The sequence below is a fragment of the Sarcophilus harrisii genome, chromosome 6 (assembly GCF_902635505.1).
Source record: "Sarcophilus harrisii chromosome 6, mSarHar1.11, whole genome shotgun sequence".
Lineage (NCBI taxonomy): Eukaryota > Metazoa > Chordata > Mammalia > Dasyuromorphia > Dasyuridae > Sarcophilus > Sarcophilus harrisii.
The window spans coordinates 241,861,045-241,932,887 of NC_045431.1; the positions used below are offsets into that span (position 1 = coordinate 241,861,045).

General features: G+C 43.2%; 1 protein-coding gene and 1 long non-coding RNA gene across 4 annotated transcripts; one reads left to right on the top strand and one right to left on the bottom strand.

Moving 5' to 3' along the window:
• Window positions 1-1,451: 1,451 nt before the first annotated feature.
• POLA2 (DNA polymerase alpha 2, accessory subunit) lies at window positions 1,452-19,653 on the bottom strand. 3 transcript variants are annotated; one of them, XM_031943331.1, is made up of 18 exons: window positions 19,476-19,653; window positions 18,625-18,749; window positions 15,659-15,753; window positions 15,503-15,560; window positions 13,644-13,753; window positions 10,632-10,825; window positions 9,963-10,051; window positions 9,334-9,489; window positions 9,004-9,066; window positions 8,657-8,699; window positions 7,963-8,087; window positions 7,616-7,654; window positions 7,182-7,255; window positions 4,408-4,513; window positions 3,680-3,786; window positions 2,784-2,843; window positions 2,282-2,408; window positions 1,452-1,810 (listed from the first exon to the last, which is right to left on the bottom strand). In XM_031943331.1, exons 1-18 carry the CDS (start codon window positions 19,570-19,572, stop codon window positions 1,664-1,666), a joined length of 1,815 nt encoding a protein of 604 aa, XP_031799191.1. In that variant the 5' UTR covers window positions 19,573-19,653; the 3' UTR covers window positions 1,452-1,663. The 3 variants fall into 3 exon arrangements, with proteins under 3 accessions (XP_031799191.1, XP_031799189.1, XP_023362409.1); XM_031943329.1 differs by lacking the exon at window positions 19,476-19,653 and adding an exon at window positions 19,124-19,253 and having other exon boundaries at window positions 2,784-3,236; XM_023506641.2 differs by lacking the exons at window positions 18,625-18,749; window positions 19,476-19,653 and adding an exon at window positions 18,428-18,603 and having other exon boundaries at window positions 2,784-3,236.
• Window positions 2,404-3,058, top strand: LOC116420027. The gene is made up of 3 exons (XR_004230356.1): window positions 2,404-2,556; window positions 2,754-2,862; window positions 2,971-3,058. It is a non-coding gene; the product is annotated as an uncharacterized LOC116420027 (long non-coding RNA).
• Window positions 19,654-71,843: the final 52,190 nt, after the last annotated feature.

Consider the following 71,843-nt stretch of genomic DNA (forward strand, 5'->3'; position numbering starts at 1 on the left):
TCTGGGCCCTCGGGGGGTGACTCAGGAGAGGAGGGGTCTGGGCCCTCGGGGGGTGACTCAGGAGAGGAGGGGTCTGGGACCTCAGGGGGTGACCTGGGAGAGGAGGGGTCTGGGCCCTCAGAGGCCGACGGTTGGGAAGCAGCATCCCCTGAGCCCGCCTGCTCTGCCAATTCTGCAGTGCCCACCCAGGCCACCCCCACTGATGCCAGCCGGGCTCTGGAGTCCACAGTTCAGTGCCTCGGCCCCACCCTTCTTCTCTGCCCACCCTGTTGCCCCTGGCCCTCTGGGGGGCAGATGATAGAAAAGCTGGGTCTGCAGAGACCTGGACCGGAGCCCTTCAGGAGGTTCTCAGGCTCTGGGCTCTCCCCTCTCTCCAGCTGAAGATGCCGAGGTCTGGAGGGCAGCCTGGGCCATGCAGCCTTGTTTGTGCACCTGCACGGAGGGCTTCACCTTTGCACCCCTGCCTCCCGAGGTCACCAGGGAAGCTCACATCTGCTGTCAGACCTAAAGATGCCAGAAGGAGGAGCTGCTGTGATCACGGTTGGGGCTGGGGGGGAGGAAAAGAAATGGCGGGGGGAAGCCGGTCCCTGCAGTCTGGCTGTGTGGCCATGGGAGGGGGGCTGCTCTCTGCTTCCCTTGGGCCTCCGTCCACACAGATGGACAGACCCCAGTGGCCAGCCCAGTGGCTGAGTGGGGGTGGGTGGGAGCCAAGGGCAGGGGACCCGGTTCCGGGCTGATCTTCCTCAGGGCCTGCTGGTTAATCTTCACCGTCCACATAGGGAGGAGGCAGTGTGTGGCTCAAGCAAACCACAGGCCTGAAGTGGGGCCCAAAGGTCACCAGCCTTCTTCCCAGAGCTGGGGGAGGGGAGAGGCCCGCTGGGCGGCCGTTTCCTGGTTCTCGTCTTACCAGGTATTAAGGCGGGAGGCACCTGTGAGGCCCTGATGAAACCTGATCGGGCGCCCCGCCCCACACAGGATTCCCTTTCACTCATCTCTTACCGGCAGGAAACGTCCGGCCCCACCACAGGGGGCCTTGGGAAAGGTGAATGGGCGCTTGGCTCGGCCCTGCCTGATAGTCAGGGGCAGAACCCGTTGCAAAGGGCAGGGCCGGCCTGGGCAGCTGGGAGCCGGGCACAGAACGTGCCATCAAGGCTCCCTCTCCTCCTGGAACTCCGGGCCACATGCCACTCGGCATCAGGGAAAAGTGGCTGTCCCTGGGGGATCCAGGATGGGGGGGGCCCCGGTCCAGGGCCAGCTGCTCCCTCGAGCGTGAGCAAGACGTCCGGCAGGGAGCCCAGCAGCCCCTTGGGGCCCGATGCCACCCGAGCCGAGTTCCCTGGGCAGGGACAAGCGCCACGGACGCTCCTATTTCCGTGCTTGGACCGTGCGGGAGACGGGCTCTCCCGAGATAGGAACACCCTGAGCCCCTCCGTCGGCGGGACGTAAAGCAATTTAATGTTTCCAGTCTTGTTTTTATTCCATGTAGCAAACATTCCCTTCCCTCCCCCGAATCGAGTGAGCAACGTCTACCCTTGGGGCCGAGTGCGAACCACGTGGATCTAGTGGGGGGGAGGGGGGAGGCTGCTTCCTCCTGGGGAGGGGTCCAGCAGCTCAGGCCAAAGCCATCCCAGAAGGGGAGATCACTCCAGGCCCGAGGAGAGCTTCAGATCTTGACCACCTGGGCCGCCGTGCACGGACTCTTCCTCTCACCCTTGGCAAGCTGCCTGCTGATGTACAGGCGCCCAAAGGTGCCCCCCACCTGGCCCTTGGTGAGGCGCCCGGGGTTCATGCAGACGCAGCCCAAGACATCCTGGAAAGGAAGGAGAACCCGTGGGCCGAAGCTCTGGGGGCTGAGGATGCCTTCTGGTGGCACGTCGGGGCAGGGGACCCCTCCGGGGCCTTGCACCCAGACCTTCCTGCTCTCCCCACTAACAGCGCCACGGAGTGGCAGGAAGAAACAGAGAAACCGAGGCTCCCCAAGGTCAAACAAGTCACAGAACTGGAGTCAGCCGCAGGTCCGTGGGTTCCAGACCCTGCCTCTTCCTGCGGGGCCAGCGGGGTGGAGATGCCACGGCTCCGTCCTACCCCCTCACACCAGGCGGCCTTCTGTGGCCCGGCCCCCCAGAGACGGCTCTTTCCCCTTGAAGAGGTCAGCAAGAACGCTGCTGGGAGGGTGTGTGCCTGTGCGCGTGCCTGGCGGGTGGGGGACACAAGGCCCGAGGGGCTGGCACTGCCCCCCCCCCCCCGTGCATTTCCACCGAACACCACGACCCCCACTGACCTTCACAAAGTATCTCAGGTCCGAGGGCGCGATGAGCACGTCCGGCGTGATGGGAAGCTGTGCGTAGGAGTAGAAATGCTCATAGTCAATGCTCATCTCTTCGAAGGGTGGGTAGAGGGGGTAGAAGCTGCAGAGACAGAGAAAGAAGATGGGCACACCGATGTCGGGGGCCGAGGCTCACAGAAGGGACGCCGGTGACAGCTGGGGAAACTGAGGCACACGGAGGCCACTGGTCCCCCCATCACAGACAGCTGGGATCAGAGCCCAGACTAAAGGTAACTGGGGGGGGGGGGGCAGGTCAGACGTCATGTGATGCTCTGTCCAGGTCCAAACCCAGGGCTCTCCTAACCCCCCAGCTCTCGCTCCTGCCGCCCCTCCCCATTCCCCAGGTTTGGGGGGCACAGTGCAGGCTCAGGAGGACCGTGAGTTCTGGTCGAAGCCCAGGCCCTCATGGAGTCACTGCACCCTCTAGCCGGGTGACGCTGGCAGCGGTTGGTCTCACCTCCTCTGGGTCAGGACGTGCTTGAGGATCCGGCTGAACCTGTCCGAGGCGCTGGACGAGCTGCAGAAGGAACATATTGGTGAGTGCCGGGCACGGGGCACATGCTGCCAACCTGGGTGACTGCGCTGGGAGGCTGCTTGAGTCGAGGGCAGTGCCTGCAGGCCCTTCATGGGTGGGGCCTTTGCAGGTGGCAGGATGCACGAGCCCCTCCTTCCGGAACCAAGGACCGACTTTTGGGAGGTCACGAAGACCCCGAAACAGAACTGGGCAAGCCCACTTCGACTCCCGTCCAGCGGCTGACCCGGCCAACGAGCACACGCCCGAGTGCTCAGCCCACGCCCGTTTGGAACATTCCTTCCCCTCGATGATGTGCCGAGGGCTGAGCTGCCAAATCCAAAGCCGGGACTTGGCCAGATGGGGTCTGTTCTCCCGGAGCTGCGCTGGAGCTGCGTGCTGTTCTAGGAAGAGAAGGCCCTGAGCCACGGAGCCTCCCCTCCCCCTCGAGCACATACAACAGCCAGAGAGGCCGGAAACCCCATGGAAATAAATCAGGTCGTTGTCATCCCCCCAACCTGGTCGGGCTCCAGCTCTGGATGCCGGAGAGAAAGGATGGGGGGGGGGGGGGGGAACAATCAGAAAACTAGTTAACTGGGGATCCCTGCCCCCAGTGAAGTCAGAAGGCAAAAGGGAAAGGACATCTTGGGGACGCAGGCGAGCACGTGGGCCAAGGGAAGTGGACGGGCCAATGAACGTGACCACGCCAGCTGGACGACGTCAAGGTGACCGATGGGCATGGGCCGATCGGCCTCAGCGGGGAACATGGCCATGAAGAAAGCGTCACTGGGCACTCCTCAGGTCATGGGGAGAGCGGGCTGGGAGCCCCCCATCTCTCTCACCTGCTGATTTCCTCTGCTCCCATGTGAAACAGCAGGTCTGTCGAGGTCAAGCCCAAAATCACTCCATTTATGGAGAGGATGCAGGGGTCAGACACAAAGTGCACGCGCTGGAGGGGGAAAGATGTCCCGAAGGTTGGCATGCTAAAGTGAGAGCAGCCCCCGGACCCACGAAAGGCTCTGAGACCTCCTACTGGGCTAGGGGTCACCGAGGAAGGGAGCCCAGGAACGCACTGGTGTGCTAAAAGTGGATCTCTCTCTAAACCTCCAACCTCCCCCAGCAGACAGCCTCTGCACAGAGCCGGTCTTGGGGGACGCCAGAGGGTCTTACTGAATCCAAGCCTGAGTCAAAACTCCCCTCTCTGCTCCCCCCACCTTTCCTTGAAGACCCCTTGGCTCTTGAAGGCCATCCCACTTGTGGGTGCCTCAGGGCTGCCCCGTCCCTCCTGGCTTCTGAAAATGGCCATCCCGCTTTCCTGGAGCCTTCTGTGACCGCCCCTCCTGTGGGCACTCCAGGAGGCTGCTGGGCAGACCACGGCCTGCCCCCTTTCATTGAGCCCAAGATCCTGCCTCGGGCCTCAGACCCACAGTGAGCTCGCTTCCCGCTCAGGGCTCCGGGTCCTTCCTCCTGCCTGAGCCGGGCCTTTCCATCTCAGACGCACCAAGGGTTTCCTAAGCCTCCGATACAAGGGTTTACATTGGCCCAGCTCCGTGTAGGGGGTGTCTGGTACCTCTTTGTCCTCCTTGAGCTCCAAGCAGCTGAAGGGTGGCTGGGGGTACACGGGCCGATGGTTCACGTCTCGCAGGGACGGGACGAACACCAGGTGGGTGCCTGAGCTGCACGGCAGGGAACAGAGATATGGCCTGGTTAGGACAGGAGACGGATAAACACAAGGGGAAGCCTCAGGGAAGTCTTAGGGAGGCAGCCCCGCGGAGCCTGGGGAAGGAACCCTGATGGGGGCCAGACCTCTGCAGACGCACCCAGGGCCCAAGCCTGCTTTGCCGGACTGGGTTTGCTGAGAGGGTTTTGGGGGCAGATTGTGAATGGGGGTGCACGTGCCGTGAGCTGACTGTGAGCCTCCTCTTCTGTCCTCAGTTTATGAGCCAGAGCGGCCGCTCGAGGCTCTCTCAGGGCAAACATGAGCCTCCAAAGTGTCGGGGAGGCCGGGGCCTGGTCTGCAGGCCTGGGTGCTGGGCTCCTCCGAGCCAGACTCCAGCTCTCATTCTTAGCAACTGGGTCGTTCTAAGTCCTTTTCGGTTCTGGGAAGTGACGGTCCTCAGACAACCCAAGACGCCACATCCAGCCTAACGTTCTATAGCACGCCCACCCTGGGAGGCACAGGGGTGATTCTCCCTCTCTGCTAGAGAAAGGTTTGAGGGAGGGGCCTGGGGGTGAAGGGCCAGGAACCCACAAGTTCTCACTCCACCAGAGACGAGACTCAGCTAATCCGGCTTTGGTGTTAAATTGGTCCATTTGGCATCTGTCTTAGTAAAGTGGCACAAGGGCTTCCCACTGCTCCCTGGGAAAATCAGGCAGGACCCCCCCCCCCCCCCCAGGACATGGACCATTAAGCCAAACAGTGGGTCATAACTAGCAGGTAACGAAGATGCATTCTCAAGGGTGGATGAGAGCCCCTCCCTCCAGCGGGAGACCTCAACCCCCAAAGGGAGCCACTTCCTACGAGGCCCCACGTCCTGCTTCAGAGCTACAGCAGCGAAGGACTCGAAGGATGGACTTTTTAGAGGAAAGAACGCCAAACCCTCCGCCTTCCACTGTTTGCCTTCCCTGGCCATATAAAAGCAGAGAGGAAGAAACAAGAGACCAGGAAGCCTGTTTCCGTGGTTTCCATGAGCTATCTGTGGTAGAGAAAGGGCTGTTGGGAAGGCAGTGGAGGTCATGTTGGGGCTCACAGTAAGTCTTTTCACCCACAGCTCATTTTTCCCTCCCTATGAATCCTAGAGGACAGTGTCCTGTAAACAGTAGGTACTCAATAAATGCCACTGACTGGAGCACCAGGCACTGCTCTGCATATTCTAGGGAATGACTTGGGGGAAATCAGACATTTGATGAGCCACCTCCCTGGCCATGGCGGTGTCCCCGGGGGTTTTTGGACCACAGCTCTCGAGCCTGAAGGCTCCCATCAGTGAAGGTCACAGAGCTGGCTTCTGTGAGCACTGCTGGGAGGCGGGCCCCGGGCCCTTCTGCGCCCTGTTCCCAGGGGGTGGCTGTGCGGTGCCCGGCCTCCCCAGAGGCCTTCACAGAGCTTTTGTTAAGAGGAAACAGCCTGGCTGCCGGTGGTTACAACCCAGCTGGAGGGGGAGGGACTGGCAAGAAAATGCCAGCTATGCTCCGGGATTGCCCAATTTCACACCTCACGGCGGGAGGTTCCCACAGCCTCTCCCTCAGCTCCCCGGTGTGGGAACCGGGGCACCCTGGGCAGCACCCCTTCTTCTCCCAAGGGAAGTGGAGGGACATCTGACCACCAAGGAAAAGCCAGGGAATTTGGGAGGCCCCCTACCCCCGTCTCTGGCAGCAGCAGAAAGTGCCTGGTGGTGCCGAGTACGGCCCCTGGGGAACAATGTGGGCTCTGTTCTTTGTCCCGCTGCTCCCGGTACCACGGGGTGGAGGGAGGCCAGAACCAACCCCTCCCATGTGGGGATCTCGCCATGCTCCGGGCCCTGCTGACCCTTGGGAAGGCCCCAGGGAAGCCAGGACCAACACCTGCCGTGGCAGCCGAGGGGCCTGCACCCATGACCTGCTTGTGCTGCTATCCATGCCGGGGGCCCGGGCAAGGACTGCTGTGGGGAGCCCAGCCGGCCCGGGCTCCTCCTGCCCCTCTAGGAAGCTTCTCACTCGTCACACCCGGGGATCAGTTCCCTTGGCGGGCAAAGACTGTGCCTCCGGTGCCTCTGTGGTTCTGACTGGCTTTTTCAAAGCCCGTTTCAGGAGCAAAGCTCTCTGCTCTCAGACATAGTGGGGGAGCCCCCCGAGGGAGGCCGTCCCTGTGCCCCTGACCCCCGAGAAGACCTGCTTCTTGAATGACTTTATCCCCAAAGCAGAACTGTGCTGTCTCCTCTGCATCTGCTCTGGCCCCTCCACTGGCTTGCGCCAAGAGCTCAGAAACTCTAATTTGGTTCTGTTAGGGGCTGCCCCCCTACCGCCTCCCCCCCACAGACTAACAGCAAGGGCGAGAGGCAGGCCCCGGAGGACGTGGCAGGGTGGGCCAGCCCCAGGCCAGCTTACTGGGCCCGCTCCGACGTTCCTCCTGCTGGTGAGCACCCAGAGGAGAAAGGGCGGGGGTTGGGCTGGGGAGAGAGGGCTGGCCTCTTGCTCTGAAGTTTCTCCTGGGGAGGAGGACTCTTCCCAAGGCACCAGACGCTTGGAACTTGAAGGCCCAGCTCCCCTCACTCTGCTGAGCAATCCCCCCCGCTCACAGATATAGGAAAGCCCCAGGGAGGCGGAAGTTCCCACGGGTGCTGCTACCTGGCACGCCCCCATCCTCACCTTCTCGTCCCTTCGATAATCGTCCTCAGACAATGTTTGAACACATCTTCAAATGAGGGGGTCAGCTGACAGTTCTGCAAGAAAGGAAAGCGGCCGTCTGAACGCGGAGGCCGCGGCCCCTCGCTGCACGGAGCCAGCATTTCAAAACCAAGATGGTGCTGGGGGGGAGTGGGAGAGGCCAGAAAGCGCTTTGGGCCCCTGGGAGAGACCCGGCCCCAGCCCTCTAAGCTGGCCACAGCAGGGACATGGATCTTACAGGGAAGGGGAAGCCAAGGCCCGGATGCCTCCGGAGGGGCCACCTTGCTGGGGGGGCTCGCTGGGGTCTCCTGGCACAGAGGGCCCCTGGGTCCCCACTGGGCCTAGGCCATTCTCAAGCAGCCGACACTCCTTGGCAGACAAGGAGGCCCGAGTACTTCCTCACATGAGTTTCTTACCTCAACTTGTTCATGCTTAGCGTCCAGGAAAGGTCCCAGCTGCAACAGAGAAACAAAAGCATGAGGGAGCAGGTTAAAGAAGGGGCCAAGAACAAGAGGGGCCCTGGCCGGGAGGGCCTCCTAAGCCTGCAGCTGGCTGGCAAGTGGTCAATTTGCCCTGCCTTTGCGAGGGGTGCTCGGGCATGGGGGACCGCTGTCAGACACCTGCCTTCACTCACTTCTGTGTGATGCTGGGGGGGGGAGGAATCACTGCTCTCTTGGGCCGGAGGCAGAGAGCCGGATCGGGGCACCAGGGCCCAGGAAGCAGCCCCCAGAGGACTCAGGCTACGCGGCTGCCAGGGCCTTACCAGGATGCACACGTCCGGCTGGTCTCTGCTGATGACACTGATCAGGTCCATCATGGGGTCGTAAGTGATGCTGTCAGACGTGGTGTAAGGCCCGCAGGCCACCAAGAGCATCCGCTGGTCCAAACCTGGAGGGAGGGAGAGCGTGAATCAAGAGGCTCTGTCCATGTGGCCGGCTCCACCGTGCTCCTCGCAGAGAGGAGCCGAGCTCTGCCGGAAGCTTCCCCCAAGGTTCTCGGGCAGGGTCTGCCCCTCTGCTGGGTCCTGCAGGGCCCCAATCCCCGAATTTGACCTCCCCAGGGGAGCATGAGGTGCCCTCCCCCAGAGTCTCACTTTGCTTGCAAAGATCCCCATTTCTATCCAGAGTCTGGACTTCAATCCGTCCAGATCATGGCATTCTGAGAAATTTCATCCCCCAGGGCTGATTACAGCCCTTTGGCACCGTGCTTCCCTGGCCAGCGGGCCGGGCCCACAGCAGAACATCCTTGCTCCGCTCTGGCTCTGCCCTCCTTCAGAAGTCTCTGGCTGTGATTCCCACCGATCCTCCAAGATATATCAGGCCTGGGCTCATGGCCCTCCTGTCACTCCCGGGGGCTGCGTGTGACTGGTCCCGGCTCCCTCTGCCATGGAGGTCATGCTGCCCCCCTCCTGGACCCGGCCTGCAAAAGCGAGCCTGGCATTTCAAGTCCAAACTCACCCCCATCCTCTTCTGTGGGCTGGTAGAAAGGAAGAGGCGCTCCCTTAAAAACAAGAAAAAGACGGGGGTCACGGCTCCATTTCCTTCATTTGGACCGAGGGGCCCCAGGCTGAGGGCCTCCCTCTGGAAGCTTTCGAAGCACCCGACACGTGCTGCCCGTGACAGGTGCTTGGGCATGCTCCCTGCCACCCCAGGCCGGTGTCTGGCCCCTGAGGGCTGCCCACGGTCACCAGCCATGGCCTTCAGGGCCTGGGAAGCAAGTGAAGAGGTGCATGGTGGGCTCCGGAGACCAGGTGAGACCAGCCTGTGACCCCCAGGAGGAGAGGCCGGGGGGAGGGGCTCATTACCTCATAGAGTTTGGTGGCAATGAACTTCTTCCCCGTTGTGTTGGTTCCCTCCATGACGACGATCTGAAACACAAGGAGCAGACCCCGTGACCACGGGAGGCAAGAAAGGGTCGATGGCAGAGCAGGCTCCTCCGAAGGAAGCTCCCAAGCACTCCCCTCGGCCTCTCCGCAGCATTCAGAACAGCCTTGGGGCACATGTGCCATGCAACTGGAGCCATCTCTCAGGCTAGGGGAGCTTCTGGAAGGACCCCCCTCCCTCCCCCCACTGGTGCCAAACTCTGAGAGGCTGCCCTGATCCCGTATCCCATCTGGCCAGGCCGGGTGCCTCACCTGGCCAGGAAACAGAGAATATTCCTTGAGCTCGGAGAGATCCACCGGGATCTGTACCCCCAGGGAGTGCTCCCGGTCTCCTTCCAGAATCACCGACTTGGAGTTCAATTTCCCATTGCTGTCACAACCAATCTGTCCCAGCAAAGTGATCGGCTCCTAGGGGAGAGGTGACAGTGGGTCAGTGGCGGCCGGAGACAGGGACTCCCCGGTCCTTCAGAGCCGCGCAGGGGAACGAGCAAACAGGACCTCGGCCCCTTACCCCGTCCTGCCCCAGGTGAATCCCTGGGCTCACCTCAGAGCTCAGAAATGCCCAAGGTCAGAGGTGAATCTGGGCAGCCAAGGCCCCCTTAGTGTATTCACACGCCAGGAAAGCATTGGCAGCGACCCAGGGCAGCAGCTGCGAGGGCCCCATTCCCCGATGCCCGCTACAGGCCCTGGCACTCGGCCCTCCAAACCTCCGGACACCGGGCACGTTCACCCCGGCTTCCCTTGGCAGAGGGTGTGGCTCGCCAGTCCAGACATGTTCAAGAACCGACCCCCAATGGGAAGCCACCAAGCGTGTCTGGCCATGCGGGCTCAAGGGGAGCGTGTGGAGGGAGGGGCAGATGCTCAGCACTGCGCTCGCTCACCTGGGCCGGCACCGAAATGGGGCTAAAGGCCTCAATCTTGTGAAGCTCCTTCAGTTCATAGCCGAGTTCCTCGATCCTGCAGGTGAGAACTGAAGCCGACAGGATCAAAGATGTGACAGGCCGGGAAGGAGCCCTCTCCAAGGTACTCTGGGAGCTCGGTGATGCCCAAGTCCCGGCTCTGGGGATCCTCTGGGCGGCCACAACCCCCAGGACTCATCCCGGAGAACCTCTCCCCTGCCCCCATCACGCCAACGGAAGTGGCTGAATAAGGACACCCACACTTTCAGCTTCTCCCCAGCCCCCACACTCATTACTAGAGACCGGCCGGATCTGCCTCCTGAGCTTCAGCCTCCCAACAGGGACATCTCCCCCAAGAACCGCCAGGGGAAGGCAGGAGCCCTCAGAGCCTCGCCATGTCCCAATGGAGCTGAGGATAAGGGATTTACTCGGAGCAAAGCCACGAGCCCAGGTCCTTCTGATTCCTGGAAGGGGTGTCTGGGGGATAGGGAGGGGCGTGACTGGCTTAGGTCTTGGCCCTGGACACACAGGTCACCCCCGCCATGGGATGATGTTCACAAAGGCTGTTCCAGGCTTTCACTCAACCCCCGGTGGCCCCTCTAAGTCCTGCCAGGGCTATCACTGGGGGTGGGGTGGGCGGGGGTGGATCACCTTCTCGGATGTCTGTGAACTTCTGGAACATGGACTTGTAGTTCCCAGTGAGGGCTCTGGCGGCGTCCAAGACCTTCACGCTGAGGGGGCTGCTGCCTCCTTTCCCGGACCATGACATTCCCTGTGTGGAGCCAAAGGAGGCCACCACCTCCCCTCGGCTGCTTCGGGAGCTGTACTTCTGCGAGGGCGTGACGCTGGGTGGGACAAAACAGGCCTTCCATTGGGCGCCAGCTTTGCCATGCAGAGGCACTACCACCCGGACTGCCAGATTCTACTGGCGCCAGGTTGGCAGCACCACGTCCTGCTGAGAGTGACCGCTTGTGCCCGTCCCCCAGCACTGCTCCGCTCCTGGCTCCCTATCCCCCATCCGAGCCAAGCTCTCATCAGCCAGTCCAGCCCCAGTGAGGAGAGCTTAGGCATTTATGGTCTGGTCTGACCCTCCGAGCCAGCTCTCTCAGCCAGAGTGGGGCCGCCCTGCCCTACCCTGGAGCTGAGCCACCCCAAAGGGCCTGGGACCACTGCTGACAATGGGGGTGACAGGGGGATGGAGCAGGAGGGGCCCTGGGGACACCAGCCCCTCCTCACACTGTGTCCCTCAATCACTTCCCTTTTCCGGAGATGTGTTTCCTCTTAGAACAATGACAGTGTAGAAGCTGCTAGGTCAGAGAAAACGCACAGAGGGGGAAGAACCATGAACCCAAGTCCTATTTAAACCACTGGCCTGACTGGTGAGCTCCCAGCTTTGCTCCCTCCTCCTATAGGGCCCATCCCCCTTGCGGATCTTCTCCCTAAGAACTGTTAAGCAGCCTTTCCTTCTGTGACATCCATGGCGCCCACCCACAGGCTTCCCAGGGCTCACCCACGGCCCTTATTCCTTCCTCCTGGTGCCCTAACAATAAGATGAATTGCCCATCCATCCTATGGAAGCTGGCATGGGGCTGTAAGTCGGTTCCGGCCATTGCCGGGTCCTCCCACTGCACCTAGGCTGGTATCCCCTGGAGGCCCTTCTTCTCCAGACGCTCTGGACCCACGCGGGGTCCCGGCACCCAGCGACATCTTCCCAGTCCAAGGCACAAGGCTCATCTTGACAACTACCTTAGTTTTGCCCGCACTCCAGAGCCATATTCTCTATGTGAAAAGGATTTTAAAGAGGGAGAAAAGTTCATCAAAACTAACAAAGCTGAATCCGAGTCCTTTTCGGAGCCAAGCCTGGACATCATAATCACAATGTTTAGCTAAAGAAAAACAAAACAAGGCAACTCTTTGGGCTGTTGAATCCCAAGCTTCAAATCCCACTGTGTTTTTCACTCCTGGAGCATGACTGGGGATTACGGAAAAGCTACAAGTTTCCGAGCCTGTGTGTGCGGACAACGGGGAGAAGAGTAAGCAGAATACAGCTTTCCCATCATCCATAGGGAGAAGCACCAAATTATTCGTGGCTCACAGGTAATCAGGCAGTCAGCGGGCTCAGGGGATAGAGCTGAAGGACCTCAGAAGGACCTGAGCACAAATCTGGCCTCAGACACAGACTAGCTATAAGACCCTGAGCAGGTCACTTCACCCTGTCTTCCTCAGTTTCCTTATCTGTACAATGAGCTGGAGAAGGAAATTCTCTCTGCCAAGAAAACTCCATAAGTAATACTAGGATGTGACAGTTCATGGGATCATCAAGAATTGGACGTAGTCCAACAACAAAGCAGACTCTTACTGAAAGGTTATAGTTAAGACTACAAAGCGCCACCAGACCCCAGGTCTGCCATGTTATGAAGCAAGGACACCACACGATTCTCTGGCCACGTCCACCGTGAACAGAAGCGAGACTGTCTACAAGAATCTATATAAACTGCCAACAGCTCCGGCCTCTGGAACCACAGATGCTGTTTGGCCTTCAGAGCCTTTATCACCTCCTCGCTTTCAGCTTCCTCACACCTCACCCCCTGACCCATCCGGCTTCCCAGCCGTTCTACAAACAAGACCCTCCACCTCTTCACTCCATGCATTTTCTGCAGCCCTTCCCCAGGCCTGGATCATTCTACTTCCTGTTTTGACTTCCGATTTCCCCAGCTTCCACAGGAATCCTTTCTCTCTCCTTACTTCCAGTACCTTCCCGGGCTAATTACTTCTTACTGAGCCTGTATGCAGCCTGTTTTGTCTGCTTGTCTGTCATTCCCCTCCCCCCATTAGATTTTATGCTCTCTGAGGGCAGGACCTATCTTTTTAGCTTTCTTTGAAGCCAGTGCCTGGCATAGAGCAGATGCTTAATCAGTGCTTTGTTCTAGGAATCAGAGGCCAGCCACAAAGGGAGGCTGATTTCTAAGTGCTCCACAGGAAGTGTCCCATGAGTGGAGTGACCTGGCTCTCCGCGCCTTGGCCGGTACAGGACAGAGAGCTAGGAGTGGCCTCCCAAGGTTGGGGAAACGGCTTGTTTGGGGCAGCCAGTGGCGGAGTTGGGAGTGGAAGCCTGGTCCTTGGACCCCCGACCCAGGAAGCATCCGGGATGCTCTTCCACACCGGGCAACTATTAGTGACAGAGCTCCTCACTTCGGCCTTTGTGGCCGAGCACGATGATCTCATCATCAGCCAGCCTGGAGCTATCATGGCCAGGAAATGTCCCAGCTTCGAGTAATTTGAGTGAGGGATGAGAAGTAGGTTACATAACATTATAGGTGCTGATTAGATTCCTTTAAAAACATATAAAAGCAACAGCTCCCAACCCTTTGGCCATTTTTGAAAATAGCCAACCAGAGAAGCAGGTTAAATCCTATTGGAACCAGCTGCCAGGTCACTATCAGCAGCTCCTTATCTTGGAAGAAAGCCCTTGAAAACTGGGTGGGAACCAAATTTCTTCAATGACTGTAGGTTACAGTAATTTTCCACACAGAAAGGAAGAGCCAAGAGGGTGCCGTTTGAGCAGAGGGGCAGGGCAGTCACGGCATGAAACGGGGTTTTTTGCACGGTCACTCATATTCCTGGAGTGACGGGGACGTCACAGAAGAGAATGTGATCTCCTACCTCGGAGAGAAGCTGGACGGAGAGAAGAGCAGGTGGGGACTTCGAGCTGCTGACACATTCCGCTTGGACTGGGGGGTCTCCGGGGTGCTGACGCTGCGCTTCTGGGAACCCTGGAATGAGATGCACATCAAGGGCCACGCTGCTGACCAAGTGCAAAGTCTCGAGAAGCCAAGAAAGGGAGAGTCTGCAAATGAACGAGGGACTGGGCTACCCAAACTAGCCCTTTTGGGGCAGCTGGTCCAAAACGAGGATGCAAACCCCCATTTTTAATGCACACGTACTAATACATAAACACACCCACTTAAAATTTCACTAAAAGCCCCGTTCTGATGGCTTACAATGGTCAGGAGACCCTAGGCCTTCGTAGGCTTCCTAAGTTTCTTCCTGAGTTACCATACTGTGACAATATAGGACAGGGATTGAGAATGTGTCTATAGGATAAAGGTCAGCTTAGTTAAGTTTGTAGCAGTCCAAGAGCAGGCTACCTTCTGGGGGATTAATTTTTGGTCACAGCAATCTCCGAAAACCACCTCTACAAGCAGGATCCACACCGATAGTCACAAACCCTGGAAGCCTCTCTCTCTTTTTTTTTGGTGAGCCAACTGAGGTTAAGTGGTCTGTGTAGGGTCACATAGCTAGTAAGTGTTAAGTGCCTGAGGCTGGATTTAAACTCAGGTGCTCCTGACTTCAGACTGGTGATCTGTCTACTGTGTCATCTATCCCTAAACCCTGGAAATCTCAAAAAAGGTACAAGACGGGAACATTTCTCCTGCTGACTCTTGGGTGACCAGGAGGCCTCCTTCTTCTCCCCCTATCTCTGGCCTTCCATCAGTTTTTTGGCATAAGCTATCTTGACCTGACAAGAGTTTTCTGAGATGGGCGGGGCCCAAGTCCCCACTCCTTTTTAGTAGTTTATTTGTTCAATCTTTTTCGAATCAAAAAAAAGGAATGATTCCAGCAGTCATTGTCTGAACCCCTGTGTGGAGAGGAAGCGTGGGTCTTGCACCTTAGGTTCGCCTCTGAATTCGGTATTTTACTCTTAAATCGAGGGCCCGGAAAGAGCCTTGGTCTGTGAGGAAAACCTGCTGGAATGCTGAGAATCCACGTTCTCTAACTAAGTTTGCCAGACCGTAGACAAGAGGAAAAATGGGGCTCTGCTTTCCCTGGGGGAGGCCGGGGAATAACTTGGCTGAAAAGGAAGAATGATAAAAAATTTCTGCCTGCAACTGGAGCCAAAGCCAGAGGTGGAGATGGAAACAGGGGCAGAGGCTGTCCTTGGGCTCCTCCTAGAGGTTCATTAAAAAAGAACATCTCCAAATGTCTAAAATAACACTTTTTTTATTTCAAGATTAGTTTCTGGTTTCCCCAAATCAAGGGAGCAATAATGCCAGCACCTAGCAGCCTCCTGCTCCCTGTCAAGGCAGGTACTTTCCCTCCACTGATGCTCCCCAATTCCTTCTGTCGAGATCTCGTTCTCTCCCCTTAGACTGGAAGCTCACTGAGGGCATTGTATCCCTAGAACTCAGCACGGTGCTTGGTACACAGTAGGCACTTAATACATGCTTATTCACTAATGGATATAGGTATAATTTTATATGATGACCACAGTTTTAAATGACAAAAATCTTAAGGGATTAAAAACTCCCCGAACCAAAGCAAACCCTTTCTTTGGATTTTATCTTTTTTCTGCCCTTCTTTGATGGTGTATGAATGGACCCTACACCTTGAGGTGAAGAGGGACAAGGTCAAACTCACATTTACTTCCTCTCCCTGGACATGACCGCTAAAGAGAGCAGGCCCTCGGACTGTGGGGACTAGCGGGTTCGAATGACGAGCTTTTGGGAGAAGGGTCCACTCACCTTGGAGGGCGTTGCGTACGAGTTCAGGAGGGTCTCTTCTTTGGCTTCAACATCAATCCTGAAGGTCAAGAGTTACGGAAAATAACGGATCGATGGTGACCCCCAAGCCAAGCTCCCAGAGGCCGGGGCTCGGGACACGCTGTTGGAAAAGGATACAGCTCTTGAATGGACACGATGTCCCAGACTCCCGGGGGGCCACTGTCCTTCTTAGGGGCATTGTGTCGAGCCTTGGCTGTCCTTTTGATCAGAAACTGGGGAAGAAAGGAAGCGGTGATTCGGTGCTGGCCCAAGTTCCCGGGCACTAGTTCCCTTATGATAAATGAATATTAATAGCTAGGGAAGACAAGAACAGAGGGCCTGCCCTGGCAGAGCTGATAGTCCAAGAGGGGGATGAGGCACAGACAGACACAGGATGAATTTGGGCAGATTTCCTGGAGGGAAATCACGAGCCGTGGTGGGAAACGCTGGGGCTGAGAGACTTGAGATCGTCAAAATTTCCTCAAGTTTCTTTAGATTTCTGAATTTTTTAGACTGATGGAGGAAGAGGTGGGGGAGAGGGCCACAGACTCGTCTGGGAACGACTGTGATTGTCCCAGAAGAGGTGCTCGGGGGAGGCAGATGAGCCAACAAGAACCCCGAGACTTCAAATGGGGGAGACAAGGCCGCCACCATGGACGGGCACAATGTCAGAGCCTGGTTTTAATTGCTAAGTCTGAGGGATTACGGGCATTCTTGAGCAGGGCTAGAGATCCGTGTGCAGGCGTGGTGCTGTGGGCAAGGGCTGGTGACAGAAAAGGCCAAGGAGGGGCCCACGAAGGGGAGGAGCTAGCAAAGACAGGTGGGAGGGGATCAGAAGTCCAAGGAGAAAAGGGGATCCAATAGGGAAGGAAGTGAGCAGCGCCCACAGCCCGGGCCTGGGGGGGCCAGAGGGCACAACATCGGGGGAGTGGAAGCCAGGAAGGAACCAAGAAGTGACCAACTCTCCTCAAAGGGTTTGCCCAAGATCAAACAAAGGCCAGGCTGCAGGGGCTGAACAGAAGGGAGGAGAGGAAGGACGGGCATCTTCACAGCAGCGAAATGGAAGATGGGATGGCAGGGTGCGGGGAAGGCTGGGAGATGGGGGGAGCTGGGCCTTATCTGGAGACAAGGAGCCAGCCAAGAGGGACAGGCCCAGATGCGCGGGGGGAAGCAGAGAATACGCTGATGGGTGAGATCGGTCCAAGCTCAGAGCAGAGATTGCTGCTCCTTGCTGGCCAGAGGAAGTAGGAATGAGCAGGGGAGGCCGCCAAGGAATTGCCACCAGAAAGGGCATGTCAGCCGGCCATTCTGGCCACCGCCTGCCAGCCCAGGTGGGACCGAGGGGCTTTTTGGAGCAAACCAGTCTCTAGAAGAGTTAATGCTGCACATCAGACAAAATGACATTTGGGTCCTCTGGGGGCCGGGCAGCAAATGCCACTGATTTCATCTGAGGGAACCGACTTTAAAGTCTGCCTCCTGATTCTGGCCGGTGCCAGCCCACCTCCACAGGCATCCAGCAGAGGGCAGTGCCTCCGCTCTCATGTAGAGATCCGGCAGCTGTGTACCAATATGAAAAGTCGGCAGGTGTCAGAGATCAATTAGCCTGACTTCTTTGTTTTCAGAATGATCCTGTACAACGGCCGATCCATAACCGGACGGCATCGGGCTACAAGAAACAATGGCTACCATGGGCACAGAAGCCTGAAAAGACTCCCATAGACTGATGCAAAGCACAGCAGTGAACGCCAAGAAAACCCCAGGAGACAATGTTTCAGCAACAGAAATGGGGTGATACCCACAAGACAATTATTGGAAAATTACAAACACACAAGATGTCTCTACTTCTTTTAAGAGGGGATCCCTTCTCCTTCCTTCCTCTAAATTCTTTGTTAGGGGCCAGCTAGGTGGCCCAGTAGATAAAGTGGGGGTCTTAAGAGTTAGGTGGCCCAGAGTTCAAATCCAGCCTCAGACATTAGGCGTGCACTAGCTGTGTGATCTTAGGCAAGTCACTTAACCCCGATTATCTTACCAAAAAAAAAAAAAAAATCTTTGTAAATGATAGCTCTCTGGGAGAGGGGATCAGGAAGGATATAAGGGGAAATTTAAGTAATATGAAAACAACAAAAAAAAAAAATCAATACAATTTTATCTTGAAAACTTACGGGCTCTTCCCAAAGCTATCCTTGGAAAAAACCTTTGTTCACCAAAGGTGTGCTCAATATCTAACGTGACAGAAGTAGGGTTTCATGAGGAAGATGTAAACAATGTTCCAGCGTCTAATTTGTTCAGTGCCAAATTGTATAAAATAATTGGCTACAAAGGGGAAACATTAAAAGGTTTTTAAACATTAAAGGTTTGTGAAAACACAAAGCTGTTGGGCCCAGTGATTTCAGGGGTTTCTTTCGACAGGGTTACTTGTGTTTCGGGAAAGGCCGGGATGAAGCTGACTTCATTTTTGCCTCCCAACTGCTCCCACACTTTCAGCTCAGGAGGAAAAATCTGGCACAAATACCTGATCCCAGGGCAAGGCTTGGGGAGTGTTCCCGGAGGTTAAAAAAAAAAAAAAGCTGCCCCAGGTACAGGGAAGAAGGGCTCAGGCCCCGGGGACTTTGGTATAATTCCGGCCATGGGTAGATACCGGGCAATGGGAGAGGAACCAGGGGATGGTGGTCAGTGTGTGGGGGCAGGAAAAGAACCAGAAAGGGAGGGTGGAGGTGAGAGTCTTCCTGGGTATCAGATTCAGGTGGGACCAAGTGAAAGCCGAAGGCCCCAGGGATCGGGAAGGAGACCAGACAGAGGGACAGGCCACTGAGGAAGACGCAGCAGTGGGAGAGGGGGGAGGCGGTTGGCACTGCCAGTGCTTGAAAGTCTGCAAAATGCTTTTCCAACATCCTAATTGACCCTCACCCCAACTCCGCAGTGCCAGATTGTCATGCTCGTTGCACAGGAGAGGAGACGAGGCAGAGGGTCACACAGCCAGTGGGGGCTGGAGGTCTTGCCGACTCCTTAAGCTGCTAAAACGTGGCGGTCGCAGCCTGGCAGCTGAGGTTCTGTCAGGACTGGGCGTCAGTGCTGGCGAGGGCCCGGCCCCGCCGGGCTCTTACCTCATTTTCAAAGGAGTTGAGGTTCTCCAAGGTGAGATAGACTCTGCCGGTGTTGCTGCTAAAGGCCACCAGCTCGGCCACCAGCTGGTCCTCGGTCTGCCGGTACAGGGGACACAGCTCCATCACTGCAGGGACAGGGACGAGTGAGGGGCCGCCCCTGGCAGGAGGGGGCAGAGTCTCCTTCCTCCTTCTCCCTCCCCACGGACCAAACCTTTCTGGACAGTTACTCCCCGGCCGGCTCCACCACTCCCGCCATCCTAAGCCTCCCGTACTCCCCAGGGGGCCGCGGGGCTGGGCATCAGCGTCGGGCCAAGAACGAGGCGGGAGGTGCCGGGCTGTGGCCCCTTGGTGCTGGGCTGGAGGACTGCCTCGGTCCCTTGGGACCCCCTGCCTCTCCTCGGACGGGAGACAAGCCAACAGGCATTTAGTATGCGCCTTTTGTGTACCCCCTGTTACATGCTGGGGGGGTATAAAGAGGGTAAAAGTGACCCCACGTTACCCAGCTGGGGCTTCCTGTACAGCGAGCGCTTAAATGCTTCTTCCCTTCCCCCAGCGTGTGCTGGGGTACAAGCCTAAGAGACCCCTACTCTGCCAGGGGCTCAGCTCTGAGGGGGCGGGGCAGTCTCTCACACACGCGCGCGCACACACACACACACACACACGCGCGCGCGCGCGCACCCGCTGGCCCACACGGGAGCGCGCCCACACACAAGCGGTCCCGGGGAAGGGAGCAAGGGGGCGGGGCCCAGGGAGGGGGGCGGGGCCCAGGGGGGGGGGGGAGCTCCGGGCAAAGCCTCGGCGAGAGGAAGGGAGAGGGTGCAAGCCCGGGGCTGCCGGGCCCCCGCACTCACGCTTCTCGTAGGCCGCCTCCTCGCAGTCCAGGCCGAACATCTGCAGTTCGGCGGCCAGGCGCTCGGCCGACACGGCGCCGGCGCCCCCAGGCCCCATCCCACCCGCCGGCACCGGCACCAGCCCGAAACAGAGCCAGCCAGAGTTAGGAAGGAGAATTAAAAAAAACCCGCCAAAGTCCTCCGTGCGCAGGCGCTCTGCCCGCGAGCCTCCGGCCCGCCCCTTTTCCCCACTCCCGCGCGCGTGCGCACCGCCCACCGCCCTCCAGTTGGCGAGTCCCGCCGGGCGCAGGCGCGCTGGGAGCCGGCGGGAAGAGGGGGAACGCGCACGCGCAGGGCACTAGTCAGGGGTACGGGGCGGAGTCAAGAGGCGGCGCCTCGTCCCTCCCACTCCCTCCCTAACCCTGTAAAGGCCGGGCTCTGGAGGGAGGCGCTCTCCGTGGGTCCCCTCCTCCCCTTCCCCGGGATGGCCTCCGGCGTGTCCTGCCCAGCCCCTGTCGCAACCTGTCAGACTGGGAGCTCCTTGAGGGCGGGGCCAGTCCTGCCTTTCTGTGCATCGCCCGGTACCCGGCTCACAGAAGGCGCCTACTAAGTGCCGGCGAGTGTCTCCCCACGGGGGGGGGAGGGGGACATACAGACTCCTTTGGTAGCTACTGGAAGCCTTTGACCACGCGGCCCCAACTTGCCCCTCCCCCCCTTTTCATGCGCCAGCCCTTCCTCCCCGCTTCTTGCGGTTGCCCGGTACAGGGCCCCACGTCTACCCGTGCTGTGCGCAGCAGACACCGGGAGTGGTTGGCGGGCAGATTGTTAGCAAGGAAAGGGGCTTTATGTAGCGCCCTAAAAGTGAAAAGGAGAAAGCATAGAGGTGCGGTGGGGGATGGGAGGAGACACGTGGCCTGGGAGGGGGGAGGAGAAAGGTGCCGCAAGGCAGAGTGCCCGGCCAGTGAGTGCCACAGCCTGGCAGCTGGGCTGCCTCTACCCCCCTCCCCCTTCAGGTTAGGGCACCCGGGGCACTCCTGCCTAAGGCTGGCACTGCAGCGCTCCGCTTGACACAAAAGGAGAAGGTTCATAGCGGGACCTCCCAGAGGGAACCTTATCCTAGTTACAGAATAAAACAGCCCGCTGGCTACCAGGAGAAGCCCGGGGCCCCGAGCAAGAAAGCCTGCCCCAGTCAGGCATGAAACCGTCCCTGAGCATCCTGGACACAGGCAAAGAGGGAAGCCCCGAAGCACTTCACAAAGATTGTCCCACTGGAGCCTCAGCAAACTTTGAAGCGGGACGTTTAATAGCCTCCGTATTACAGATGAGAAAGTGGAGGCCCACAGAGCTACGGACTTGCTCAGGTCTGAAGCTGCATTCGAATTCGGGGCTGTCATGACTCCAGACGCATCTTTCACCTGGCTACCTTTCACAAAAGGAGAAGAAGCCCCCACTCTCAAAGGGCTATAAAGTTTTTTTCTCTGTATTTTTATTTTCCCCAGTTACAATTTTTTACATTTGTTTTTATAACTTTGTTTTCCAGATTCTCTCCATTCCTGTTCCTCCCATTGGGAAGACACATGTACAGTTAAACAGAACATATCCATGAAAGTCCTTTGGGAAAAAAAACCATGGATTTTCCCCCCAAAAAGCCCTCAAGAAAAATAAAGTAAAAAATGCTCCAATCTGTATCCAAACACAATCGATTCTTTTTTTCCCCCATAATTAATTCTTTATCTGAATATACACAGCATTTTCCATCCTACAACCTTCAGAGTAGTTTTGGATCATTGTATTGCCAAGAATTCAAAAAGGTGCAATTTTCTTTCTCTTCCTTCCTCTTTTCCTTTCTTTCTTTCTTTCTTTCTTTCTTTCTTTCTTTCTTTCTTTCTTTCTTTCTTTCTTTCTTTCTTTCTTTCTTTCTTTCTTTCTTTCTTTCTTTCTTTCTTTCTTTCTCTCTCTCTCTCTCTCTCTCCTTCTTTCCTTCCTTCCTTCCTTCCTTCCTTCCTTCCTTCCTTCCTTCCTTCCTTCCTTCCTTCATTCCTTCTTTCTTTCTTCCTTCCTTTCTTTCTTTCTTTTCTTTACTTTTCATAAAAGTCTAATTGTGAAAGGAAAACATAAATCTCCAACCCTAATGAATATAAAAACTCAAAAGCAGTGGTTTGAACCCAGGTTATAATTTACATGAACATTGTATATAAACAGAGTCCAGCTGCTTGGAACATTTTGTGTTCCTCAGAGCATTGAGTAAGTTCTGTTTACTTTTAGGGGACAGTTCAAACTGACATCTTTGCTCTATGCACTTCTGGCTGGGCACTCATGTTGTTTTCCCAGCCCTGTTCTTCTCCCCGACTGCCAGAAGGTGACAGGCTTTTTTGCTTGTGGCCCCTGGTTTTTCCCATTTCTGGTGAAGGCTGGTCTATATCCTTTGACCAAGAGAAAAGCTCAATGCTCCTGGTAGCCAGAGTGTCTGTTTTATTTTGTAACTAGAGTAGGTTCCCTCTGTATGAACCTTTTCTTTTTGTGGCTCCCAGGGTGGTGAACACCATGAAACAGGAAGAAAAATGATAGTCTGGATGACAGATGACCAGCTTTCCACAGCGAATCCCTTTCCTCTGCACAGGAATTGAGGTGGGGTGATGGGGACCGTGAATTAGGCCTCCCATATTCTGGGGGTATGTTGGCAAATTGTGACTGTATCTTTGGAAGTCAATATTCTTTGTAAAAACTCCAGTGTTACAGAAGCATTTACGAAGTTCTTATGGTGTACCCCTGTGCCAAACGCTGGGTATACAAAGAAAGGCAAAAACATGATCTGGGCCCTTAAGGAGTTCACTTTGTAGCAGCAGAGACAAAATGTAAATAATTGCATGCTTAGATAACTATATAGATATGTATACATATATTGGATTGAACATATACTTTAACATGTTTAACATGTATTGGACTATCTGTCATCTAGGGGAGGGGGTGGGGGAAGGAGGGGAAAAGTTGGAACAGAAGGTTTTGCAAGGGTCAATGGTGAAAAATTTACCCATGCATATATTTTGTAAATAAAAAGGTATAATAATAATTTTAAAATAATTATATGCTTTAAAGATGTCTACCCAGTAGGGGAAGATATTGGTAGGTGGGAAATCCAAGAAAGTTGTCCTGGAGAAGTAGGATTTGAGTTGAGTCTTGAAAGGGGGCAGGGAGTAAAGAGATGGAGGTGTGGGGCAAGGCATTTCAGGGAGGAGAGACAGTGAGTGCAAAGGCCTGGAGATGGGAGATGGGATCTCCTTTTGAAGGAAAACTCGTGTGTGTGTGTGTGTGTGTGTGTGTGTGTGTGTGTGTGTGTGTGTGTGTGTGTGTGTGTGTGTATGGGGGCGGGGGGGAAATAAAGTGAGAAAAGACTGAAAAAGTAGGGATAGGTCAAATTGGGAAAGACTTTAAATACCAAAGGATTTAGTCACAGTCATGATCAATAAAGCACCTTTACTTAAAATCATTCTTTAGTGTTTAAGAAAATTAACCCCCACTTTCAGGGGGTTTATAATCTAATGGAAGTGGGGAGGAGGAGAGACAATATACAGAAAGAAGATGAAAAGTGGGAAGGGAAGGAGGGATATGGGGCCACCAGAGGAGGGGGAACATGAAGTTGTATGAACCCCTGGAGGAAATGAAGAGTTGGCCGGAAACTTCAGATCACTTGGTAAAGGGAGTAGAGCATGGACTGGAGCAGGGAGAGTGAGCAGAGAGATGACTCAGAAAGTTATTGAAGTAGTCCAGGTGTGACTATGTGGTGGTTTTCCTTGGAAGGCAGCCTTAGTCTCAGTTGAAATAAATAATTATTCCAAAATCTCAGCCAGCTGGTAAAAATTGCAAATGTTTATTTCTCCTTCCAAATTTAGCCCGTTTAGTTGAGGCCTATCTCTCTGCCTGGCTCCAAGAGATCTTGCAGCTTTGTCCTTGGCTTCTGCCTCTGCTTTCTTCAGCCTCCAGCCAGCTCCAATTCGTGGCTTCTCAATCTCCAGTCTGTGGCGAGTAGTCTTTTCTTCCAGAGTGTTCTGTCTCAGAGTCCTGTTGATGTTCCTGACAAATTCTTCTTTCGCTACAAGAGCTTCCTCCATATATATCATCTCCCAAAGGTTAACTCCTCCTTCTCGAGGCAGGGGTTATGGGTTATCTCCCAGAGTGCTCTCTGGTCCTAAGGGAGGTGTGAATTCTGACTAAGCCAGCCCTGAATTCTCGTGTGAACTCCATTGAGTACTTAGATACTTGAGCTCTCTAAAGGTGTGAACACAAGCATTGTACAATCAGTTCCACTTAGTATCTTGTTTCAAGTTCTGGCCCAAAATAACTCTAAGATTAAATTAACTCCAATGCCTTTAACACTTTGTAAAGAAATGGAATCTTTACTAAAGTGTTAAGACATTTCTTTACAAAGTCCCTCCCATCCTTCAGGACCCTTTTTCATTACCATGGTCTCGTTCTTGGGGGGCCTTCTTAAAGAAGATGGGATGTTGTCTTTGAGTGATGCTCTATGTTCACCAAAGAATATTTCATAGCTGGACTTAAATCATTTAAATCAAATTTTAAGTAATTTACTGTGTACTGCTTTATTTATATTTTTCTGAGTGACCCTACCTCCATCTCCCTGTTTTTATTTCTTGATAAATCTCTTGAAAAGTCTGATTAGTCCTTCTACAATGGCCTGTCCTGTAGGGTTGTAAAGAACCCCAAAACATGATGTATGGAGAATTCCTGTAAGAACTATTTTAATATTTTTGAAAAATATGACTGTCCATTACCAGTCTTGATGGTGTGTGGGATACCCATAGAGGCAAAACAGTGAAATAAGTGATTTATTACATGTGAAACAGCTATTCCCCATTGAGAGGATGCAGATACAAAGTCTGAATAAGTGTTAACTATACACGAATGCATGTTTTTCCCTTATATGTAACATCCATTTGTCATATATCATTTGGCCTGTCACCTCTGAGGTTAGTCTTCAGCCCTACAGGTTTTTGAGAATTATATGTTGCTACTGAGAAATTAAATTTATCCTTGTCCTCAGGGTAAATGGGGAATAGAGTAAAAGCAATCCTTAATACCTATTATCCATAAAGGCCATTTCCTAGGGATCATCTTTGGGGATGGCAAACCTGCCTGTAAAGAACCCATGTCTTCCAGGGCTGAGTTACTTATTTCAAATCCATTAACATCCTCCTTTACCAGATTTCTTCTTTATAACAAATACAGTGGAGTTCCATGAGCTGTTTGTTTCCTCAATGTATCCTAATTCTAATTGTTCTTGTACTAATTATTTTTTCTTTGCTCAGGGGTCATTGCTCCACTCACACTGGTGTGTCCGTAGTCCAAGACATTTTTGGATTGGTGGAAGCCACAGCAGCAATGACTCCTCTTAAAAATTTGTGGTGATTTCCATCCCTAATTGGTGTAAAATATTCCTACCACATAAATTAATATCTAAGCCATTTATTATTATTATTATAGTAACTTTTTATTGACAGAATCCATGCCAGGGTAATTTTTTTACAACATTATTCCTTGCACTCACTTCTGTTCCGATTTTTCCCTCCCACCCTCCATCCCCTCCCCAGATGGCAAGCAGTCCTATATATGTTGAATATGTCCTAGTATATCCTAGTTACAATGTATGTGTGCAGATCCAAACAGTTCTCTTGTTACACAGGGAGAATTGGATTCAGAAGGTAAAAATAACCTGGCAAGAAAAACAAAAATGCAAACAGTTTACATTCATTTCCCAGTGTTTTTCTTTGGGTGTAGCTGCTTCTGTCCATCATTGATCAATTGAAACTGAATTAGGTCTCTTTGTCAAAGAAATCCACTTCCATCAGATTACATCTTCATACAGTATCGTTGTTGACGTATATAATGATCTCTTGGTTCTGATCATTTCACTTAGCATCAGTTCATGTAATTCTCTCCAAGCCTCTCTGTATTCATCTTGCTGGTCATTTCTTACAGAACAATAATATTCCATAACATTCATATACCACAATTTACCCAACCATTCTCCAATTGATGGGCATCCACTCAGTTTCCAGCTTCTAGCCACTACAAACAGGGCTGCCACAAACATTTTGGCACATACAGGTCCCTTTCCCTTCTTTAGTATCTCCTTGGGGTATAAGCCCAGTAGAAACACTGCTGGATCAAAGGGTATGCCCAGTTTGATAACTTTTTGGTCATAATTCCAGATTGCTCTCCGGAATGATTGGATTCGTTCACAACTCCACCAACAATGTATCAGTGTCCCAGTTTTCCCGCATCCCCTCCAACAATCATTATTATTTTTTTCCGTCATCTTACCCAATCTGACAGGTGTGTAGTGGTATCTCAGAGTTGTCTTAATTTGCATTTCTCTGATCAATAGTGATTTGGAACACTTTCATATGAGTGGCAATAATTTCAATTTCATCATCTGAAAATTGTCTGTTCATATTCTTTGACCATTTGTCAATTGGAGAATGGCTTGGTTTCTTATAAATTAGAGTCAGTTGTCTATATATTTTGGAAATGAAGCCTTTATCAGAACCTTTTAACTGTGAAAATGTTTTCCCAGTTTGTTGCTTCCCTTCTAATCTTGTTTACATTAGTTTTGTTTGTACAGAAGCTTTTTAATTTGATGTAATCAAAATTTTCTATTTTGTGATCAATAATGGTCTCTAGTTCGTCTTTAGTCACAAATTTCTTCCTCCTCCACAAGTCTGAGAGATAAACTATCCTATGTTCCTCCAATTTGTTTATAATCTCATTTTTTATGTCTAAATCATGGACCCATTTTGATCTTATCTTGGTATATGGTGTTAATTGTGGGTCCATGCCTAATTTGTGCCATACTAATTTCTAGTTATCCCAGCAGTTTTTGTCAAATAATGAATTCTTATCCCAAAAGTTAGGATCTTTGAGTTTGTCAAACACTAGATTGCTATAGTTGACTATTCTGTCTTGTGAACCTAACCTGTTCCACTGATCAACTAATCTGTTTCTTAGCCAATACCAAATGGTTTTGGTGACTGCTGCTTTATAATATAGTTTTAGATCAGGTACAGCTAGGCCACCTTCATTTGATTTTTTTTTCATTAATTCTTTTGAGATTCTTGACCTTTATTATTCCATATGAATTTTGTTGTTATTTTTTCTAGATCATGAAAATATTTTCTTGGAAGTCTGATTGATAGAGCACTAAATAAATAGATTAGTTTAGGGAGTATTGTCATCTTTATTATATTCGCTCAACCTATCCAGGAGCACTTAATATTTTTCCAATTGTTTAAGTCTGACTTTATTTGTGTGGAAAGTTTTTTGTAATTTTGCTCATATAATTCCTGATTTTCCTTTGGTAGATAGATTCCCAAATATTTTATGCTGTCGACAGTTATTCTGAATGGAATTTCTCTTTGTATCTCTTGCTGTTGGATTTTGTTGGTGATGTATAAAAATGCTGAGGATTTATGGAGATTTATTTTATAACCTGCAACTTTGCTAAAGTTATGGATTATTTCTAATAGATTTTTAGTAGAATCTCTGGGGTTCTCTAAGTATACCATCATATCATCTGCAAAGAGTGATAGTTTGGTTTCCTCACTGCCTATTCTGATTCCTTTAATCTCTTTTTCAAGTCTTATTGCCGAGGCTAGTGTTTCTAATACAATATTGAATAATAATGGTGACAGTGGGCAACCTTGCTTCAGTCCAGATCTTACTGGGAAAGATTCCAGTTTTTCCCCATTGCATATGATTAAGCCATTTATTATTAAAGGGAACATGATTCCTGTCTTTCCATCTTTTTGCCAATTTACCGGTTCAGTGGACATCAAAGCATCCTTACTACCTCCTACTCCTGCCACTGAGTTGCTCAAAATATAAGTTCATGTTTGTTCCTGTAGCAACCTGAGCAGCAGTCATACCAATCTGTTCTAAAAATTCTGTCATCCAGATTTCATTCTTAGCCTTTACATTAGGAGAACCTTTGCAAGGCTGTAGTTCTGAATAGTCACAAGAGTTAGGTAGGGCCAAATGTGGAGGAAGGGGGGAGGCCATTCATTATTGTCCTCCTCAGGATCAGGAAAGGGACATCTACTGTTAAGAGATGGGTCTGTGCTCCAACTGTAAATTTCTTGATCTCTTGTTCTGGTTCTGATTTCAGATTTTGTTTAATGATGGCTTTTTTTTTTTTTTTTTTGGTATTTCTCTTGGGTATCACTTATCATAAGTGGTAAGCCGTTCACTGAAAACAATCATCTCTCACAATTATAACAGCCTTCCTCAAGTAATGATGGAGAAACTTTGTAAGCAATGTGTAGGAATTTCCTAATGTCTCCTAATTCAACTATGCACCCCTGCTCTTTTATACATTTATATGTAGTCCTGACATAGGTTTCTCTGTCTAGAGGGAGTAGGGTGCCTATTTTCTGCCCCATTGAGTTACTTAACCATCTCTACCACTCTCTGCCTGGTCCAGAAAGAATGCAGCATGGCGGGCTCTCCCTCTGGAGTCCTTTTGGAGGTTGTCTTGACCATGTAGCAGTGATTCACAGTGTGATCGCTCTGGCGCCATTTCAAGTCCCATTTTCGGGCGCCAGTTGAATGAAGTCACCTTCATTCTCAGAGGTGAGATAAATGAGGCAGGAGTCTCATAGGGTGTGAAAAGAGTTCTAGTTTATTATGCCATACAGCCTTGTTGATATACATTTTTTGCAAGTGTAATCATGTGAACAGTAGACAATCCTCAATCACCATTCAGAGAAGCAGCTCCTGGACTTTGCATATGCATGGTATCTGCTAATGGGAAGAGAGCCAATCCAGCAATCAAGGCATTCTGCTTAGGAGCAGCTATGCTGTGACCCTCAGACCGAGACCTCTCCCATGGTCACAGATCATTGCTTGCTCAACAAGGGAATTTCTGCAATGGGCAGAAAACTCATTGTACACCAAAGGTCAAGATGGCCTCTCTACTCTCTCTTAGCAGAATCCCATACCCTAGCAAGAATTGAACATGTTTAATATATATTGGATTGCTTACTTTCTAGGGGAGGGACTAGGGGTAAAGGAGGGAGAAAAAAATTGGAACATAGGGTTTTGAAGGGATATATGTTGAAATTTATCTTCACATACATTTTGAAAACAAAAGGCTATTAAAAAAATACAATGATCCAGACTACTCTGAGAGACTTATGATGAAAAAAATGCTATCTATAACAGAAAAAGAACTGATTGTGTCTGGATACAGATTGAAGCATACTTAAAAAAAACTTTATTAAAGCTTTTTATTTACAAAATATATGCGTGGGTAATTTTTCAACATTGACCCTTGCAAAACCTACTGTTCCAAATTATCCCCTCTTTCCCCTCCCCCCTCCCCTAAATGTCAGGTAGTCTAATACATAGTTTAATATAGTTAACATATGTATTAAATACAATATATGTATACACATGTATACATATTTATACAGTTATCTTGCTGCCCAAAAAAATCAGATCAAGAAGGAAAAAAAACCAGGAAAGAAAACAAAATGCAAGCAAACATCAACAGAAAGAGTGAGAATGTTATGTTGCGGTCCACACAGCTCCCATGGTTCTCTCTTTGGGTATAGATGGCTCTCTTTATCACTGAACAATTGGAATTAGTTTGAATCATTTCATTGTTAAAGAGAGGCATATCCATCAGAATTGATCATCAAATAGTCTTGCTGTTCCTGTGTACAATGAATGATCTTCTGGTTCTACTCATTTCACTTAGCATCAGTTCATATAGGTCTCTGCAGGCCTCTCTGAAATCATCCTACTGGTCATTTCTTACAGAACAAAAGTATTCCATAATATTCATATACCATAATTAGTTCAGCCATTCCCCAGCTGATGGGCATCCATTTAGTTTCCAGTTTTTTGCCATTATGAAAAGGGCTGCCACAAATAATTTTGCACATACAGGTCCCTTTCTCTCCTTTAAGATCTCTTTGGGATATGAGCCAAGTAGAAACACTTGTAGCATACTTAAAAAAAAAACTTTATTTATCTTGAGGTTTTTTTGGGGGGAGGGAAATCTATGTTTGTTTGTTTGTTTGTTTGTTTTTTTTGGTTACAACATGACTTTTAAGGAAATGTATTGCATAATTTTATGTGTGTTTTCTTCCCCAGTGCGGGGGGGGAGGGTGTGAGGAGAAAGGGGGAAGGAATCTGGAACTCAAAAATTAAAAAGAAAATTGTTTTACCTGTAACTGGGGAAAATAAAAAATTAAATTAAAAGAGATTTAGTGCTAGAAAGGACTTTAGGGATCTTCTAAGCTAATTCCTTAATTTTGCAGATGAAAAAGTGAAGCTCAGAGAGATTAAGTGATCTGTCCAAGGTGACACAGCTAATATTAAAAGTTGAAATTTAAACTCAGGTCTTCTTGACACTACTCACAGCAACATGTTCTAAAAGGCTTGCAAAGTAACATAAAGAATCTACCATTGGGGATACAAGATCTAGAAAAGCCTGTTCTCACTGCTCTCTGTTGATAGTGTGCTCCTGATTGATCCTTGTGCTCAGTTCGTTGATTCCTTTATTTGATCTTTTCTTTCTGTTTCCCCAAAGAAATGGAAGCACTGTTGGAAAGTAAATAGCATTTGGAACATCTTGAAGTATAGGATACCCTAGGAAGAGAATGGGGGACAGAAACAGGTGGGAACACAGGATACTAAGGAGCTTGAGTATTGTCTAATGCAATCAGACATGTGAATTCCTGATCATGTTGTTCCTGAGGACATTTTGGAGGCCAGAGGAGGACAACTAGATAAGGAATGGAGATGGTTTGACTTGGGAGCTGGATTTACATGGAGGCTTGAGAAGGAGTTCTTTGCTCTAGCCCTCAGCTCTCAAGTCTTCTACAGATCTTCAATCAGAGAGGCTGAGGGGACTGAGGTCAGTTACAGTTCTATGTCAGATGATATACTAGGGTTGAGGAGGCTATCTTCTGTATTTATCCTCTTGGATTTAATTTTCCCTTTCTATGCCATGATGGCGCTAGATTAGAGGGTCTCCCAGCCCCTTCTGGTTCTATCTAGCTCTGTGATCTTATAAGCTTAGGATGTGGTGTCAGGCCTGCTGGTCCCCCATCTCACCAGAAGGAGAAGAGTTGTTGGCTGCCATCTCATCCAAGCCTGGCGAGCAGTGGAGCAGCCTGGAGGGGGTCTGGGTACCAAGTCCTCAGCCTGGGAAGAAACAGAGTGGTTTGTCTTCCCATTATGGTCCCATTTACAAAAAGGTTTACAATAGCACTTTGTTTTGATAGTAGCAAAAACCTGGAAACAAAGTAGATGTCTATGAATTAGGTCATGAATGTGATACAATTGAACCCTCACTTGCGCAAAATAGAAACAAGTATATTTTCATCTTTCTTCTCTGAAGATAGTCATTAGTATTATACAAGTCTCCAAGGTTTTTGGAGTGCAGAGGGAATTGTTGTTCCTTCCATTTCCATTATCATAATCTTAATGTAAATGGTTTTCACATCCTGCTTACTTATGTTACCTAAATTTATACCTCACCATGTTCTCTGCATCCTTCTCCTTCATACACACACAGAACCATTAGTTTTTATTACAGACAACTTTCTATTTGATTGAGATAGGTGACAAATTCAACTCTTGACTTTCAAAGCTATCTCACTTGTCGGTGTTCCTTCTAGTCTTCCTTCAGTTCCTATAAATTTTTTAAACGCTTAAATTTTTTTAACCTTTAACCTTTTTTGTCAAATCTATCACTTCTCAGCACTAATTATATCTATTGTTATGCACACATAATACACAATAATATTTCATTATCTTCTTGTGACAATTATGATCTGTGTATAAAATACTAGACCTCAAGAGAAGATGTGAGATCAAATCTATCCTCAATCCGGCAGCTGTGTGATCCTAGGCAAATTCTGTAACCTGTTTACCTCAGTTTCCTCATCTGTAAAACAAAGGTTAGGATGGCACCTTGCTCTGAGGATAAAGTGAGGTCTCTTTAATGCACCTTGGCAACCCTAAAGCACTGTATAAAAAGCATTCTCTTTGTCTCTGTCTTTCTCTCTGTCTCTGTTTCTGTGTCTGTATCTGTTTGTCTCTCTCTCTCTGTCTTTGTCCCTCTCCATTTCTCTCTCCCTCACCCTCTCATGGACTTTGTTAGAACACCAGGACCTTTTGCATTTTCTATGCACAGCTTCATGAGGTCTATCAGAATAAAAGTCCCTTTCCATACTTATTCTGAGAGATATCTAATCCCAGGGATCTTTCCCATGCTCATCTCTTCTGAGCTTGCCTGATCTCCCTTTGCACAATCCTCCCATTCTTTCTTACTTTCCCCTTCCTATATAATCTCTGGCCTTTCTCTCCTGGGTTGTCTCTCTCCATAAAGAGGAGGCTGTAGATGCATCAGCCCAATAAATGCACATGCTTGATTTGGAGACAATTTGAGCCTGAATTCTTTCAAAGATGACACCGTACCCCATGCCCCACACCCCAATATTTTTGGCATACTAAACAGGACTTGAGTGTTTAGTGACTGACTGACTGACTGAAAGTTTCATCTCCAAAGCAAGAGGGATGAATGCCATGGATCTCTAAGTTATCTTCTATTTTTTTTTGTTAAAATAAATTTTATTGATGTGTTTTGCTTTTATATTTCTTAGCCTTTCCCCTTACCTTTCTCTCCTCATCTCTCCTGAGCCATTCCTTATTATAGATTTTTAAGACAATGGTTTAAAAATCAGTACGATTAATCAACTGAGAACATTTTGAACCATTTGTACCCTTATGGACCTACACATCTGCAGCAGAGTGGGGGAGGGCTGTGTGCTTCCTCATGGCTCTTCTTAGAGTCAAGTTTGTGCTTTGCCATTTTGCCCCAGTCATTTCTGGTTGCTTTACAGTTGCTCTTCTGGCCCTTGATATTGTCCCACTGATTGTATGTCTTGTTTTCTTGGCTTTGCTTGTGGGCACTAGTTCATATATGAATTTGTTATATTCATAGTTTCTGACAGCACAGTAATATTTCACTGCAGTTGTTGACCATCATCTTCTTTATTTTGTGTGCTGAGGTTGGGCCAAAATCAGCTTCCTCCTGAAGGTCATTGAAGACAGCAGGAAGCCAGGTATGGGCAGCTCTTTTTCCAAACAGAATATTCAGGAAGACAGAGACAGACATTGTGTGTAACAAAGACTGATCTCTTTATAATCCTTTAGAGTTTGTAAAGCACTTGATATGTGTGATCCCCTTAGAACCCTGTAGAATCCCCCTGAGGAAGCTTTTACTGTGATCCCATTTTACAGCTCAGAAGCCTGAGGCAAAGAGAGGTTAAATAACTTTTCTTTAGGAATATGTCTAGAGAGTGTCAGTGGTTGGATTCAGACCTGAGATGTCTTGACACTAAGTCCCCAATGCCAGGCTGCCTCCATATAACAGTCCTAACTGCGAGAAGTTCTAGAAATCCCAGTTGGGTGCACGAATGTTTGTGGCAGCCCTTTTTGTAGTGGCTAAAAACTGGAAACTGAATGGATGTCCATCAGTTGGAGAATGGCTGAATAAATTGTGGTATATGAATATTATGGAATATTACTGTTCTGTAAGAAATGACCAACAGGATAATTTCAGAAAGGCCTGGAGAGACTGACAGGAACTGATGCTGAGTGAAATGAGCAGGACCAGGAGATCATTATATACTTCAACAACAATACTAGATGATGACCAGTTCTAATGGACCAGGCCATCCTCAGCAACGAGATCAACCAAATCATTTCTAATGGAGCAGTAATGAACTGAACTAGCTATGCCCAGAAAAAGAACTCTGGGAGATGACTAAAAACCATTACATTGAATTCCCAATCCCTATATTTATGCCCACCTGCATTTTTGATTTCCTTCACAAGCTAATTGTACAATATTTCAGAGTCTGATTCTTTTTGTACAGCAAAATAACATTTTGGTCATGTAAACTTATTGTGTATCTAATTTATATTTTAATATATTTAACATCTACTGGTCATCCTGCCATCTAGGGGAGGGGGTGGGGGGATAAGAGGTGAAAAATTGGAACAAGAGGTTTGGTATTTGTTAATGCTGTAAAGTTACCCATGCATATATCCTGTAAATAAAAGGCTATTAAATAAAAAAAAAAGCAAAAAAAAAATTTTCCCGAAAAAAAAAAAAAAAAAGAAATCCCAGTTGGATTCTCTAAATTACCCAGTGTTCTCAGGGGCAAAGCAGTTTTTCAAATTCTCCAAATTTCTCAGCTGCCTTTTCCTTGGTGCTCTTGGCCTGGCAATATGTTCTACAGAACTTCACTCTGTGTGTGTGTGTGTGTGTGTGTGTGTCTGTCTGTCTGTCTGTCTATGTGTGCCAATGGTGGGCTGTCATTGCTGGCTCTGGAGCCAGATAAGAGCTGAGTCTCCCTTCCTGGCACCTGGCTGGTATAGGGAGTGCTTGAGGGGCTCCATCCTTTTGAAAAAGTTCCAGGACACTGAGCCAAGTCTTAGAATTACTGAGCCTCTCTGGCATCTTCAGAATCCAAGTGCCCCTGAGGAGACAAGAGTTGGCCCTGAGGACAGCCTGGATGGCAGGGCTTTTTGAGGAGAGCAGCTTCCTCCTAAAGGTCAGTGAAGATAGGAGAAGGCTAGATATGGGCAGCTCTTTTTCCAAATTCTTCAAGGAGTCACAAATCTCAGCACCCACCTTGTTTCTAGCCCCTTCCTTGAAAAAGCATTGCCTTGGCAACATACCCTACAAGTGCCCATTCCATTTTGCTACTGGTTAAGCATACTCAGAGCTTGGCTTGGGTTATCACCTAATCTAAGGGTATGGTTTAATCCCATTCAAATTCCCAATTAACTTCCCTCACCCCCTTTCCCCAGGATGACACTTGTCTAGGTCCATTTTTGATCATGTGTTTCATACAGTGCTATAATTTTTAATTATCTCTCGCGGATCTGTTTTCCTGGTTAGTTGTTCTTCCAATGAGAAATTTCATACACTTTCTTCTCATTTTTTCTTCTGTCATTTTGTTTAATCATTTTTTTTGATGACTCCTGGCATCATTAGTTTCCACTTGCTCAATTCTAAGTTTTAAGGAATTACTCTGTTAAGTGAGCTTTTGTACTTGTCTTTCAATTTGGCAAATTCAATTGTTTTATTTTATTTTATTTAGTGAATTTTTTATAACTTTTAAAAATTCTTTCTATACTTTTTGTTTAACAAACTATTAACTTTTTTCATTATTCTCTTGAATTTATCTCCTTCCTTATCTCTTTTATCTGATTCCTCTTCAATTTTTCTTTTCCTTCTCTTATTAAAAAAAATCATTTAAAAGCTCTTCCAGAGGGAAAGGGACCTGTATGTGCACGAATGTTTGTGGCAGCCCTTTTTGTAGTGGCTAAAAACTGGAAACTGAGTGGATGCCCATCAGTTGGAGAATGGCTGAATAAATTGTGGTATATGAAAATTATGGAATATTACTGTTCTGTAAGAAATGACCAACAGGATAATTTCAGAAAGGCCTGGAGAGACTTACACGAACTGATGCTGAGTGAAATGAGCAGGACCAGGAGATCATTATATACTTCAACAACAATACTATATGATGACCAGTTCTGATGGACCAGGCCATCCTCAGCAACGAGATCAACCAAATCATTTCTAATGGAGCAGTAATGAACTGAACTAGCTATACCCAGAAAAAGAACTCTGGGAGATGACTAAAAACCATTACATTGAATTCCCAATCCCTATATTTATGCCCACCTGCATTTTTGATTTCCTTCACAAGCTAATTGTACAATATTTCAGAGTCTGATTCTTTTTCTACAGCAAAATAACGTTTTGGTCGGGTATACTTATTGTGTATCTAATTTATATTTTAATATATTTAACATCTACTGGTCATCCTGCCATCTAGGGGAGGGGGTGGGGGGGGGTAAGAGGTGAAAAATTGGAACAAGAGGTTTGGCAATTGTTAATGCTGTAAAGTTACCCATGTTTATATCCTGTAAATAAAAGGCTATTAAATAAAAAAATATATATAATAAAAGCTCTTCCAGGAGACCTTTTGGGGCCTGCAACAAATTTATGCTTCTCTTTGTAAGTTCACCTGGATTCATGCTGACACTGTTGTGGTCTTCTAAATTTGTGCCTTGATTCTCCCTATCACCTTAGTAATTTTCTATAGTCAAATTCTTTCACTATTTTTGTTTTTGCTATTTTTCCCTGCCTATTTTGTGACTTTCAATTTATGTAAAAATTGAGATGTGCTCCTGCATTGTTCCCAGCTTCTTGTGCAGCAGCTCGGTACCTTGCTCCTGGTTTTTATTATACCTCAAAACCTGGCTGCTGGTTTGCACTGCAAAGTGTGGGGGGCAATTCCTGATGTCCTATATAGGGCCTAAGTAACTCTGTTGAATTGTACAGATGGTGGGGGCTTGCTGTGCTGCTAATCTGGGACTACTTGGTGGTAGGCCTGCTATTGCTGCTTGTTTACTAAACACCTCTACTACTCCAGTGAGACAGTCCCATTCTGGAGCTATAGGTAAATTGCTTCCCCACTCCCAAATTAGATCTGAGGCATTTTTCAGCATTGTTTGGAAGGGGAAGTTCCTTCCTTACTTCACCACCTTGGCAACACAAGTCCTTAAATAATGCTTTTAATATCTGCAAAATGCTCTAACTGCATGATCTCATGTGATAATGATAAATCAGCAACACAGGATTATTAGATCAGGTGCCTTTACTTGTAGGGGAATAGGATTGAGGGATGTAAAGCTAGAGCTAGCTTGAGGGACAGATTGACATGGGTATCGTTACTAAGTCCTAAGTAATTTTGTCAATTCCTGTCCTTAGACATGGAGCCATACACACGTGTGTTTGTGTGTGTGTATAAAATGTAATTACCGTGTAGTTATGCCAAATACTCAAAGGCTGCTCACCAAAAGTCTGATTCGTAGTAGGGGTAGTGAATTGAAGAGGCCAAAGCTAAACTCTGTGGGCAGGGAAGCCACTGTTGACAAAATTGTGACAATAGCCAGCTTTTTATACAGTGCTTTAGGGCTTGCAAGGTGCACTAAAGAGATCTCAGTTTATCCTCAGAGCAAGGTGCCACCCTTGTTTTATAGGTGGGGAAGCTGAGGCAGACGGGTTACAGGATTTGCCTAGGATCACACAGCTAGGGGATTGAGGGTAGGTTTGATCTCACATCTTCTCTTGAGGTCTAGGACTCTACACCTACACACAGTAAGTACTCTGTGAGCTATACCCAGGTCATAGTTGTCACAAGAATGTAATGGAATATTATTGTGTATTGTGTATGAATCAATAAATACAATCAGTGCAAAGAAGTAATAAGTTTGCCAGAAAAAAGGTAAAGAAAGATAGTTAAACATTTAAAAAATGTGTAGAAACTGAAGGAAAGCCAGCAGGAAATACAGACAAGGTAGATAGCTTTGAAAGTAATGTTGAATTTCAAATAGAAAGTTGTCTGTAAGAAAGATTAATGGTTTTATCTGTATATTAAAAAGAATGAAGAGAACATGGTAAGGTACAACCTTAGGAAAGGGAAGTAAGCAGGATGTGAAAAACATTTACACTAAAATTATAATAATGGAAATGGAAGGAACAACAATGCCCTCCCCACTCCAAAAACTTCTGAGACTGTATAATATGACACGAATGACTATCTTTAAAGAAGAAAAATGAGAGTCTACTTCTTTCTGCCAGAAATGAGGGTCCTTGGAGGCCCTCTATCCATCCATCCATCTATCCATCCATCCATCTATCCATCTATCTATCTATCTATCTATCTCTAACTTAGTTGATATATGAGATGTTATATATGTTGATATATGTTGTTATATAGATGTTATATATAGTTGATATAGGAGATGCTCAGCTACTTTCTCTCCCCCATTGTTCTTGCTGTAACTGAATGTAGAGATTGTGAAATTATGATTTATTATCTGTAAATGTTTGATTTGTATACCTATTTTATTTACCTATAAACTCATGGTCAAGTAAAATTTTCTTAGGTGACACTTAGTACTTCCTCGCTGTGTGACCCTGGGCAACTTAACCCCAATTGCCTCAGCAAAAAAAAAAAAAAATTTCTTAGTTGAAAAGGAGTCATGAGTGGAAAAAGTTTAAGAAACCCAGCTATGGCAATGCTCCAATGTTCCCAGATTTCACAATGGTGGTCAATGAATGAAATGTAATTATGGTGAACTCTTGCCAAATGCCCAAGGACTGCACACTAAATTCCTATATCTGATTCAGAGTAGGAGCAGTCAGTGCAAGTGGGCAAAGCTAAGCACTGTGGTCAGGGAAGCCAATGCTGCCAGAGGCAGCATGGGGTTCTCAGGCTTACTTGGAACATTTGGGGAATGGGGCACTTCCACGTCCTACAGACTATATTGATGTTTATCCTGGGGATGCTGTTGGCCTGTCACAATATCCTACAGAACTTTACTGCAGCGATGCCAGAACACTATTGTCACATCCTGAACCAGACAAATCTTTCCTGGGAGATGGCAGGGACAGGGACCTGCTGAAAGTCTCCATTCTGATGGACGAGGGCAGGAAACCAGAGCTGTACCTCAGATTCACTGATCCTCAGTGGCAGCTGCTGAATCTCGATGCCACAGAGCAGGCAAGACTAGACACTGAGGACTGCTTAGGCAGGTCTATGAGAAGAGTGTTTTCTCCTCCTCCATTGTCAATGAGGTCAGTACAGAGCCCAACATAAGTGGGCAAGTGTTTGATTAAATTCTCCACTTTCCCCTTTGCCTTTTGACCCTGTCAGTAGCACCAAAATCCTGATTCTCTTTTCCCAATGTGATCCCTTCCTCAGGAAACTTGGAAAAAAGAATTGCAGTTTCAGGAAAGTTGCTTTTGGTTTGCATTCATTCCATAGTGTGAAGGAGTCTTTTCTATCCCTAGCTGAGTCCACTGCACTAAGAGCCACTAGGAGAGAGGAAGTTTTTTCAGTTCAGTGACAACATCTTCTCAATGATTCTCAGACAATAATATGTCTGAGGATATCTGTGGGTTGAAGATTAGTCATAAAATATGAATAAGATCTGGTTTATTAGTAGCATGGACCTTATGAATAATAACATATGTCTACAGTATTCTACAGACATGATCTCATTTAAGTCTTACAAGAGTCTTATAAAGTCAGTGATAAAGATATTGTAACCATTTAATAGATGATGGAAATTGGGAATAAGAAGTCAAATGACTTATCCAGTATCACACAGCTAAGAAATGTCATCTCTCTGTTTGAATTTGGGATTCTGGGGAGAGGAAGAAGCTGAAGTAGGTCAGAAAACATTTGGCTCTCCAAATTTCCTCATGAAAAAGAGGCAGAACATTGCCTCAGGGGACACTGCACACAGTACAGTGACTGATACACATAGTTGTCACAAGAATGTAATAGAATATTATTGTGTATGAATCAATAAATACAATCAGTGCAAATAAATGATAGATTTTCCAGAAAAAAAGGTAAAGAAGGGTATTTAAACATTTAAAAAAATTGTAGAAACTGAAGGAAGACCAGCAGAAAATACAGACAAGGGGGATAGCTTTGAAAGTCAATGTTGAATTTCAAATAGAAAGTTGTCTGTAATAAAGATGAATGGTTTTATCTGTATATTAAAGAGAAGAACGAAGAGAACATGGTAAGCTTTCACCTTAGGTAAGGTAAGTAAGCAGGATGTGAAAATCATCTGCATTAAGATTATAATAATGAAAACGGAAGGAACAACAGTTCTCTCTGCACTCCAAAAACCTCAGAGACTGTATAATACTAATGACTATCTTTAAAAAGAAAGATGAGAATACGCTTTTTTCTATTTTGCGGAAATGAGGGTATATGGGGGCCATATGTCTCACACATACACATGTGAATACACACACATATATGTCAGACTTAGTTGATGTATAGGTAGGGTTTGCTCAGCTACTTTCTCTCCTTCCTCATTCTTGCTTTTTTCTTCTTTCTTATAACGAATGATTGTTTGAATTAGTGAGTGAGATAGATCATATTTGGAAATGAAATTAATAAAAAAAGAAAAGATAGTAACAGCATTACAGAATGATTTAAAAATTCAGTCCCTTGTGAGGGAAATGACAAACTGAGATCTTTTGGGGGTCCCAGAACCCTGCAAACTCCTAGTTAAGTAGTTTCATCCACTTAGAGATCTTGTGTACCATATATCAATGCTTCTTAAATTGTGGTTCATGAACCTATATGGGATCATACGATTGAATGTAGAGGTTATGAAATTATGATTTATTATCAGTAAATGTTTGATTTATGTACCTATTTCATGTACTTAAATACTTGGGGTCATATAAAACTTGCTCAGGTGAAAAAGGATTGGGAGTGAAAAAAGGTTAAGAAGTCCTGCCATATACAATGCACCAATGTGTAGAGGACCAGGAAGTAAGACTACATTCCAGGTCTTGAATTTTACAGTAACTTGGCTCACCAAAACTCCCCTTTCTATTGAAACAGCAGAAACTGCTTGTCAATATAATAAAGTAATAATCTAGCGACTGAAGCAAAATGCAAATACTAATTTTTGGATTAAAGGCAAACCTTTGAATTTAGGACAGGAAAAACAGCCCACAATGGAGACTAAAGCCATTTGGGAGAAAGATACTTTAAGACAATGCTATGATAAACTTTACCCTGATGTGTATCTTAATTATTTGCCTCTCTGTCTAAGTAACCAAGATCCGGGGCTTAATCATCTCAGTAGATCCTGTACTGTTAGAAAAAGCTATAGGAACTTCAAAGAGTGTACTTTGTATCAAGTCTATGAGCATTTGAGGTTCATGTTTGTCTCCCTGATCAACAAACTTTGTAGTGTTCTAAGTGAATTCTTTTGCCTGGCCTCTGCATACCATACTCTTAATTCACTATTGGAGCTGGATTCCAACAGTGGTGGCTGATCAGGGTCAGAACTTCACAAGTGGACAGAGCTTCCATGGAAGGGTGCTCTCTTAGAAAAAAGCACGCATGCACAATTCAGGTAAGAGGGGAATTAAATAATAAAAAGGGAGGATAAAGTGGGAAAAAAGGTGATCACCAACAGGCACTTTATCAGTAGAAATAATTTAGCATTAGAAATAGTTTATTACCAGGCTGACACAAGGGAGAAATATCAAATATCAAATAAATATAGAATAGCAGATATAGTAATATATATAAAAGATAAAATTTATAGGATTGGTCATTGTCCAGTGGATATCAATACATATTGAATTTAGAATAAGGCAAAATCAATCAAATAGCAGGGACTAACAATAGTATCTGAAAGTATTAATTAGTTAAAGGGAAAGGACTGGGAGATCTTCCAGTGTCTATATTCTCTATTTTGGTATATTTCTCCAACCCTCAGAGACAGTTCCCTTAAATCTTTAAAGCAAAATTATTTTTATCAGTACTCTGGAGGAAGACAGGAGGGCAGAGACTGCAAAGTCTAAATGCTGGAAGAGGGCAAGAATTAACACCTCTTCCCCTCCCCTAGGCTTCTGTTCAGATCTCTCTCATAGACACAGACCTGAAGAAAAGTCAGATTCTTATACCTATGGGACTAATTAAAAATTTTAGAAAATTAATGAAAGAGAAAGAAATATTCCTTTCAAAATACAATTAGTCTTTCCAGCTCCGGATCTAAATAATCCAATTCAAATTATAAACCATTCTCAGCTAGCCAGTTTTTAAAAAAATCTGTTAAGGGAGGCAATTTAAAACTCCATTGAAACAATCTGCCTTTTTGTTAATTGCCAATTTAAGGGGGCATTAGCTGGGGAAAATCAAAATACTTCACTTCTACTTTTCAAGAGACTGCTTAAAAATCAGAAAAACTTACTATTTAAAATTTTTTTTATCAAATTCTCATAGGTGCTTTAATTATGAACATGGGATATATTCTCTTCCCACTAGAGACCCATTTGAGTCCACTTCTTCTGATATGCTAGGTCTTATTTTAGGATGACGTTTACAAGCATTGCCAAGGTTTAAAGTTATTTTGAATTTTTAAGAAAATATGTATTCTTTGCTATGTTACTTCTCACCATGGTATTTTTGCTTAAATAAACAAGTGGAGAAAATGGCACAGTATTAATACACATCTTTCAAAAATTAGGAAAAGTATAAACATAAAAATTTAAAAATATGTATGTAAAAAACAAAAAATTTGGGGTGATGCAGGTTTTTGGAATCACAGGAAAGGAGGTATTATGGATGCAATCTATCACTGATTTTAGGCCTCTATCTAATCTGGAAAATGGAGGATATAATTTGGTTATGATGTAAATTGTGTCCTCTTTAACCTTTGAGGCGGGCCTTGAAACTGAGTCCTCTTTAATCTGTAAAAGACAGATTGCACCCTGCAAGATACACCCTGCAAGTGACTCAAATTTATGCCCATTCTCAGCAGGAAGCAGTTTCAGAAGATGAGATCATCCCCCTACTCTCAGAAGACTTTAAGCCACATTTCTTTTAAAAAGGGGGAATTGGAACTGATTAGTGAGTGGAGCCAAATTATCCAATCTCTGGATGTGTCTCCTGTTACAATGTGTTTGGGACTTAGAATGGTACAAATCTTCACATCTCAGATATGACATTCCATGATTTTTTCAAGCCCCTCAGAGATATATTATATATATATATATATATATATATATATATATATAGGTTTATATAAGAGATATTATACAGCATATTTAAAAGTAATCACAGATATTTCTAATTGAGATGTTAAGGGATGGCACTAGAATCCAAATCATGAATGTGTTAGGAGGATATATTGTAAAATGTTACAATTGTGTTTTATTCCAATGTCTTACTTCTATTCAAATGTTTTTCAAATTCAATATATGTGGTTATTATTAGGGAACATCCATTCTATGTGATAACGTCTAATAAGATTAATCACAATTGGTACAGGTTAGCAGGTGAACAGGATTGAGACAACATTAAGGAAAAGTAGAAAATAGTAGTAGTAAAGGAGATTTCTGGAATTACTCACGGTTGCAATTCTAGCATGTATATCAACTGTCACAACACTTGCTGTTTCAGCTACAGCTTTTACAAAAACTATTCAGACTGTTCAATTCACAGATAAATTAACAAAAAATATATATCATAAGCTTTTTAGAACAAATTAATATAGATTATGAGTTAAAACAAGAATTAAACTTAGTGGAATAATCCTTAATGTAGGTAGGGAATCATATAAACAATTTGGAATCTTGCTTACAGCTAACTTTTTAGAAAAAAACAAGGGAAGAAGCAGTGTGCATGGAATTGATCCTGATAGTGTAACTAACCAAATGTTTGAATGGTTAAAAAGATAAATTCTGTAAATAATCTGACCTCCAAGCTCTTGTATTTTGTTCCTCTTGCATGTTTTATTTTGCTGCTGATTGGCTTAGCCCCTTGTGCTGTCAAATATGTTCTACAATCATTCTCAACTATGAGAACTGAAGTCTATAGACTTCATTTTTAATTAAAAAAGGGAAGAATTGTAGAGGGCGAGGAGGTAACAATCCATTCCAGGTCTTGAATCTTTCAGTTACTAGGCTTACCAAAACTCTCTTTTCTATTGAAATGGCAGAAACTGCTTGTCAATATAATAAATTAATAATCTAGTGACTGAAGCAAAATGCAAACACTACTTTTTGGATTAAAGGAAAATCTTTGAACTTAGGACAGGAAAAACAGCCCACAATAGAGACTAAAGCCATCTGGGAGAAAGATACTTGAAACAATGCTATGATAAACTTTACCCTGATGTGTGTCTCAATTATTTGCCTCTCTGTCTAAGTAACCAAGATCCGGGGCTTAATCATTTACATCTTAGTACATCTTGTATTGTAATAAAAAGCTAAAGGAACTTCAAAGAGTGTACTTTGCATCAAGTCTATGAGCATTTAAAGTATGTTTGTCTCTCTGATCAATAAACTTTGAAAAGTTTTAACTGAATTCTTTCTCCTGGCCCCTGCATAGCACATCCTTAATTCATTACTGGAGCTGGACTCCAATACCAATGTCCCAGATTCCATGATGATCATATATATGATCTAAATGAAATGTAACTATGGGAAACTCCTGCCAAATGCTCAAGGGCCACACACTGAAATTTATATCTGATTGAGGGTAGGAACAGTGAGTGCAAATGGCCAAAGCAAGTGGACAGGGAAGCCACTGAAGCCAGAGAGGCAAGCAAGAGGTAGCATAGGCTTCTCAGACTTACTTGAAACCATTGGAGGAATGGGGAACTTACAGGTCCTACAGACTATATTGATGTTTATTCTTGGGATGCTGTTGGCCTGTCAGGTTTTGCTACAGAACTTCATTGCAGTGATACCAAAACACCATTGTCGGATCCTGAACCAGACAAGTGCCAAATCTTTAATTAAAAGTAAAACAAGCTAATCACTAAAAGATAAAAAAGAAAAATTAAAAGAATGAAAAAATAGGAAGAAAAGATGAAGAATAAGAAAAACAAAGAATTCCAAGAAGTTACCAAGGAGGAAAATAATAAAAAAAAAAAAAAGTAAAAAAGTACATAGCCATCTAGGGGAGATGGTAGGGGGAAGGAGGAAAAAATTTGAAACAAGAAGTTTTGCAAGGGTCAATGTGGAAAAACTATCCATGTGCATGAAAACAAAAGACAATCTAAAAGGAAACATATTTTGCCTCTGTTGACTAATTCCAATCTATTCTGATTGTAAGTTTTTTCTAAACTACTAAAAGTAGAATCTCTGGGATTCTCTAAGTATACCATCATATCATCTGCAAAGAGCGATAATTTGGTTTCCTCATTACCTACTCTAATTTCTTTAATCTCTTTTTTATCTATTATTGTTGAAGCTAGCATCTCTAATACAACAATATTGAATAGTTGGCAACCCTGTTTCACTCCTGGTTTGATGGGGAATGGTTCCAGTTTATCATCATTGCATATGATGCTTACTGATGATTTTAAATAGATATTACTATTTTAAAGAAAAGTCTATTTATTCCTATACTCTAGTGTTTTTAATAAGAATGGGTGTTCAATTTTATCAAATGCTTTTTTGAAGCATTTACAGAAATGATCATATGGTTTTTGTTAAATTGGTTATTTATATAGCCAATTACGTTAATAGTTTTCCTAATATTGAACCAGTCCTGCATTTCTGGTATAAATCCTACTTGATAGTGGTATATTATCCTGGAGATGATTTTCTGTAATCTTTTTGCTAGTATTTTATTTAAGATTTTTGCATCCGTCTTCATTAGGGAGATTGTTCTGTAATTTTCTTTCTCTGTTTTCATTCTACATGGTTTAGGTATCAGTACCATGTCTGTGTCATAGAAGGAATTTGGTAGGACTCCTTCAATCCCTGTTTTTTCAAATAGCTTATATAGCACTTGAGTTATTTAATTGTTCTTTAAATGTTTGGTAGAATTCACATGTAAATCCATTTGGTCCTGGGGATTTTTTCTTAGGGAGTTGATTAATAGCATGTTCCATTTCTTTTTCTAAAATAGGACGGTTTACCCAATTTACTTCTTCCTCTGTTAATCTGGACAAGCTATATTTTTGAAGGTATTCATCCATTTCATTTAAGTTATCAAATTTATTGGTGGAGCCAAGGTGATGGAAAGGACACATGCGTCTATCTAAGCTCTCCCTAACCCTCAGATTACTTTTTATGAAACAGCCTTGGAATTAGTGCTCGACTGTCAAAACCCACGAATATTGGGAGTACAACACATTACCAACAGAAGATAATCTTGAAATTCACCAGAAAAGGTCTACTTTTGCTTGTGGGCGGGGATGGCTAGGCCAGGAACAGAATCAGGCAAGTAGGTAGTGAGAGCATGGAAAACAGCTCATGCTAAGCAGACTGGAGGGGAGTGGAGTGGGGCGTGGTCTCAGCCAGGGGGAAATTTGTGGGGAGAACTTTACCACAGTGCCAGCTACTTTGCTCTGGCAGCAAGCCAGTAAATCAATAGAGAATCTATAAGCACAAAGGGTAAAGACTATAACCCCAAAACATTAGAGTCTCTTAGACCTGGCCACACCCATTCAGCATCAGGAGGGACTCAGTACGATCTCAGCGCTCACCGCTGATCCCAGCTCAGATGCTGACCACTGTGTAAACCTTCCGGGTGACCAAAGAATCAGAATAGATGTTGATATAGGATTGGGTCACCTCCACCAGCAGGGTCAAAAAATGTTGTATTGAGATTGCAGTCTGTTAAGAGTATTGTGATACCGGCTGCTAAGACTGGTAGGGATAGAAGAAGTAATACTGCTGTGATTAATCCCAATGCAGACGCTGGTCCCAGCACAGCCATTGCTGTTTCACTACTGCTTCCCTGCTATTTCCTGTTTTCTGTTGAGAAAGTTTGGTAATGCCACACTGCCCCAAAGCAGACTGCAGTTTTTTGTTTTTTTGTTGTCTCTCTCTTCTTCTTCTTCTTCTTTTTTTTTTTTTTTGTCAAAATGAGTAAAAAGGCAAAGCGAGCTCTCACTATAGATAGCTTCTATATTGAAAGAGAGCAGACTCCAAACCCTGAGGAGACTAAAAGCAGACTGTCTCCAGATGAAGTCCCAAATGGTGGTATAACCTGGTTCCCACCACACAAGGCTCTCATAGAAGAAATTTAAAAGGCTCTTTAAAAAGAGCTAGAAGAAAAATAGGGAAAGGAAAGGGAAGCTTTGCAAGAGGGTCTAGTTAAGTCATGCTACAAGAAAACAATTTCCTGAAAAACAGAATTAGTGAATTGTTAAAAGAAAATAGCTCTCGAAAAAATAAAATTGGAGAAATGGGAAAAAAATTTCACAGAACAAAACAACTCATTTAAAAACTCAGTTGCACAATTACAAAAAGAAATAAAAAGCAAATGAAATTTAACATGTATTGGTCTACCTGACATCTGGGGGAGCGGGTGGGGGGAAGGAGGGAAAATGTTGGAACAGAAGGTTTTGCAAGGTCAATGCTTAAAAATTACTCATTCATATATCTTGTAAATAAAAAGCTATAATAAAAAATTAATAAAGAAAATAATTCATTAAAAATCAGAATTGAACAAATGGAAATGAATGACTTGAGGAGACACCAAGAATCAGTTAGGCAAAACCAAAAAAGAAAAAAATGGAATAATAGAAAAAAATGTTAAATACCTACTTGGGAAAACAAGAGACCTGGAAAATAGATCTAGGAGAGATAATCTAAGGATTATTGGACTCCCTAAAAATCATGATGAAAAAAAGAGCCTAGACACTCTTTTTCAGGAAATCATCAAAGAGAACTGCCCAGATGTTATAGAAACAGAGACAATAAAAGAATTCATTGATCACCTACTGAAAGAGACCCCAAAATCAAAACTCCAAGAAATATTGTGACTAAATTCCAGAACTATCAGACCAAGGAAGAAAATACTACAGGCAGCTAGAAAAAAACAATTCAAATTCAGAGGAGCCACAATAAGGATTACTTAGGATCTAGCAGTGTCCACATTAAAGGATCAAAGGGCCTGGAATCTGATATTCCAAAAAACTTGACTTGGTATGCATCCAAGAATAACTTACCCAGCCAAAATGAACATTTTTTTTCCAGGGAAAAAGATGGACATTCAATGAAATAAGTGAATTCCATCAATTTTAATGAAAAAAACTGGAACCAAACAAAAAGTTTGACCTGCAAATATAGGACTCAAGAGAAACATAAAAAGGCAAAAAAAAATCTTGGGAACTATATTTCTGTTATGAGCATACATAAAGAGTACATGTATAATTTGGTTTTACTGTTATAGGTCAAAGAAAAACATAGAGAAAATGCACATCATTTTCTCAGACATCAAAAACAAAGCTTGTCCCTGTTGGGAGCCGCAATCTCTAAACTGATTGGCAAAGCCTAACACTGAGATCAAATGTGCACAGCACTCATGCAGGAACATTTCTTTCTATGATTCTCATTAGTGGACTACTATTTCCTATATTATTTATAATTGGCTTGATTACAGCACTAAATATCATCTAAAAAAAAATCTAGTGACAAGGGGAATTTGGGCAAGTTAACTAGAAATGATTCCACATGCATATTCTGTCCTAATAAAACTAATCTCTCACTGAGATAAATGATAAAGGAGAAAACACCAAGCAAAACATTGTCACTATGGGAGAGAATCCAAAGGTCTAGGAAATAATGGTGTTTACCAATTTAGACTCAGAAAAGATTAGTATTTCTAGGAACTAAAAGATGGTTAAAATATAACTAGGAATTGCCCTAAATGCCTATGTACACGGTTCTGAGTCAGGGAAATAGAGGAATCAAACAATCCATAAAATTGACAAAGAAGACATAAGTAAACTAACAAAATTTACTGACATTTAACCTTGTATAACATGTACCGCTTCATTATTAGCTTTGCACAATGTAATCAATAATTAACACTTAACCATAAAAAACTTACTCAAATATTAAATGTCCAATGTAGTAACATATAAAGGTCAATAAGTCAGACACATGTTTAAAGACTATGTTGACCTAAAGAAAAGTATATGATCATGATGTAGTATGAAAATAAAACCTGAAGGAGCCTAAGAGAAGTGGGAGCATCACTTCCATCAGTTCCTCACTCAAACTACCCCACGACTCCTGTCTTCCTTTGACGCCAACCCTATTCCTCCTGCTCAGCAACCTGGACCCCCTGCAGAGGCTGGACCCCTCCATGTCCCAACTGAAGGAAAGGACCTAAGAATCTTGGGAAGGAAGGTTTTCAATTGCAAAGAAATCTCGATTGAAGATGGTAAGTCTTCTTACATGAACTGATGCTAAGTGAAATGAGCAGAACCAGGAGATCATTATATACATCAACAATGATACTGTATGAAGATGCAATCTGATGGAAGTGGATTTCTTTGACAAAGAGACCTAATTCAGCTTCAGTTGATCAATGATGGACAGAAGCAGCTACACCCAAAGAAAAAAACACTGGGAAATGAATGTAAACTGTTTGCATTCTTGTTTTTCTTCCCAGGTTATTTTTACCTTCTGAATCCAATTCTCCTTGTGCAACAAGAAAACTGTTTGATTCTGCACACATACATTGTATCTAGGATATACTAGGACATATTCAACATATATAGGACTGCTTGCCATCTAGGGGAGGGAGTGGAGGGTGGGAGGGAAAAATCAGAACAGAAGTGAGTGCAAGGGATAATGTAAAAAAAATTACCCTGTCATGGGTTCTGTTAATAAAAAGTTAAAAAAAAAAGATGATAAGTCTTTAAATAAATGGGAGTAATTCAACATAATCAGCTTATCTAAAAGTACCAACCATGTGCAAGTTAATGAACAGAAAAGTAAAACTTTCTAGACATCTTTCAAGAAGATGACATTTTGTTCAGGGTGATATTGGGAGGATGTGGGAGTAAAATGTACACAGAGAAGGTTGCATTCACATCAGTGCAAGTATTGGCTTTTCATATGGAGCAGTTTGTCAGTAAATTTAAGTCTGCTTTGATGGTTCACTTATCTAAGGGTGGGTTCTGAAATTAGACATGGAGAATTCTGAGACAATAGCATCCTAAGTATTTCTGACACTATTTCTGAGATAGTGCACACAGACTATGTACTAGAATGATAGTGTCCAGTGTCTGAACTCCCAAGAGAAAAGGAAGAGGCTAACAATTTGATTTTCCTCTTTCCTTTTTCTGATCAAATTTACCAAGGGTTTATCTATTTTGTTGGTCTTTTCATAGAACCAACTCTTAGTTTTATTTGTTAATTCAATAGTTCTTTTTAGTTTCAATTTTATTAATCTCTCATTTTGTTTTTAGAATTTCAAATTTAGCATTTAATTGGGGGTTTTTAATTTGCTCTTTTTCTAGCTTTTTTAGCTGAAAGCCTAATTCATTGATTTTCTCTTTCTCTATTTTATGCAAGTAGGCCTCTAGAGATATAAAATTTCCCCTTATTACTACTTTGGCTGCATCCCATATATTTTGGTATGACATCTCATTATTGTCATTCTTCTGGGTGAAATTATTAGTTATGTCTATGATTTGCTGTTTCATTCAATTATTCTTTAGGATGAAATTATTTAGTTTCCAATTACTTGGCTTTTTATTGAATGTAATTTTTATTGCATCGTGATCTCAGAAGGATGCATTTACTATTTCTGCCTTTCTGCATTTGAATTTGAGGTCTTTATGTCCTAATATATGGTCAATTAATGAATGTAATTTTTATTGCATCGTGATCTCAGAAGGATGCATTTACTATTTCTGCCTTTCTGCTTTTGAATTTGAGGTCTTTATGTCCTAATATATGGTCAATTTTTGTACAGGTTCCATGAATTGCTGAAAAGAAAGTGTACTCCTTTCTATCTCCATTTAGTTTTCTCCAAAGATCTATCATGCCTAACTTTTCTAGTGTTTTATTTTTCTTTTTAACTTCTTTCTTATTTATTTTGTAGTTTGATTTATCTAGTTCTGAGAGTGCAAGGTTGAGATCTCCTATTATTACAGTTTGTTGTCTATTTGCTGTCTCTTCTTGCAGCTCTCTTAACTTCTCCTTTAGGAATTTAGATGCTACACCACTTGGTGCATATATGTTTAATATTGATATTGATTCATTATCTATGCTATCCTTTAGCAATATATAGTGGCTTTCCTTATCTTTTTTAATTAGATCAAATTTTGCTTTCCCTCATTTAAGATTTCTTTGGAAAGCCCAGTAGAAACACTCTTGAATCATAGGATATACACAGTTTGATAACTCTTTGGGCATAGGTTCAAATTACTCTCCAGAATGGTTGTATCCATTCACAATTCCACCATCAATGCATTAGTGTCACAGTTTTCACACATCCCTTCCAACATTTGCCGTTATCTTTTTCTGTCATCTTAGCCATTCTGAGAGGTGTAGTGATATCTCAGAGTTGTCTCAATGTGCATTTCTCTGATCAATAATGATTTAGAGCACCCTTTCATATAACTAGAAATGGTTTCAATTTCTTCATCTGAAAACTGTCTTCAAATCCTTTGACCATTTATCAATTGGAGAATGGCTTGAATTCTTATAAATTTGAATCAATTCTCTATATATTTTAGAAATGAGGCCTTTATCAGAACCATTGAATGTAAAATTTTTTCCCAGTTTATTGCTTCCCTTCTAATTTTATCTGCATTAGTTTTATTTGTACAAAAACTTAATTTAACATAATAAAAATTTTCTATTTTGTATTCTATAATGATGTCTAGTTCATTGGTCACAAATTGCTTCCTTATCTTGACCAATTTGCAGGATCTGAGAGGAAACTTCAGAGATGTTTTGATTTGTATGTCTCTCCTTTTGAGATATTTGGAGCATTCTTTCATGCCCTTGTGAATACTTTTGGGAATTTTCCTTTTAGAACTTTTGGTTCACATCCTTTGTTACCTTATCTATTAAGAAAAGCCTTATTATATACAAACACACATACATACATACATATATATTAACACATTCACCCATCCATATATACAAACATACACACACTCATACACACAGCATATATGTTTGCTTATTGCTTATATATCTTGGATACCAAAGGATGTCATAAAAGATTTAATGAAGAGATTCTGCCCTCTCCATTTCTTGTCCTAGATGCATTATTTATATCTGTGATATGAAGTGATGCTGAGTGAAACAAACAGAATCAGTAATACATTGTTCATAGCAACAGCAAGATTGTGTGATGATCTCCTATGACAGACTTGGTTCTTCTCAGATATTTAGTGATCCAATGCAATCCCAATAAAATTTGAATAGAAAATGCCATCCACATCCAGTGAACAATCTATGAAAATTGAATGTACATCAACACATCCTATTTTCATTCCCCCCCTTTTTCTTCTGCTTTCCTTTCTTCTATTAGTTTTTCCATTTTGTTCTGAGTTTTTGTTTCCCAACATGACTTATAAGAAGATATAGTTGTAAAAACTTGGGGGAATTTTCTCTTTCTTTTAGAATTGCTGGTACATATCATTTATTACCTTAGCTATTAAGAAAGGGCTATTAATTACATAAATATTTAGCTGAGAGGGTAAGTGAAAGGAAAGCCATAGAGCATTTAGATTATACATTTGATCAAGTGGGATTCATTCCAGAAATGTAAGGATGTTTTAAATTAAACAATATTTAATATGGCTGATATGGGCAGCTCTTTTTCCAAATAGGATATTCAGGAAAACGGATATAGACATTGTATATAATAAGGACTGATCTCTCTATAATCCTTTAGAATTTGTAAAGCACTTGGTGTATGTAATCTCTTTAGATCCCTGAGGAATCTTTTACTGTAATCCCATTTTGTAGGTCAGAAGCCTGAGGTGCAAGAGATTAAATAATTTTTATATATAATAAATAATTTAATTCATAAAAAATGAATGTACATGTATAACAAAAAGTTGTGTTTTTTACATGTAATGGGGAAATTGTTAAAATAAAATAAATGATAAAAAAAGGAAAATTGAAAACTATATCTGGGATACTTATGTTCAGTTTGAAGTAGTCAAATTGTTGATTTTATTTTTTGTAATTACCTCTATTGTTTGGTTAAGAATACATCTTCTACTCATAGCTGGGAGACATTATTGGGCTACTTTTCTTTCAATTTGTTAAGAATATAAACTTTAATACTTATGATGGATTTTTAATAATACCTTTTTATTTTGAAAACACATGCAAAAATGGTTTTCAACATTTATCCTTGCAAAACTTTGTGTTTCAAATTTTTCTCCCTCCCTTCCCTCCACCTTCCTCCCCTAGACAGCAAGTAATCCAATATAGATTAAACATGTATAATTCTTGTAAACATATTTCCACATTTATCATGCTGCCTAAGAAAAATCAGATCAAAAAAGAAAAAAAAATAAGAAAAAAACCAAGCAGACAATAACAAAAAAGGTGAAAATACTGTTTTGATGCACATTCACTCCTCACAGTCCTCTCTCTGGATACAGATGGCTCTCTACATTATATCCCAAGAATATTGGTATTGACCTGAATCATCTCACTGTTGAAAAGAGCCAAATCTAATGATGGATGCTTACTTGCTCCTGCAGCCCCAACATTCTGAATCTCTCTCCCTGCCTCCTTTCCTCCCGCCCTCCTTCTTTCCTGCCCCCTCCCTCTCTTTCTCTCTCTCTGTTTTTCTATTTCTGTCTGTCTGTCTGCCTGTCTCTCTCTCTCTCTCACTCTTTTATGGACTTTGTTAGAACAAAAGGACCTTTTGTCTTTTCTATGCCCAGCTTCATGAGTTTTGTTACAATAAAATTTTCTTTCCATCTTATTCTATCTCAGATATATCTAATCGCAGGGATATTTTCCATACTCATCTTTTCTGAGCTTGCCCAATTTCCCTTCTTTGCACAATCCTCCCAATCTTTCTTACTCTTCCTTCCTTCTATAATTTCTGGTCTTCCTCTATCCTTATGGAGGAGGCTTGTAGGTGCATCACCCCAATAAATGCACGTGCCTGATTTGTAGACATTTGAGCCTGAATTCTTTCAAGGAAGACACTGCACCCCATGTCCAATACCCCAGTATTTTGGGCACACTAAATAAGACATTGACTGAAAGTCTCATCTGAAAAACAAGAAGGATGAATGCCATGAGCTCTAAGTTATGGTCCATTTTTTGTTAAAATAAATTTTATTGATTTGTTTTGCCTTTATATTACTTAACTTTTCCCCTTACCTTTCTCTCTCCATCTCTCCTGAGCCATTGCTTATTACAGATATTTTTTAAGAAAATGATTTAAAAATCAGTACAATTAATCAACTGAAAACATCAAAAACCATTTGCACCCCTTTGGATCTACACTTCTGTAGAAGAGTGGGGGAGGTTTATGTGCCTGCTCTTTTAGGCTCTTTGTAGAGTCAAGTTTGTGCTTTGCCATTTTGCCCCAGTCATTTCTGGTTGGTTTGTGGTTGCTGTTCTGGCCCTTGACATTGTCCCACTGATTGTATGTATTGTTTTCTTGGCTTTGCTCGTGCTGCTGGGCATTAGTTCATTATATGAATTTGTTATATTCATAGTTTCTAAGAATACAGTAATATTACATTAGTGTTGTTTGTGCCTTCATCTTCCTCATTATGTGTGCTGAGGTTGGGCCAAAAGCCCAGGAGCCCCATTCCAGGTTCAGATTTTAGGTCAGAGAAGCTTCCTCCTGAAGGTCATTGAAGATAGCAGGAAGCTACGTACAGGTAGCTCTTTTTCCAAACAGACTATTCAGGAGGACAGAGACAGATAGTGTGTGTAATAAATACTGATCTCTCTATAATCCTTTAGAGATTGTAAAGCAATTGATGTGTGTGATCTCCTTAGATCCCTGAGAAATCTTTTACTGTGATTCCATTTTACAGGTCAGAAGCCTGAGGGTAAATAATTGCAAGAGGTGCAAGAGAGTAAATAATTTTTTCTTAGGAATATATCTAGTGAGTGTCGGTGGTAGGATTTAGATCTGAGTGGACTTGACATTAAATCCCCAACCCCAGGTTGCCTCCATATAACAGTCCTTACTATCAGAGGTTCTAGAAATCTCATTTGGATTCTCTGAATTACCCAGTATCCTCAAGGGCAAAGTATTTTTTCAAATTCTCCAAATTCCTTTGTGTTATTAATCTGGCTAAATATGCTACAGAACTTCACTCTGTGAGTAGTGTGTGTGTGTGTTTGTGTGTGTGTGTGTGTGTGTCTGTCTGTCTCTGTATGTGTGCCAATGATGGACTGTTATTGCCAACTCTGGAACCAGAGAAGAGCTGAGTCTCCTTTCCTGGCACTTGGCTGGGATAGGGAGTGCTTGAGGGCCTCATCTTTCTGAAAAAGTCCCAGGACACCAAGCCATGTCTCAGGATGGGTGAGCCTCTCTGGCATCTTAGGTCCAAGTGTTCCTCACCAGGCAAGGTTTGGCCCTAAGGACAGCCTGGATGGCAGGGCTTTTTGAGGAGAGCAGCTTCCTCCTAAAGGTCATTGAAGACAATAGAAGGCCAGATATGGGCAGCTCTTTTCCCAAATTCTTCAAAGACTCATAAACCTCAACAATCACCTTGTTACCAGCCCCTTCCCTGAAAAAGCATTGCCTTTATCGTGCAATACCCTACACATACCCTACAAGTGCCCATTTCACTACTGGTTGAGCATACTCAGAGCTTGGCTTTGTTGTCACCCAATGTAAGGATATGTTTTAATCCCATCCAAATTCCCTATTCACCTGCTTCACTCCTCTTCCTCAGGATTGCACTTGTCAAGATTTTTTTTTGATCATGTCTTTCAAACACTGCAATAATCCTTAATGATCTCTTCTGCATCTGTTTTCGAAGTGAGTTGCATTTCCAATGAGAAATTTCACACTTTCTAATTTTTTCTTCTTTTCATTTTGTTTCATCATTTTTTTTTTTTGATGTTTCATGGCATCATTAGTTTCCATTTGCTCAATTCTAATTTTTAAGGAATTATTTTGATTAGTGAGGATTTGTACTTATCTTTCAATTTGGCAGAATCAATTATTTTGTTTTATTTTATTTTGTGAATTTTTAAATAACTTTTCCAATATTTTCTATATTTGTTTTGTTTTCTAAACTATTGAATTTTTGTGATTCTCTTGATTTTATGTCCTTCTTGAGCCAAATTTTCTTCTCCTTCTCCTATTTCCTTTTTAAAAAATCTTTTAAAAGCTCTTCTGGGAGGCCTTTTTAGGCCTGCAACAAATTTACATTTCTCTTGGAAGCTTCACCTGAATTCATGCTGACAGTGTTGTGGTCTTCTAAGTTTGTGCCTCTGATTCTTTCTGTCCCCTTAGTAACTTTTCTTTAGTCAAATTCTTTCACTGTTTTTGTTTTTGCTAATTTTCCCTGCCTATTTTGTGACTTTTACTTGTGAGTTGTGTTCCTGCATTGTTTCCAGCTTCTTGTGCAATAGCTTGGTGCTTCTCTCTTGGTTTTTATTATATTAAAACCTGGTTGTTATTTTGCACTGGAGGGAGAAGGGGCTCTTTGATGGCCTTTACAGGACCTAAGTAACTCTGTTCGTCTGCATAGGGACCAGGGGCTCAATGTGCTGCTAATCTGGGACTGTTTTGTGGTTGGGAGTGACCCTTAGTGGGGAATTTCTTCTAGGATCAGAGCTTCACTTTCAGCACCCTAGGGTGCTTGTTTACCAAACTCTTCTCCGACTCCAGTGAGACAGTCCCATTCTGGTGCTACGGGTAAACTGCTTCCTCACTCCCAAATTAAATCTGAGGCATTTTCCAAAGTTGTTTGGAAGGGAATTTGTCAGGGCCCCAGTAAGTTCCTTCCTCACTTCACCACCTTGGCAACACAAGTCCTTAAATAGTACTTTTATTTTCTGCAAAATGCTTTAAGTGTATGATCTCAGGTAATAACGATAAATCAGCAACAGAGGATTATTAGATCAGGGGCATTTACTCATAGGAGAACCGGGTTGAGGGATGTAAAGCTACATCTAGTTTGGGGGAACTGATTAATGTGAGTGTTGTTGCTAAGTCCATTTTGGGGGTGGTAAATTCTTGTCCTTGGAAATGATGCTATGTATGTGTGTGTGTGTGTGTGTGTGTGTGTGTGTGTACACAAAATGTAATTACAGTGTAATCATGCCAAATGCCCAAAAGCTGCTCGGTAAAAATCTGACTCAGGGAAGGGACAGTCCGTCCAGGAAGCCAAAGCTAAGCACCGTTGGCAGGCAAGCCACTACTGCCAGAGTCTGGAAGAGACAGGATGGGGTTCTCAGACTTACTTGTAACCACTGGGGGAATGGGGCACTTCTAGGTACTACAGATTGTACTGATGTTCATTTCTGGGATGCTGTTTGTCTGTCAAAATTTCCTACAGAATTTCATTACAGTTGTACCAGAGCACCATTGTCGGATTCAGACAGGGATCTCTGGAACACACTCTATTTCCTCCTGAAAATGAATTTTACCATGAGTGGATCAGTGTTGTCGACTAGACACACCAGGTTACTTTCCATACGATCACCACCCTTACACGGGTCACAGAACAGCCAGAATCACAGGCAGAAACATGAGTCCATCTCATCATGTGATATTCACCCTATCCTAGATATAACATTTGTGTCCCAAGTACAGTGGAGATCAAGCTCATTTCTCCGTGCTCTCTGTCCTCTGGACCAAGGTTTTGAAGGAAAAATCTAGGCTGAGCTTCACACATGCAGAACAAAAATAAGGTTTGTGATGCAGCCCATGAGCATCTTTCTCTGTCTGTCTTTCTCTGTCTCTCTCTGACCCCTCTTTATACAAAGACTGAGCACACAGATAAAACTCCAAATTCTTCACTTTGGAGGAACTTTCTCTATTGATGTTGTGAGTTTTTTCTTTAATTCTAGGCTCAGGTTGGATTATTATCTCTTAAAAATATATTTAATGTATTTAGGCTTATATTGTTGTCAGTTTTAGTGCTAGCAATTGAGGTGACAAATAAAAGTGATCACATATGTGCATCCTAAGGGGCTGATTGAGCTCCTTTCTGGCAGGGAAAGCCAAGAGTCCCAACAAGATGTTAAATTAATATGGCTACATCTTCACTCTTAAACTCAGTTTGTCTAAAATCAATTCTCACACACAGGTCACAGAAAGAGCATTGATTGGCAATAAGTACTAACTATATTACAATTTTCTCAAGTATTTGCATTTTGGTTGGGAACAGTAACCCTGGGACCAAACCCTGGGAAGGTCAGATGGCAGCTTTCAAGGCATTTGCAATGGACCGATCCTTTCAGGCCTCAGGACTGTGGTGAATAGCGTGGGGACAGCTGTGAGTCCAGAGCACCCTTCATAGGATGCACTTGGGTCATGATGAATAGTGAGAAGGTGAAGAAAGAACCACAATATTTAGTTTTCTATCCCAGAGAGAAAGAGGACTTGATGTTTCCAAAGGTATCAAGTCAGAGCCGCTATTTCGGATTATTGCCAGAGAGAAGAGATTATTGGAAAGGCCATTTACAAGAAAACTTTATATGTAATACCTTTTTGTTTCTTTGTCACTAGATATGGCAAGGAGGACAATGCTACAGTGGTCCTCTCTGCTAGCCACTATTGTTGCTACCAGTGTAGTCTTTGTGCCCAACTTTGCTGCCTATGTGATATTCAGATTCTTCTTGGGTGTTGTGTTAATTGGCAACAGCCTCACCAGATTCTGCCTGGGTAAGTACCATGGAGACAGTTACATACAATGCAGGGAAGAACATAGTAAGATTCAGAGATTCTGAGCCTAGGCAAGCCTGGGAGCAGGCAAGTTTAGGAAAATTACATTAGTCTTAGATATATTTATTAATTGTTCATATCCTGGACACCAAACCCTTAGAGAAATTTGATGTAGAGATTTTGTTTTTCCCTTTTAATCACTTCCCTTCTTACTATAAGGGGCATTAATTTTTTTCAGTGCAGTGTTTTTTCAGTTTCAAGTAATCAAAGTTACCTGTTTTTGTTTTTTTTTTTTTTTTGTAACTGCCTTCATCATTGTTCACTTAAGAATAATACAGCTACCCTCAGTGTTACTACTGGGCTTATATCCCAAAGAGATCTTAAAGAAGGGAAAGGGATCTGTATGTGCAAAAATGTTTGTGGCAGCCCTCTTTGTAATGGCCAAAAACTGGAAACTGAGCGGATGCCCACCAAGTGAAGAATGGCTGAGTAAATTGTGGTCTATGAATGTTATGGAATATTATTGTTCTGTAAGATATGACTAGCAGAATGATTTCAGAAAGGCTTGGAGAGATTGACAGGAACTTATACTGAGTGAAATGAGCAGAACCAGGAGATCATTATACCCTTCAACAACAGTACTACATGATGATCAATTCTGATAGACGTGGCCCTCTTCAACAATTAGATGAACAAAATAAATTCCATTTGTTCAATAATGAAGAGAACCAGCTACACCCAGGGAAAGAATTCTGGGAAATGAGTGTAAACCACTGCATAGCATTTGCACTCCCTCTGTTTTTTTCCGCTTGCATTTTTTATTTCCTTCTCAAGTTAATTTTACCTTATTTAAGTCCAATGCTTCTTATGCAGCAAAGTAACTGTATGGATATGGATAAAAATGTTGTATTTAACATATACTTTAACATATTTAACATGTATTAGTCTACCTGCCATCTCAGGGAAGAGATGGGGAGAAGGAGGGGAAAAGTTAGAACAGAAGGTTTTGCAAGGATCAATGCTGAAAAATTACCCATGCATATATCTTGTAAATAAAAAGCTATTAATAATAAAAAAGAATACATCTACCCACAACTGTATGTGATATGCTTTTCTTATCATTTTTTGCAGTATAATCTTTAATATGAACATGATAAATGCATTTAAAACATTTTTTTCTGGGTAATTTAGTAATTTCATCAATAATGCCTGCATTTTTAATAAAAGGATAATCATTTCGCCATCTGTTTTAGACCAGAGATTGTTATGGTGGTGAACTCATAGTTTATATATCCTTTTGGAAGATGTGTGCTCCTTAGGATGTTGAGGTATGAGAATTGAGGGAAAGACCCCCCTGGTCGACATCACAGATTCTTTGTGAAAGAATTTGCAAACCCAAAGTTTGTGGCAAAAGTGGTTTTAATACACTAGGAAGACAGCTTTCTTAGTGGACAAAATCCTGTTAGGATAATTTTGCAAAAGTCTGGGTACATAGCATGTGATTTTATGGAGTCTCTTTGGCTCTTAGCCAGGGGCCAATTTCCAGATGAATGAGGGACTAATCTTTTTTGTCAATTGCTTCTTTGTTATTATTATTATTATACCTTTTTATTGACAAAACATATGCATGAATAATTTTTCAACATTGACCCTTGCAAAGCCTTCTGTTCCAACTTTTCCCCTCCTTCCCTCTACTCCCTTCCTAGATGACAGACAGTCCTATACATGTTAAATATGTTAAATAATATATATATATATATATATATATACATATGTATACAGTTATCTTGTTGCACGAGAAGAATTGGATTTAGAAAGAAGGTAAAAATAACGTGGGAAGAAAAACAAAAATGCAAGCAAACAACAGAAAGAGTGGAAATGCTATATTATGGTCCACACTCATTTCCCAGTGTTCTTGCACTGGGTGCAGCTGGTTCTGTTCATCATTGATCAATTGGAACTGATTTGGATTCTCTCATTGCTGAAGAGGGCCACATCCATCATAATTGATCCTCATATAGTATTGTTGTTGAAGTGTATAATGATCTCCTGGTTCTGCTCATTTCACTCAGCAAATGTAAGACTCAGCAGTTCATATAAGACTGTCCAAGCCTCTCTGTATTCATCCTGCTGGTCATTTCCCACAGAACAATGATATTCCATAACATTCATATACCACAATTTACTCAGCCATTCTCCAGTTGATTTTTGACAAAAATACAGTACCTATTCCTATTAAAAACACTAGAAAGCATAGGGATAAAGGGAGCTTTGCTTAAAATAATAAGGAGTATATATCTAAAATCTACAGCAAGCATCCTTTGTAATGGACAGAAGCTTGATGCATTCCCAATAAGATCTGGAGTAAAACAAAGATGCCCGTTATCACTACTATTATTCAACATTGTATTAGAAATGTTGGCTTTAGTATGAAGAAAAAGAAATTAAAGGAATTAGAATAGGCAATGAGGAAATAAAACTATCACTCTTTGCAGATGACATGATGATATACTTACAGAATCCTAGAAAATCATCCAAAAACTTACTGGAAACAATTCACAGCTTCAGAAAAGTTGCAGGATATAAAATAAAGCCACAAAAATCATTGGCATTTCTATATATTACTGACAAAGCCCATCAGCAAGTGATAGAGAAATTCCATTTAAATTACTGTGGACAAAATAAAATACCTGGGAATCTAACTGCCAAGACAAACCCAAGAACTATATGAACACAATTTTACTTCTCACACAAATAAAATCAGATCTAAACAATTGGAAAAATATCAATTGTTCATGACTAGGCCTAGCTAATATAATAAAAATGACAATTCTGTCTAAAAATGACAATTGGTCTACTTGTTCAGTATCATACCAATCAAATTGCCAAAACATTATTTTATGGAAAAAATAATAACAAAATTTATCTGGAAGAACAAAAGGTCAAGAATATCAAGAGAATTAATGAAAAAAATTACAAAAGCTGGTGGCTTAGCAGTACCAAACCTAAAACTATTTGGTGCTGATAATAGTTCAGTACTGATAATACTTAAATGTCTAGGGTACTTTTAGCAAAATGTACTCTCCTTTATCTCTTAATTAGATCTATTTTATCTGAGATTATGATTGCTACCCCTACTTTTTAAAATCCAGCTGAAATATAATAGATTCTGCCCCAGCCTCTTATGTTTATTATATGTGCGCTTCTGTGCCTCAAATGTGTTCTTTGTAAATAGCATGCTATAGGATTCTGATCCTTAATCCATTCTGCTATTTGCTTTTTATCAGGCGGTGCATCTCATTCAGATGTACAATTGAGATAACTATGTATTTCCTTCTATTCTATTTTCCCTTTTCTGTCTCTTGGTCTCTGTCTCTCTCTGTCTGTCTCTCTGTCTTTGTCTCTGTCTCTGTCTCTGCCTCTCCCTTTCCTTTCCCTTTACTGTTCCTCACAAGTGTTTTACTTCTGATCACTGCCTCCCCCAATCTGCTCTCCTTTGTGGGGGAAAAATCACTCCAGACGATGGAAAGGAGAAACTGAAGCAGAGCTCTGAGCTAAAACCACGCTTTATTAGAAGAGTCTAGCTTCCCTTCAACCAGACCTCCCTTTCAATATATATTTATATATATTTCATAGAGTTACAATTGTGCTAAAAATTGAATAGCATTTCATGGATACCATATAATTCATAGCTTAAAAGATGAATATCAGCAGGATCACGAATGCAAGATGGACAGTACAGAAGATATTTCCACTTGTTATGGGCCACAGATAGTAGAGAGATCCCTGGAAAAGGGATCTTTTTGTCCTTGGAGAACTCTGCGAATCAAGTCTGGCTCAGCTTCTTCATCCTCCCTGCAGGTGACAGGTGTTTTGAGAAATCAGGAGACTGGTTTAACCTTGCTGATTACTAGTACCAAGAATCTTTAGAGGAAGGCATGATTACTGACTTGTAAGAACCACATTTAGAAAAAATTTGCAGACATCCTATTTTCTGTTATTTGCTATCTGAATATCTGTGTGTATGATGTATTGACCATTGTTAGAATACAGATATAGTAGTGATTTAACTGAACACTAAGGCATTTGTAACTGATTATGTAAATCTTAGTTATATTAACCTAGGGGTAATCCTGAATAAATCAGACTCCTGTTTCACCACCCTCCTGAGTTCTGCCTCTTCACGCCTTGTCCAAGAATCAGAGCACAGGGCTGGCCCCTGTAGCTCTCCCATGAGCGGATCTGGATATACACTGACTATAAGGTCATGAGCTGGATGATCTACCCTCTGGGTAGATCTTTTTAAAAAAAGAAATACAATATCTAGACTCTTTTTTTTAAAAATCATGACTTTCAGATAGTGCAAATAATCTTTAATTATCTCTCTTGGATCTGTTTTCCAGGTCACTTGTTTTTCTAAAGAGAAATTTCACACTTTCTTCTTTTGATTTTGTTTTGATTTTATATTTCTCTTTGAAGCTTTGAAGTTGGAGTGATTGATGCCAGCATTGTTGGGGTCTTCTAAGTTTGTGCTTTTGATTCTCTCTGTTCCCTTAGTAACTTTCTTTAGTCAAATTCTATCACTGTTTCTATTTTTGCTGATTTTCCCTGACTATTTTGTGACTTTCTACTTTTATGTAAAAGTTGAGTTGTGCTCCTCCATGGTTCCCAGTTTCTTATGCAGCAATTTAGTGCCTCTCTTCTGGTTTTTTTATACCGCAAAACATATCTGCTGGTTTGCACTGGAGGAGGGGCCTCCTTGACGACCTGTACAGGGCCTAAATAACTGGTCTGCAGGGAAGGCTTGGGCCTTGCTGTGCTGCTAATCTGGGACTGCTTAATCAAAGGAAGATGGCCCTTACTAAGGAATTTCTTCCAGGCTCAGAGCTTCCAGGACCTAAGGTGTGGCTTGTTATTGCTGCTTCTTTACCAAACTTCTCTACCACTCCACTGAGACAGTCCCCTGGTGTAGTAGATCTACTACTTATAAGCTGGACCCCATTTTCCCCTTGCAGCTGCTCTGCATTTCAATAAATCTCCACATCAAATTCCTGTTGGGTCTGTTTCAACATAACCCTGCCAGCTGTCCCCCTATGAATATTACCAGAGTATTGGGACTAGTAACCTGTTCACCTACCAGTTCCCACTGGAAGAGGCAAGAGTAACAATGCGATCCTATGTGAAAGGCTGAAAGTCTTATCTACCTAATTATAATATTGGAAAAATATGATTTGTTGTTTAATCAATTCCATTTTTATTTAACTTGATCAATTACAATTAAAATGCTGCTATGTACATCTTTAAACTGGTGACTTTTTCTGCTTTATTTTCCTTTGCTTTCTCATGGGATATTGCTAAACAGGAAATGTCAGGTAAAATTATGTATTGTGTCCTTTTCTTTGGACTATGGAATCACTTTCCAGCAAAAGAAGTTTATACTTCTAACAACTAGGAATGAGTGGGTCTGCTTTTCACATTTCAAAGAACATGGAGTTCTACTTTTTTCATCATTTTTTTATTTCATTGATTCTAGTGTCATCCCCAAGTTGTCATAATTAGGAAGTTTTTCATTCTTAGCAATGTTGAGGGTTTTTTTCCAAACAAATGTTACTTTTGTCTCATTTTTTGATAATTGTACTTTCATTTCTTTTAGTGATTTATTCATTGGGAACTAGGAATTATTGAATAATCCTGTGCTCTAGAGCACAATAAACTCTGGGTTCATGCAGAAACAGTTGAAGGGAGTTAACCCAAAAGTTAAATTTCTCTTTTTGCTGATTATGTTGATTCATTCTTCAAATAATTAGAAAGCAGACTTCTGGCCAAGATGGCGGACAGGAGGCACACAGCTGTGTAAGCTCCATGTTTTCTCTCAGAATTCATTTCATGACAGGCCTCTGAATTAATGGTTGACTGAAAAAATCCCCACAAATAGTTACCAAGAGAAGACATCCTTGAAATTCACCAGGAAAGGTCTGTTTTTGCTCGAGGGCGGGGACGGTTTAGGTTGGGCGGGACAGGTTTAGAGGGCTGAGGGCAGGCAGTGGCAGCAAGAGCACAACAAGTAGCTCACAGCCAAGCAGACTGGAACAGGGTTGGGTATGATCTCAGCTGTTTCTGCGGGGAGAGCTTTGCTACAGAATTGGATACTTTGTCCTGGCAGCAAGTCAGTAGCCCAGCAGAGAAGCTAAAAACACTGGTGGTGAAGAGTACAACCCCAAACAGCTGGAGTCTCTCGGGACCTGGCCACCCCTCCCCCACAGTGTCTCAGCACACTTTCAGAATCCCAGAGCGCAGGGGCAGCACAATCCTGCTGGTGCCTCGCTGCTGCCCCCCCCGCAGTCTGTAGAGGAAGCTCGGTAACACCACCCAGCCCCTCTCCCCCAAAAAGTAGATTCCATTTGGGTTTTTTTTCTTTTTTTTCATTGCTAGTTTGTCTTTGATTCTTCTCTGACAAAATGAGCAAAAAATTGAAAAGCACTTTAACTATTGACAGCTTCTATATGGATAGAGAGCAGACTCTAAACCCTGAGGAGACTAAAAACAGACTGTCTCCAGGTGAATCCCCAAAGGAGGAGATCATCTGTTCCTCAGCACAGATGAATCTCATAGAAGAAATTAAAAAGGCTCTCACAAGAGACCTAGAAGAAAAATGAGAAAAGGAGAGAGAGGCTTGGCAAGAGAGTCTGGAGAAGTCATCCCATTCATTTAAAGACAGAGTGGATAAAGAAATCAAATCCTTGAAAAATAGGATTAGTGAACTGGAAACAGAAAATAGCTCTCTAAAAAATAAAACTGGTGAAATGGAAAAAAATTCCATAGAACAAAACAACTCAATTGGACAATTAGAAAAAGATATTTAAAAAGTGAGTGAAGAAAATGCTTCATTGAAAATCAGAATCGAACAAATGGAATTGAATGACTCGAGGAGACAACAAGAATCAGTCAAGCAAAACCAAAAAAATCAAACAATGGAAAAAATGTGAAATACCTTCTTGGGAAAACAGACCTGGAAAATAGGTCTAGGAGAGACAATCTGAGAATTATTGGACTCCCAGAAAAATATGATGAAAAAAAGAGCCTGGACACTATTTTCCAGGTAATTATCAAAGAGAACTGCCCAGAAGTCATAGAAACAGAGGGTAAAATAGACATTGAAAGAATTCATCAATCACCTACTGAAAGGGATCCTAAAATCAAAATACCAAGAAATATAGTGGTCAAATGTCAAAACCCTCAGACGAAGGAAAAAATACTAGACAACTGCCTAGAAAAACCCAATTCAAACATAGACGAGCCACAATAAGAATTACCCAGGATCTAGCAGCATCCACATTAAAAGATCAAAGGACCTGAAATATGGTATTCTGAAAGGCTAAGGAACTCGGTATGCAACCAAAAATAACTTACCCAGCCAGAATGAGCATCTTTTTCCAGGGAAGAAGATGGTCATTCAACGAAATAAGTGAATTTCATCTATTTCTGATGAAAAAATGAGAACTTAACAAAAAGTTTGATCTACAAATATAGAATTCAAGAGAAACCTAAAAAGGTAAAAAGAAATCTTGGGAACTATATTTCTGCTATAAAGATGTATAAAGAATACATGTATACCTTGTTCTAGAAACTAGAGGTGGAGAGGACATTGTACCAGAAAAAGGGTAAAGTGGGGGTACTATATCTCACGAAGAGATAAAGGAAACCTATTATATCTGAGAGAAAGAATGAAGGGGGATGAATATAGTGGGTATCTTACTGCCATTAGAATTGGCTTTAAGAGAAAAATTTTAGACATATTCAATTTAGGTTGAAGCTTCTCCCACCTCATTGAAAAGTGAGAAGGGAAAAGTGAAAAGGGAAGGAATAAGCTAAGCAGAAGGGAATACGAAAACTGTGAGGGAAAGGAGTAAGATAGGGGGAGGAACTCCAAGGTGGGGGGAGGGATACTAAAAAGGGAGGGCTGTGAGAAGCAAGTGGTGCTCACAAGTTTAATACTGGGAAGGGGGGTAAGGGGGAAAGAAGGGAGAAAAGGATAAACAGGGGTTAACAAGATGGCAAGTAATACAGAATTGGTAATTTTAACCATAAATGTGAATGGGGTAAACTCCCCCATAAAGAGGAAGTGGTTAGCAGAATGGATTAAAAGCTATAATCCTACAATATGTTGTTTACAGGAAACACACCTGAAGCAGGGAGATACATGCAGAGTAAAGGTAAAAGGTTGGAGCAAAATCTACTATGCTTCAGGTGATATCAAAAAAGCAGGGGTAGCCATCCTGATCTCAGATCAAGCAAAAGCAAAAATTGATCTAATTAAAAAAGATAAGGAAGGGCACTATATCTTGCTAAAGGGTAGCATAGATAATGAAACAATATCAATATTAAACATATATGCACCAAGTGGTGTAGCTTCTAAATTCTTAAACGACAAATTAAGAGAACTGCAAGAAGAAATAAACAGCAAAACTATAATAGTGGGAGATCTCAACTTGTACTCTCAGAATTAGATAAATCAAACCACAAAATAAATAAGAAAGAAGCCAAAGAGGTAAATAGAATACTAGAAAAGTTAGATATGATAGATCTCTGGAGAAAACGAAATGGAGAAATAGAAAGGAGTACACTTTCTTTTCAGCAGTTCATGGAACCTATACAAAAATTGACCATATATTAGGACATAAAAACCTAAGACTCCAGTGCAGTAAGGCAGAAATAGTAAATGCATCCTTTTCAGACCACGATGCAATGAAAATTACATTCAACAAAAAGCCAGGGGAAAGTAGACAAAAAATAATTGGAAACTAAATAATCTTATACTAAAGAATGATTGGATGAAACAGCAAATCATAGACATAATTAATAACTTCACCCAAAAAAACAACAATAATGAGACATCATACCAAAATGTGTGGGATGCAGCCAAAGTGGTAATAAGGGGAAATTTCATATCTCTAGAGGCCTACTTGCATAAAATAGAGAAAGAGAAGGTCAATGAATTGGGTTTGCAACTAAAAATGCTAGAAGAGGAACAAATTTAAAACTTCCAGTCAAACACTAAACTTGAAATTCTAAAAATAAAAGGAGAGATCAATAAAATTGAAAGTAAAAAAACTATTGAATTAATTAATAAAACTAAGAGTTGTTTCTATGAAAAAACCAACAAAATAGACAAACCCTTAATAAATCTGATTAAAAAAAGGAAAGGGGAAAATCAAATTATTAGTCTTAAAAATGAAAAGGGAGAACTTGCCACTAACGAAGAGGAAATTAGAGCAATAATTAGGAGTTATTTTGCCCAACTTTATGCCAATAAATTCAACAACTTAAATGAAATGGAAGAATACCTTCAAAAATATCGTTTGCCCAGATTAACAGAGGAAGACATAAACTGGTTATACTGTCCCATTTTAGAAAAAGAAATAGAACAAGCTATTAACCAACTCCCTAAGAAAAAATCCCCAGGACCAGATGGATTTACATATGAATTCTACCAAACATTTAAAGAACTATTAACTCCAATGCTATATAAACTATTTGAAAAAATAGAGACTGAAAGAGTCCTACCAAATTCCTTTTACAACACAGACATGGTACTGATACCTAAACTAGGTAGGCTGAAAACAGAGAAAGAAAATTATAGACCAATCTCTCTAATGAATATCGATGCTAAAATCTTAAATAAAATATTAGCAAAAAGATTACAAAATCATCCCCAGGATAATACACTATGACCAAGTAAGATTTATACCAGGAATGCAGGGCTGGTTCAATATTAGGAAAACTATTAGCATAATTGACTATATCAATAAACAAACTAACAAAAACCATATGATCATCTCAATAGATGCAGAAAAAGCATTTGATAAAATCCAACATCCATTCCTAATAAAAACACTTGAGAGTATAGGAATAAATGGACTTTTCCTTAAAATAGTCAGGAGCATATATGTAAAACAGTCAGTAAGCATCATATGCAATGGGGAAAAACTGGAACCTTTCCCAGTAAGATCTAGAGTGAACCAAGGTTGCCTATTATCACCATTATTATTCAATATTGTATTAGAAACACTAGCCTCGGCAATAAGACTTGAAAAAGAGATTAAAGGAATTGGAGTAGGCAATGAGGAAACCAAACTATCACTCTTTGCAGATGATATGATGGTATACTTAGAGAACCCCAGAGATTCTACTAAAAAGCTATTAGAAATAATTCATAACTTTAGCAAAGTTGCAGGATACAAAATAAATCCCCATAAATCCTCAGCATTTTTAAACAACAAAATCTGACAGCAAGACATACAAAAGAAATTCCATTCAAAATAACTGTTGATAGCATAAAATATTTGGGAATCTATCTACCAAAGGAAAGTCAGGAATTATATGAACAAAATTACAAAACAACTTTCCACACAAATAAAGTCAGACTTAAATAATTGGAAAAATATTAAGTGCTCTTGGATAGGCCGAGCAAATATAATAAAGATGACAATACTCCCTAAACTAATCTATTTATTTAGTGCTATACCAATCAGACTTCCAAGAAAATATTTTAATGATCTAGAAAAAATAACAACAAAATTCATATGGAATAATAAAAGGTCAAGAATCTCAAAAGAATTAATGAAAAAAAAATCAAATGAAGGTGGCCTAGCTGTACCTGATCTACAATTATATTATAAAGCAAAGACTTTATATTATAAAGTCACCAAAAACAATTGGTATTGGCTAAGAAATAGATTAGTTGATCAGTGGAACAGGTTAGGTTCACAAGACAGAATAATCAACTATAGCAATTTAGTGTTTCACAAACCCAAAGATCCTAACTTTTGGGATAAGAATTCATTATTTGACAAAAACTGCTGGGATAACTGGTAATTAGTATGGCAGAAATTAGGCATGGACCCATACTTAACAATGTATACCAAGATAAGATCAATATGGGTCTATGATTTAGGCATAAAGAATGAGATTATAAGAAAATTAGAGGAACATAGGATAGTTTATCTCTCAGACTTATGGAGGAGGAAGAAATCTGTGATGAAAGATGAACTAGAGACCATTACTGATCACAAAATTGACAATTTTGATTACATCAAATTAAAAAGCCTTTGTACAAACAAAACTAATGCAAACAAGATTAGAAGGGAAGCAACAAACTGGGAAAACATCTTCACAGTTAAAGGTTCTGGTAAAGGCTTCATTTCCAAAATATATAGACAACTGATTCTAATTTATAAGAAATCAAGCCATTCTCCAATTGATAAATGGTCAAAGGATATGAACAGACAATTTTCAGATGATGAAATTGAAACTATTACCACTCATATGAAAGAGTGTTCCAAATCATTATTGATCAGAGAAATGCAAATTAAGATAACTCTGAGATACCAATACACACCTGTCAGATTGGCTAAGATGACAGGAAAAAATAATGATGATTGTTGGAGGGGATGAGGGAAAACTGGGACACTGATACATTGTTGGTGAAGTTATGAGCGAATCCAACCATTCTGGAGAGCAATCTGGAATTATGCTCCAAAAGTTATCAAACTGTGCATACCCTTTGATCCAGCAGTGTCACTACTGGGCTTATACCCCAAAGAGATAGTAAAGAAGGGAAAGAGACCTGTATGTGCCAAAATGTTTGTGGCAGCCCTCTTTGTAGTGTCCAGAAACTGGAAAATGAATTGATGCCCATCAATTGGAGAATGGTTGGGTAAATTGTGGTATATGAATGTTATGGAATATTATTGTTCTGTAAGAAATGACCAGCAGAATGAATACAGAGAGGCTTGGAAAGACTTACATAAACTGATGCTAAGTGAAATGAGCAGAACCAGGAGATCATTATACACTTCAAAATGATACTTATGAGGATATATTCTGATGGAAGTGGATTTCTTTGACAAAGAGACCTCACTCAGTTTCAATTGATCAATGATGGACAGAAACAGCTACACTCAAAGAAAGAACACTGGGAAATGAATGTAAACTGTTTGCATTTTTGTTTTTCTTCCTGGGTTATTTCTACCTTCTGAATTCAATTCTCCCTGTGCAACAAGAGAACCGTTTGGTTCTGCACACATAGATTATATCTAGGATATACTGCGACATATTTAATATATATAGGATTGCTTGCCATCTAGGGGAGGGGGTAAAGGGAGAGAGGGGAAAAATTGGAACAAAAGTGAGTGCAAGGGGTAATGTTGTAAAAACTACCCTGGCATGGGTTCTGTCAATAAAAAGTTATTATAATAAAAAAAATAGAAAGCAAGCTTTGCCATAACTGAGCATCTTCCTTGATCAATTGTTTTTGTGTTCTCCTTTTGTATTGAATTTTCCTCTCTTCACCCTAGGTTTAAGCAGTGCAATCCTAGCTGATGAGAGGACATTCGGTGATTCACAGGTAACCTTTGAAAAGACCTTAACTCCTGTTATTGAGGAATTGTCTTGCTAGTTGCCCAAATAATAGGACTTAGGGAGGCCTTCTTCCTGAGCTACAAAGACCATCCCCAGGGTCAGAGATGAGCAGCAATTACACCTCACACCCACAGTTAGACTCCAGCTATGCCCAGGTGTAAGAAGGAACTACAATTCCAAAGTGAAGCCTCTTCCTGCTTGGGAGCAATGTTGGTTATTCAGAGACTCCCAGGGCATTTTTAAGGGCCTGCCATATGCCAGGTACTGCTCTTTACACTGCAGGTAGAGACACAGTGAAAACATTCCCTGTCCTCAAGGAACTCCCATTTTCATGAGGAGAATAATTCATCCACAGATGTGGAGAACTACATGAATGGGAGGGGTCTGTAATCATGTGGGGATCAAACAATGAGTCCTTCTGCAGGAGGTGTGTTGAGCTCTACCATCAATGGAAAAACGAATTTTAGAGGCAGAGGTGAAGATGGTATTGGAAACCATCCATGCAACAATACCGAGATGGAAGACAGGATTACTACTGGGGAAGGACTAGTAAGGCAGTTTATATAAAAGAGAAAGTGTATGTATGGGGAAAGCAGATAATGGAAATCAGCTTAGATATCTCAGACCTAAATCATGTTCTTAGCCCCTTGAGTCTTGGTTCTTCATGGCCAAGTATTTTTTCTTTACCCAACTCCTGAAATTCGAATTTAACAGACCATTGTAGGCAGTCTGGGCCTAATACTCTTTCTCTTGCGTTGAACAGGCTCTTGCCCCTTACTAAAAGTCATGTGTGCCCAAAGGCTGCTGGTTGTTCCCATGTCCTCCACACAGAGAGAGGGGGATATGTCAAAGACATGTGGCCACAGAGGAAGGGGAGGTTCCTCATCAATGAGACAAAGGAACTAGGAGAAAAACTCCTTTCTTTGAGTTGACTTCTTTCTTGGATACAGGCCATTTCCATTCTTCCTCAGATTTTATGGTCCAAGATGCCCCTAGGTAACAACCCCAAAGTGGCTCTGACCTTTCATGGCTCAGGTTCAGTCTGCTGAGCAGCTATTTTACATGGATAATGATGGATGAATTCTTTCTGAGCAACAGCTGCTACAGGTCCAGAGCCTCTAGGCAATACCTCCTCCTGTCCCTAGGCACCTCCTCCTCTGAACCCTAGTATTGTCCTGAGGGATGACTTCAGAGTAAAGAAGATCTGAGTTCAAATCTAGTTCCTAGATACCTACTAGCTGTATGTTCCCGGGGAAGCCACTGAACTTCCTTTTCCCTTCGATTATATAAAATATATAATATATTTATATTATAATAAGTATAATAAGAGCACCTTTCTTCCCAGGTTATTTAACAATCAAATGAAATAATCCCAGAAAAGAGTAGAGCACAGTGCCTGCCACATGTTAAGTGGTAAGCTTTTATTGTTTCGAAACAGGACCCAGCATCTCCCAACCTCTCCAACTCAGAAGGGCTACGTCATCCATCTCAGTAAAAATTGCTGGTCCTTCCCCATGAGAAAGATTTGGTTGTTGAAAGGCATAAAAGGGATAATATCACCTTGTGAAGTCAGTATCTTAATAAAATGATTTGTTTTTTTTTTAATCTGTAGACACTTGGACTATCAGGGATCCTCAAACTTTTTAAATAGGGCACCAGTTCACTGTCCCTCAGACTGTTGGAGGGCCAG

Excerpts from the sequence above, each read along its gene's own strand:
- POLA2 (XM_031943329.1), bottom strand. The coding sequence starts at position 18,747 with ATGGAGCTGTGTCCCCTGTACCGGCAGACCGAGGACCAGCTGGTGGCC. Across the intron at positions 3,237-3,679 it reads GGAGCAGAGGAAATCAGCAG|CACGCAGCTCCAGCGCAGCT; the intron begins GTGAGAGAGATG and ends TTCCTAGAACAG. Across the intron at positions 1,811-2,281 it reads ACCTGAGATACTTTGTGAAG|GATGTCTTGGGCTGCGTCTG; the intron begins GTCAGTGGGGGT and ends CTTCCTTTCCAG.